Source organism: Diceros bicornis, chromosome X (assembly GCF_020826845.1).
Source record: "Diceros bicornis minor isolate mBicDic1 chromosome X, mDicBic1.mat.cur, whole genome shotgun sequence".
Taxonomy (NCBI): Eukaryota; Metazoa; Chordata; class Mammalia; order Perissodactyla; family Rhinocerotidae; genus Diceros; species Diceros bicornis.
Genome location: NC_080781.1, coordinates 97235400 through 97307488, shown reverse-complemented (window position 1 = coordinate 97307488; position 72089 = coordinate 97235400). Strand labels below are relative to the sequence as shown.

The 72089-nt window shown below is 42.0% G+C and overlaps 2 long non-coding RNA genes across 2 annotated transcripts; both read left to right on the top strand.

The window, feature by feature from the left end:
• The first annotated feature begins 29025 nt into the window (after positions 1-29025).
• On the top strand, positions 29026-33779 carry LOC131401289 (uncharacterized). The gene is made up of 3 exons (XR_009217630.1): positions 29026-29084; positions 30165-30210; positions 33278-33779. It is a non-coding gene; the product is annotated as an uncharacterized LOC131401289 (long non-coding RNA).
• Positions 33780-43084: 9305 nt separating this feature from the next.
• On the top strand, positions 43085-58990 carry LOC131401290 (uncharacterized). The gene is made up of 3 exons (XR_009217631.1): positions 43085-43346; positions 53083-53137; positions 58823-58990. It is a non-coding gene; the product is annotated as an uncharacterized LOC131401290 (long non-coding RNA).
• Positions 58991-72089: the final 13099 nt, after the last annotated feature.

Below are 72089 nucleotides of genomic sequence, written 5' to 3'. Positions count from 1 at the left end.
TGTATGACCTTGAGAAGTTAGTTCACATCTCTAAGCCTCAGACACCTCAGCTGTAAAATGGAAGCAATAACAGTGCTTTCCTCAGAAGGTTGTTAGGAGGAGCAAAAGAGATAATGAGGGGTTGACCCCCGTGGAGTAGTGGTTGAGTTAGGGGTGCTCCGCTTCAGCAGCCTGGGTTCACGGGTTTGGATCCCGGGAGTCGACCTGCACCACTCGTCAACCATGCTGTGGACACGACCCACATATAAAAAATAGAGGAAGATTGGCACAGATGTTAGCTCAGGGCCAATCCCCCTCAAGCAAAAAAAGAGGAAGATTGGCAATGGATGTTAGCTCAGGGAGAATCTTCCTCGGCAAAAAAAAAAAAAAAGAGAGAGAGAGATAATGAACAGAAAGCTGTTAGCACAGTGTCCAGCCCCACGTCCAAGAAATGAGAGTTATACTTAGTATTGTTTGAACGTATGGAAGCCCAATCAATAGAAAGAAGTTTTAAGTTGTGAAGGCAAGAGTTAAGGTGTAAAATCATGAGGATTTTTTTTCCAACAAAAAGATAGTTAGAATAGCATGTGCACAGAAAGAGATTTGCACAGCCACAGGCCTAGTTCCAGGAAAGGAGCAAAGAGCTCCGAGGGTGAAGAGGAAAAGGTACGAAGGAAGAAGAGCCAAAAATAGATTCAGGAACCCGTTGCTTGGCCTGGAAACCTGAAAACTCCGAAGTCGGCTCCTCTGAATATTACTTCCCGATTCAAAAATGTGAGCTCAATTACATTAGGATCAAAAAACTTTGGCATGAGCTGCAAACAGCTGGGCTCTTGCTATAAATTCCCTGCTGTGACCGAAGCATAATGAAGTTAGGGCTTTTTCACGTGCGTTTTTTTTTTTTAACCCGTGAGAGAAAAATATAGCTCTAGAAAGTAGAGAAATGCAACTGCCCCTGTTAGACTCTACTTAAATCTATTTAAATCCAGAAATGGCAAGCCCTTGCCAGTCAAAGCTAAATGACTTCTCAAGCATCCCAGGCGTCCCAAAAGGGGGCATACAGGCTGAGCAAAACGATCATAGCTGTGAGAGGCCGGAAATGCCCACGTCTCTCCTCCAAACCATGGACTTGGGCCACTTCCTGCCAGCTTTCTGCAGCTCTCTGAAGAGGCCCTCAAATAGCCCACCAGGTGGCAGCCAGGCTTGGCAATCAAAGAAAGGCACCAAAGTAAACGCATCTTCCCCCTAGCTCAGTGGCAGCTCTTAGTGGTTGCCAAGATAAAGCTGTTGAGGACTTGCTTCCTTTAACCTGGTATCTTTCTGGATCACAAAGGACCTTTCAAGAAACCACGAAGTGCTGAGGCATGTCTTGGCCCCAGGAGGAGAGGGAAGGGTGAGAAACACAATCTGAAATAGCAGTGACACAGACTGCCTCAGGCTTGAGGAAGGGCTCAAGCATAGGGGCCATTTAACCCACCGCCTGAAGTCAAGGGCTGCTTCCTCAACTCAAAATATTTTACCCAACAAGATACTGGTCATATTTTTCCATCATCTCAGTGATTTCTGAAAATTAGGGGCTGTCTCCTCCCAAACAAACAGTTTATGGTGACAATTAAAACAGTTTTCTCAATCCAATATTACTGATTAGCTGGACCACAGATAAATGACCCTGTACTGGTACCTATCTATTCATGTATCGTACTTCACCTCTTCAATTATGCTGTAATCTTGCAGAAGTCTGAGGTTGTGTCTTGTGCTTTCTATAGAAGCCCCCAGAATCTGAATGGCTGTGGTTCATTGGAAACACTCCTTGCGAGAGCTGAATTCAAATCTTGGCTCTGCACATAGTAGGCCTATGACATTGCCTCAGTTTCAGGACATCTCTGGGCTCCAGGTGGCTCATCTGTGTAAGAGAGATGCTTTCATAAGGGCAGGAAAGTGCTTCTAGAACCAGAGGAAGTGAACTTGGGATGCAAGAAGCCACAAGATGCATATGGATTCCCCTGGAGCATTATTTTACTCAAAGAGGGAGGAGGGTGGGGAAAAATTACTTGTGTATCAAAACAAACCCAGAAATGTTACAGGGTAAAATGCAAAATTCTCATGATTTTCTTAAAGATCAAGCATGAGACTTCAAAGTAAATTTGTGCTGATTTAAGGTAACACATTGGGAAAGCACCTGGTTCTTACTAGGCGCACAATAAATATTCATTAAACTGCACTATGGATTCTCACATATCTTTAGTTCAAATAAAAACAGAAAAGAGTATTGTTAATCAAGATCAGTCTTAATCTTACAATGCAAAACTTCCCAGGAGACAAATTTCAGATAAAACTGCCAGAAGGCGGGTACCACATCTGCCTAACTTTGCATATGACTTTTACACTTTTCTTTCTTTTGCTGAGGAAGATTGGCCCTGAGCTAACATCTGTGCCCATCTTCCTCTATTTTGTATGTGGGTCGTTGCCACAGCATGGCCACCAACGAGTGGTGTGGTTCTGCCCCTGGGAACCGAACACGGGCCGCTGAAGTGGAGTGCACCAAACCTAACCACTAGGCCATGGGGCCAGCTCCACGACCTATACACTTTTGATAAGAAGGGTGAACCTATTTTACAAGTGCCTACATGATCTGGCCCCTGCCTGCCTCTCCAACCTCGTTTCTGCCACTTCCCATTCTTCAAACTCTAAGCCCTGGTAATCAGGAACTTTTGTACATCCCTTAACAAGCTGAATTTCCTCACAACTCCGGGTAAGAAATGCTCTTTCTGGCCTCTTTTCTATTAGGTTTTGAGATCATGTGCTGAGAATGATGGGAGAGGTCATGGGGTTTCCTTAAGGAAACCGCCACAGTTGTGAAACAGCCTCTGTGGGGAAATGACAAAGAAGCCAAGTAAGACTAACACCTTCAGAGGCCAGCAAAAGAAAACTTTCTCAGCTTCCAGCTCCAACAGGTAAAGTCTGCTAAGGAGCCACAGAAAAGGTGAGGATCCATGTGGAAAACGATGTGCCCAGTGAAGGTCACTCCTGTGTGTGACCAGGGCAGAGACCTTGGATTCACCTAGTCTGGAAGACTTCAAAGAGACCCCTCAACATGGCTTCCAAGGCTCTTCAGGTTCTGGTTGTCCCACACGCCCTTCCCCAGGAAATCTTATGTTCCAGTCATGCTCTCTATCACCAATTAGCCTTTGCCCATTCAGCCTAGAAATACGCCACCCCTTCCCCCATCCTTCTTTGTGTGACCAACACCATTCGCCTTTTAGATCTCAATTTTTTCATTCCTTCCCTCATTCATTCATTGGATTTTATTCTAAATGTGATGGAAATTTTGAAACCATCCTATCAAATGGAGAACAAAACCCAAATTCTTTACTATGGCCTATCAACCCTACATGATCTTACTCCTCATTAACTTCTCTTCTTCCTCTCTCTCTATGTCCAGCCATACTGGCCTTATTTCTCTTCCTGGAACATGTCAAGCTTGTCCCTGCCTCAAGACCTTTGCACTTGTTTTCCTCTGCCCAGAGTGCACAAATATTTACTGAAAGTCTGCATGTGCTGCGCACTGAAGATATAACAGTGAACAAGACAAATGAGGTACCTGCCTTCATAGAGATTATAGTCTAGGGGAGAAAGACAATAAATAAGAAAAATGAATAAAGAAGATACCTTTAGATAATGAATCAAGAAGAGTGATGTGCTAGGAAGTGACTAGATAGTGACTTAAATTGAAAGGAGAGTACAGTGGATAGAATAGTGGCCCCCAAAAAGATATGTCCACCCAGAACCTCAGAATGTGACCTTATTTGGGATTAAGAGTCTTTGCAGATGTAATTTACTTAAAGATCTCAATCCAATCCTGGATTAAGGTGGGCTCTAAATCCAATGACAAGATTCCTCATAAGAGACAGAAAAGGAGAAGACACAGACACAGAGGAAGGCCATCTGAAGACCCATGTGAAGACGAAGGCAGAAATTGGAGTAATGATGCTGTAAGCCAAGGAACACCTGGAGCCACCAGAAACTGGAAGAGGAAAAGAAAGATTCTCCCCTAGAGCCTTCAGAGGGAGCACAGTCCCGCCAACACCTAGATTTTGGAATTTGAGCCTCCAGAACTATGGGAATAATTTTCTGTTGTTTTAAATCAATTGCGGTAATTTGTTATGGCAGCCCAAGGAAACTAATATAGCCAGGGAAGCTCTCCCTGAGGAAATTATTTTTAAGCTGAACCTTAAATGATAAGAAGGAGTCAGCCACAGGAAGATCTGGGGAAAGTGCACTCCGAGCAGAAAAAAGCGAGTGCAAAGGTCCTGAGGCAGGGACAAGCTTGACATGTCCCAGGAACAGAAATAAGACCAGTATGGCTGGACATAGAGAGAGAGGAAAAAGAGAAGTTAATGAGGAGTAAGATCATGCAGGGTTGATGGGTCATAGTAAAGAATTTGGGTTTTTTTCTACATTTGATAGGATGGTTTCAAGATTTCCATTGCATGTACAATAAAATCCAAATTCTTTACTATAAACTAAAAGACCCTCCAAGATCTGGCCTATACCTACCACCATCCTTCTTGCTTATTTTGTTCCATTCTCACTTGCTATTTTCAATAAGCAAAGCTATTCTTTCCTTCAGAGTCTTTGCATTTTCTGTTTCCTCTGTCCTGAAATGCTCTTCCCCCAGATCTTTGCTTGTCTAGTTCCTTCAAACCATTTCAATGTCAGTTCACATGTCACCTCTTCAGAGAAATCTGCTCTACTGCACAGCCAATTATTCTTTTGATTAACCCTATTTTATTTTTTCATGTCACTCATCACTTTTGAAATTATTAGTTGTTTGATGTCTATCTTCCTCACATGACTGTAAGCTCCATGAAGGCAAGAGTATTTGAACTGTGCTCTTAGGATTTAAAGGAGTTTGCCTAATGGATACATGAGAAAGAGGAATGTGCCAAGAACTGAAAAACTAACTACTTTAGACCTGCTGGAGTATATGGAAAGAGGCTAAGGTGAGGGAGATGGGGAGTGGTGGGAGACGAAACAATTGCATTTTTAAAAATATCACTTTGGCTGACAAATTGTAGTGGGCCACCAGTGTAAGAGAGAGACCATTTATTCATTCAAGTATACGTATTGGGCCGGCCCCGTGGCTTAGCGGTTAAGTGTGTGCGCTCCTCTGCCGGCGGCCACGGTTCGGATCCCGGGCCCGCACAGACACACCGCTTCTCCGGCCATGCTGAGGCCGAGTCCCACATACAGCAACTAGAAGGATGTGCAGCTATGACATACAACTATCTACTGGGGCTTTGGGGGAGAAAAAATAAATAAATAAAATTATATATAAAAAAAAAGAATACGTATTGACCACCCACTACGTGGCAGGTACCATGTGGGATCTCTCCACAAACAAAACAAACATCTTTGTCCTCTTGGAGCTGCAGTTTAGTGGGGACCAGTGATGTAGCTATCACAGAGATGACTATGACTTCCACTAGGGGTGAGACAGTGCAGATGCAGAGAAGTGGTTGCATTTGGGACGTGTTTTGGAGGGAAGGTGGAGTAGATAGAACTTGATGATGGACAGGATAGATTGGCCGTCACTTCCTCCACAGAGTTTCCCTGCACCCCCCCAATATTAGATTAGTCATCCAGCACCCTGTGTTTACCCTATTGCTACACATCCTGTATTATAAATAGTGGGTCACTTGTCTGTCCTTATTTGTATCTTATCACATTATATATCAGAACCCACGGCACAATTCTTGGCACAAAACAGGTAGTGAATAAATTTATTAAATAGCTTATTTAATATTAATAGTTCTTATTATGATTAAATAAATTTACTAAATATATAAACCAAGTCCTTTAAAAGGGTAGTATTCATTGCCCATTCAGCAGTATTCTCTTTTAATCTGCTGTAGTTTTATTCTGGCCTTTGATTGATGCAAAAAGTTCCTTCCAAGATTGATATGATAAGAGCCTCTATTTAAACTGATAACATTTGTGCAAAGGCTGGAAAATTACATTGCCTCATTATGACAGTCGCACCTGATTAAACATTGCATAACATCAGAAAATTAAAAGTTCAAGATTATAAATGTAGTGCCAGAGAGCACCTTTATAAGAAATCAAATAGTCAATCAGGCTGTTAGGACATTTAAAAGGTCAGTGGCCGGAAGCACTCCATATCTTTAGGTAATGGTCAACGCAGCTCTGTAGCACCAGTCACAGCTCAGAAAATACTTCAGAAATAAATGTTAATGGAGTTCAAACTTACAGGATCCCAAACAGCTAACAAAATTCAACAAGGAAGAAAGGAAAAAAAAGTCACATGCAGTTAAACACCAATGCCTAGAAAGTAATGACTGTTGCTGTTACTTTAAAAACCATCTCTCTATCACCTCACGCCTGTCAGAATGGCTATAATTAACAAGACAGGAAATAACAAGTGTTGGAGAGGATGTGGAGAGAAGGGAACTCTCATACACTGCTGGTGGGAGTGCAAACTGGTGCAGCCACTATGGAAAACAGCATGGAGATTCCTCAAACAATTAAGGATAGAGCTACCATATGATCCAGCTATTCCACTGCTGAGTATTTATCCAAAGAACTTGAAAACACCAATGCGTAAAGATACACACACCCCTGTGTTCATTGCAGTGATATTCACAATAGCCAAGACTTGGAAGCAACCTAAGTGCCCATCAAGGGACGAATGGATAAAGAAGCTGTGGTATATATACACAATGGAATACTACTCAGCCATAAGAAACGATGAAATCCAGCCATCTGTGACAACATGGATGGACATTGAGGGTATTATGCAAAGTGAAATAAGTCAGAGGGAGAAGGTCAAATACCATATGAGCTCACTCATTAAGTAGTAGATAATAACAACAACAAACAAACACATAGAAACAGAGATTGGATTGGTGGTTACCGGAGGGGATGGGGGGAGGGAGGAGGGCGAAAGGGATAATTCGGCACAAGTGTGTGGTGATGGGTTGTAATTAGTATTTGGGTGGTGAACATGATGTAATCTATGCAGAAATAGAAGTATAATGATGTACACCTGAGATTTATACAATGTTATAAACCAATGTTACTGCAATGAACATAAAATTTAAAAAGTAAATGTGATTTGCAAATATTTTCTCACTGTCTGGCTTTGTCTTGTAAATTTCTTAATGGTGACTTTTGAAACAAAAGTTTTCAATAAAATTGAATTTATCAAAAAAAATAAATAAAATCAAATAAAATAAAAATAAAAACCATCTCTCCACGTTTCTAACTATAAAAATCTAGTACTATAGAACTTCTCTAGTTTCTCAGTGGAAGACTAAAGCTCAGTTAGCAGTGGCTAATACTTGGTGATTGGTTTCAAATCTACATTTCCATTATAAACGACTATGTATAAATGGCTTTGTGCTCTCCAGTACTTGTGAGTCCCCCGCCCAAAGTCAAGAACTATATGGAAACTTGTTAAGTCCAATTGCAGTAGCCAAAAAGATCCTGGAGAAAGAAGGTGCCACGTGACTCTGGCTCATGAACTCATGTCCTCCACTCCTTTCTCTAGCCAAAGCTTTCAAAGCACTCTCCTCCCATGTGAGTGACCGTCATTTCACAGGTTAGGCAACCAAGAAAGGGATCATCTGATTGTTCCCTAGCGTCACACAGCTGAGACTAAACTACAGCTGAGACTAAAACCCAGTAGCCCTGGCTTCTGATTCTCAAGAGAGGATTAGGGGAAAAAAAAAAAAACCTGGGTACTTGATAATCCAAGATTCTCACATAGCAAAATATTCCCCTGAAAAATGCCAGCTTGTCTCAGCCGGAAGTTCCTGAGATCCCACAACCTCCATAAGGCATTCACCGATTGATCAGAGGAAAGGGGATGGCTTCTCCAGGTTCCTTGATTTTGTCTCACCATACAAATGAAATTCCCAAGAGCCTATAGGAAACCCGACCTTATTTGCATGTGTGATTTCCAACATCAATTATTTTGACATCTGTGTGTCAAAACCTGTGGTCAAAACAAAGGGACATCATGTGCATTGAGAAGGACACAACATCGCTTCTGTGATATTCCCACCCCAAATGCATAACCCGAGCCTCATCATGAAGAAACATCAGACAAATCCAGATTCAGCGACACTTTATAAAATAATTGGCCTGTACTCTTTAAAATGTCAAGGTCATGAAAGACAAAGACAAACTGAGAAACTATTTCAGATTAAAGAAGACAAAAGAGATGCAATAACTAAATGCAATGCAATGAGTGATACTGGATTGGATCCCCTATCTATATTTTCTATAAAGGACGTTAGTGGGCCAATTTGCAAATTTGAATGAAGTCTGAAGATCAGAAAACGGCACTGTATCGATGTTAATTTTCTGGTTTTGATCATTGTATTGTGGTTATATAAGCGAATGTCCTTGTTTTGAGAAAATACACACTGAGGTATATAAGGATAAAGGAGCATCGTCTGTAACTTATCCTCAAACAGATCAGAAAAAATACATATTTATAATTAGAGTATGACAAAGCGAATGTGGTAAAAAGCTAACTTGGGGAGAATCTGGGTGAAGAGCATATGGAAATTATTTGTTCTATCTTTGCAATTTTTCTGTAAATCTGAGATTATTCCAAAATAAAAAATTTTAAAATATCCGTGGCCATCCATCCTTGGCGCTCTAGTCTGTTTCAGATGGAAAATCCATACACAAATCATCCTCTCTTCCTGTAAAGGTAGCTACAGTTAATTTAAGGAGTATATAATAGTATTGAAATCTAAGAAACAGTTTAAGTTCGCTTTAATTTCAAAATGAGACCTATGCCATGCAGCCCTGTGAGGAGGCGATGCAGGGAGTCCAAAATAAACCTGGCAAGATTATTCCGGGGCTGCTACGCCAATCAGCTTGAGAATTGGCACCCTAAGGGGAAGAGTGCCATCTCCGCACAAGTTGCCCTGCCGGGTGCCTACCAACATGCCAAGCACCAGTGCCTATTCCGAGAGGTTTGTCCACAGCGCCAACTTCCATCAAAAGCCATTGCCGCAGTATTCCGTTTGGCCACCTGAGGGCGTGCTAAAATTACTTTTTTTGACTTTGGGATTTGCAGGCATTGAAGAGGGAGGTGTGTGGGAGGTGTGAGTCCCAGGTGTCTTCCGGTCCCTTTGCAGACTCCTGATGGGACAGAAAAGAGAAGTGTAGTTCCGACCTTAGCAAAACTGCGTTATCTTCAGAGTTCAGCTTCAGTGTTTTCGGCCTGCATCGCAGGCCCCCTTTTGCCTTATTGTCAGAATGCTTTCTGCACCCCTATACCCCTTTCTCTTCTCCAGACATCTGGGGCCCTCTTGGTCTCTTTCACTTCCTTCCAACAGCACTCATTCCCACTCAGGTATAAGGCTGATAATGATGATAATCACCGTAGCAGAATGTCACAGCATAAGAAACTGATATTGATGACAATCATGATAGCAGAATGTGGCCCCTCTCAAGAGAGATTTGAATGTTGACAGAAATCCGTACCTTAAACTATAGGATTAGACTCAGATTAGAACTTCAGGCCTCAGAGCTGGTGGAAGAGAATGTGGGGGCCCATAAGTGCCTTTATTACTCTCCTGAAATCATACCTTGAGTACCTAAAGGGGCCTGGTTAGCATCCAGCTAGGCAAGGAAACAGGGTGCCTGGGATTTGTTGGGGATGGAGAGGGGAATGTTTGAATTTTAGAGCTGAAAACTGGACTCTAGAAGGGCACTGGCTGGAAGGTAGAAAGGCAGACGGAGTGAAGGAAAGCATGACCCCTAAGGAACCTGTCAAATCCCCAGTTACCACAACCTACAAAAAGGTTAAGCAATACAACTGTAAAGCAAAGATTGCTGACCCTTGTGTAGTTGTCCTTCTTCTACCCACTAAAAGCAGGAATTCCCTTTATTTAAAAGCAGAGAGGAAAGCTGGGCATGATAGAGCAGTCCCCCAGAAAGACTTCTGGGGGAATTGATGGTGTCATGAGATTAAAGTCTGTCAAAGGGAACGCTCATTTCCTAGAACAATGTGTTCTAACAATGTGGAAAACATTCAGTGTCGGGGAGGCAGAGTGGCATAGTGGTTAAGTTTTCGCACTCCACTTCCGCAGCCTAGGATTCGCAGGTTCGGATCCCAGGCCCAGACCCAGCAGCACTCATCAAGCCATGCTGTGGCAGGCGTCCCGTATACAAAATAGAGGAAGATGGGCACGGATGCTAGCTCAGGGCTAATCTTCCACAGCAAAAAGAGGAAGATCGGCAACAGATGTTAACTTAGGGCCAATCTTCCTCACCAAAAAAAAAAAATCTAGTGTCCATCATCTATTTTGAGAAATTGATTATCAACACAGATCTGAAATCATCAGTTTAAAAACTTGTAGACTTATCCATTTATTCATTCAATAATTATAGGCTTGGGGGCCCAGTCCAGTGGCATAGCAGTTAAGTTTGGATGCTCCGCTTCCGTGGCCCAGGGTTGGTGGGTTCGCATCCCGGGCGCGGACTGATGCGCCGCTTGTCAAGCCATGCTGTGGTGGCATCCCATATAAAGTAGAGGAAGATGGGCACAGATGTTAGCCCAGGGCCAATCTTCCTCAGCAAAAAGAGGAGGATTGGCATCGGATGTTAGCTCAGGGCTAATCTTCCTCACACACACACAAAAAGAATACTTATGGGCTTGGATTTTAGATGCCTTTTAAGAAGTTTGATTTAAGCCAGTCCATTTTACCCCAATTGTCTCTGTGAATGAACTTCTGGAATTGTCCATTCAAATTCTGAGCCCCAGGCTGGTCTGCCACTGCCCCAGCCCCCACTCCCCCACTCTGCCTCAGCCCAGATTGAGTTACCACCCAATCTGTTGGGATTGCCCTCCAGTGAGACAAACCAATGTCTTCGTTCACCCAAAATGGTGAAGTTATGTGGTGCAATGTTCTAGACTATCAACTCCTGGAATGCAGGAGGCATGCCTCTTCCATTAAGTAGCGTGTACCTTGTTGTCATTGGGTCCCTTGTGCTTCACACAGCTCTGGCACTGTGTATTTTGAATAAGTAAATGAGTAAATACATTTTTGTAACTTTGTATTGTTTTATACAGGATTTATGAAGTAATACACCACCCAAAGCTGGCAAATGCCTGTCACACACTCAACTCTGTAACATCAAATTATTCTTTAAGTCCCAGTTAAAATCACCTTTTTAAAAATACAGGAAAGCAAATAGTTAAAATATTGCCAAGGTCAACGTTTGGGAATGTACTTGCTTCTGTCCTAAAATTTTCAGTATTATACACCAAATACTTTCTAATTAATTTACAATTAACTTGAAACAACAAGTACGCCCTTAAGATTCACAGCGTGAATATTCTTTTTTTTTTTTTTTTTTGGTGAGGAAGATTAGCCCTGAGCTAACATCCGTTGCCAATCCTCCTCTTTTTGCTGGGGAAGACTGGCCCTGGGCTAACATCCATGCCCATCTTCCTCCACTTTATATGGGACGCCGCCACAGCATGGCTTGATGAGCAGTGCATAGGTCCGCCCCGGGGATCCGAACCTGTGAACTCCGGGTCACCGAACTGGAGCATGCAAACTTAACCACTATGCCACCGGGCCAGCCCCACAGGGTGAATATTCTTTTATGCCTAAAAGCAGTGTGATGTTAATAAACAAAAACACCCGCAATTTGCCTCAGGGTCACTGCACTCTGTGAAGCCTTACAGACCTTCCCCCACTGCTGCCAGTAGATTTGTCCAGTACTTCCCTCTGCCCATCCCCCTCTGTGCCACATATGCACAGAGATTCAGGTAAGGCCCTAGGACCCCCATCACTTGTCTGCTCCCGCATCTGTCTCCTTTGCCAAAGATCAGGCCATATTTGTCTTTGTAGCTCCTCTTCCTAGCTCAACATCTGGTATCCCATAAACACTCAGTACGTGTCCATATATTTGTATGTTTTCATAATTATGCATTGTATTTTCCCACTTGTCTGCTCCGTTCATTCTAGCCTTGTAATTGAGTCTACGGTTGGAGCTAAAGCACGAGATGCTTGATTGTCCAGCAGAGGGAGCCCCAGAGCCCTGATCAGTGCTGGCGTGACCTGCAGATTACCTCTACAAACTGCAGCCGGAGTCACCTTTCCCAACGCCCTCTTCCGCCTGCTCAGGAAAACCTGTCTATTGTCAAGCCCAGTGCAGTTCGGCGTCTGGACATAGACGGAAGCTGGAAGTACAGAGCTGGCGACAGAGTTCCTTCCAAAAAGAGATGTGTTCAGCTTGTAATCTAAGAAGCTGAAACTGCGGGTGGATAGCAGCATCAGCAATGAGCGCTAAATGGGTATCAAAATCCTAAGAAGAATAAAAATTTTTGTTGTTCTTGTTGTTATAAATAACATGATGTGAGCACTGACTGTGTGCCAGGCAGTATGCTAAGTGCTTTGCCTATGATTTAATCGTCAAAACAACCCCATGAGGAGCCAGCCCTGATGGCCTAGCGATTCAAGTTCGTCGCGCACTGCTTCTGCAGCCCCGGGTTCGCTTCCCGCTTGCGGAACCATACCACCACCTGTCAGTTGCCATGCTGCGGTGGCAGCTCACATAGAAGAAGTAGAAGGACTTACAACTAGGATATACAGCTATGTACCGGGGCTTTGGGGAGGGAAAAAAAAAATGAAAGAGGAAGATTGGCAACAGATGTTAGCTCAGGGCAAATCTTTCCCTGCAAGGAAAAAAAAAAAGTCCTCACTTTAAAAAACAAAACCAAAAACAACCCTGTGAGGTAGAGGCCATTATCATCGCCACTTCACAGATCAGGAACCTGAGTCTCAAAGAGGTTAATGGAACTTGCCTGTTCATCTCGATAGTAGGTGATGGAGCCAGGATTCAAAATCAAGTTTAATACAGAGCCGCCACACATACCTAGTGTGCTATACTGCCTCCTACAGGGAGATACCAAAAGCCATAATTCAGGGAAGAAATTGAGACCAGGAAATGTGGTCAAATAGGAAACAAGAACATGGGTTGGTCACTGGACTGTTGATTTTTTAGGAAGTTATTCAATGCATCATCCAAAATTTCTTTCATACCACTATTTATAAAACGGAGTTTTTTGTTTTTCATTTTTTGTTTTTAAAAAAGCATTGTCTCCAGAAGGCCCCTGGTTCGATTGCAAATATGTAAATTTAGCACCCTTAACTATGATAGTGCTGAGTATTTATTGGACTAATGGACTTTCATGAATGGAGCTTTGAGAGTACCAGACACAGGGCAGGTGTCAAAGACCGAGGGGAGCCTTTAAGAGACCACGGGGCGGGGCGCGGGCGGGGTGGGGTCGGGGAAGCGCCCTGAGTGAACTGGAAAGATTTGTAACAAAATTACTGTGCTGCTCAGAGGTCAAATCCAGGTTCCCATCTCCTGATATCTGATTCTGCTCAGAGGTCCTGAAGCTCAGCTGACCCAGGGGGAAAGGTGTTGGGGGAAAAAGTTTCACACTTGCAACTGACGGAGTGTAATCACCAGGGCTTGACTGCTGGTATTTCACTATTGCTCTATGGTACTGGTCATTGGTTGGTCTCTAAGGGTAGCCACATTGCTGTCTGTCTCATCCCAAGGAAGTCTGATTGCCATTCATAATCAACTCCTTATGGAGGGAAAAGCCAACGAGGAGGACCCCATATGTGCCTAAGCAGAGCCCCCATGGAGCTAACTTTCGAGCTTTGCACACCCACTTCAGCAGACATGTGGCAACCCAGCAGAGTGGAAAATTGCCAGTCGAAACATTTGCCAACCCAGCTGGGGTCACAAAGGTTTATGGGGACGGTATAAACTTCTGTCGCAGAGTGACTGGAGATGTGTCACAGCGGCACAAATTCCTGCCAAATGCCCTCTTCCTGAGTGGAGCATGAGATAAAGCCTCCACAGCAAACCTTGCCTAGGAATGCATATTCCAGGGGCCCCTAGTGCCTGTCACTGTTTGTGAAAAAGGGGGGAGCTTGACCTTTGGACCCTCAGGCCAAGCCCACTGCTGCTGCTTGGAAGGCCAGCTTGGAAGGCAAAAGAGTACAACTAGCACATCCAACCTGTGATCCCATGGATATTATGGGTTAGGACAAGGCTGCAGTTAAAAGGTGATTCCCTTTGAAATCAATTTAAAATAAAACATTTAGGGGGCCAGCTCGGTGGCATAGTGGTTAAATTTGTGAGCTCTGCTTCTGCGGCCCTGGGTTTGCAGGTTCGGATCCCGAGCATGCACCGACACACTGCTTGTCAAGCCATGCTGTGGCGGCATCCCATATAAAGTGGAGGAAGATGGGCACGGATGTTAGCCCAGGGCCAGTCTTCCTCAGCAAAAAGAGGAGGATTGGCATCAGATGTTAGCTCAGGACTAGTCTTCCTCACAAAAAAATAAAATAAAATAAAATAAAACATTTAGTAAATAATGGTATTGATGGTATTTGAAATGACAAAAGTCCGTGAAGGAGGCCCTCATGTGACCCATATTTGGGGACCCCCACTCCCAGAGGAGTACTGCAACAATGGAAATCCCGGCCACTGAGGCAGGCCTGAGGGGGGGCTCTCTCTGGGGGCAGACCACTGTTCCAGCACTCTTGACTTCCTAGGAGGCGGCCTAGCCTGCCTACAGTGAAGGACAACAGTGCCCACATACTCCGAAGCCAGGAAGAGGGAAAGGGGGCACACACTTACTGGGGGACCAGGGCCAAATGCTCCCTGCCCTGTAGAAACCTGAGCGAGGCTTCAGAGCTGGGTCTCCCATCAGCCCAGAGACAGTGTGATGGGTTTCACTAAAGCAATGAAGCAAATCTTTATTTTTTTTTTCTTTTCAATTTTCCCCCATTTTATCCACCCTATAAAAATCTCCAACCTTGTTAAGCTAACCAGATAATTTATTTGGATTAGCACTACAGGATTCCTGGATCACAGAGCACAAATGCTTAAAATAAATTAACTGCCTAGTTAGCTTAGGAAACATTTTCTTTAAGGGGATGTGTAAAACACTGGTGAATGGGAAGAGAAGAAGCTTCTTGCTAACCTGCCAATAAGACTGCCATATTAACAGACGTGGAGTGGTAAAAGGAGACAGTAATAAGAGAAATTACAGCCCCAACATGGAGGCTAACCCCTCCCATTGGCGCTGACAGGTATGAAGAATGTGCTCCAGGGAACACTGCCAGAACACATAAAGCTTTCATCTTCTCCCAGTATGCCCAACAGGCCCCCTCTCACCACTAGAGAAGTCCCCCAGACTTGGCCACATTCTAAAATGCTTCCAGCTGAACAAATGTGCACTCAGAACATACCAGAGAACATATTTTAAAAGTCCAGGGGCCGGCCCAGTGGCGTAGTTGTTAAGTTTGGCACACTCCACTTTGGCGGCTCAGGTTTGCAGGTTCAGACCCGAACCTTTGCAGGCCCAGGCACGGACCTACACCACTCATCAGCCATGCTGTGCTGGTGACCCACATACAAAATAGAGGAAGATTGGTACAGATGTTAGCTCAGGGCTAATCTTCCTGAAGCAAAAAAAGAGGAAGATTGGCAACAGATGTTAGCTCAGGGCAAAACTTCTTCAGCAAAAAAAAAAAAAAAAAGTCCCATCCATAGATTTCAACTCATGGCTCTGGCTCCTCCTTAGCAGGACACTGTACCCAACTCATTGGAATAAGAGCATAATTCCTAATCTTTCCTTTTTGGGTAAAGAAGAACACAGCTAAAATGAGTTACAGTTTTCATTTCCACCCTGCCTCCCCCAAAACACCCCCATCACCAAAAGTATAAATAGAAATCTGGGTCAGGCATTTCTAATTGTTCTGGCAAGAAATAAAAACTAGTTCAATCTCTCCATCAAGCACATACAATGTAAATACTTCAGCAATAGATTTTAAAAGGGTGCACATGAATTTTGAGTTCATCGTCTATATGCCTTCTTCATGTTCATTTGCATCAGCAATCATAATTACCGCCCAGTCCTCGAGAAACCAGCTTACAAATGCCTTTCCCCTTACACCCCCACCTCTGAGCTAAGTGACAGGGCTATCACCCTTTGCAAATTATTGGGGCCCTAGAAGTTAAGTTCCCACCCTTGAGTGCCAAGGTTATCCAGTTTTAATTGAAATAATAAAAAGGGCAAATTTGAGTACAGATACCAATATATAGAGCACTAATTTTCCCCTTAGCTTCTGACTTTATATTCAACTGCCTGTTAGATATAATAGACATCTGGAAGGCCCACTGACACCCCAAACTCACAACATCCACAAGCAAATTCATTCTCTTTCCCCAAAACTTGGTCCTTCCCGTATTCCTCTCAGTAAGCGGTGTCATCTTCTGGCTCAAGCCAGAAACTCAGGAATCATCCTTGACACTTGCCTCTTAATCTCTATATTCAGTCCATCAGTAAATTCCATTACTTCCACCTCAAAAATAAACCTCAATAAGTCAGAGAAACACAAATACCGTATGATTTCACTCATATGTGGAAGATAAACAAACACATAGATACGGAGAACAGATTAGTGGTTACCAGAGGGGAAGGGGGTAGTGGGGAGGGCAAAAGGGGTAAGGGGCACATATGTACAGTGACAGATAAAAACTAGACTATTGGGGGCCTGGTCTCGCGGCAGAGTGGTTCAAGTTCCCCGCCTTCCACTTCAGTGGCCCAGGTTCTTGGGTTCGGATCCTGGGGGTGGACCTATTCTACTCACCAGCCATGCTGTGGCAGTGTCCCACATACAAAGTAGAGGAAGACTGGCATGGATGTTAGCTCAGGGCTAATATTCCTCAAGCAAAAAAAAAAAGAGGAGGATTGGCACCGGATGTTAGCTCAAGGTGAATCTTCCTCAGCAAAAAAAAAAAAAAAAACCTAGACTATTGATGGTGAACATGATGCAGTCTATACAGAAACATCTATATAATGATGTACATCTATATAATGATATACACCTGAAATTTACACAATATTATAAGACAATATGACCTCAATAAAAATTAAAATACATATATAATCATGTAATATTCAATTTTGCATTAATTAGAATGTACTTTTAATAAATTTTGTGAAAAGCAATTAACTTTTAAAAATAAATAAATAAACCTCAAAGCTAGTTTCTGCTCTCCAGTTCCGCCACCTGGTCTGAGCCATCAGTATCTCGCACCTAACTGACTGCAATAGCCTCTTAATTGATCTCCCTGCCTCTACAGGTTCCACCTTCAAGAATTCTTTTTCCATACATCAGCCAGTGTGATTTTTCAGGAAACACATATCGAGTCATGTTACTACCCTACTTCAAGCCCTCCAGTGGGAGACAGATAGTGTTCATGAATTGGAAGCTTCAACATAGTAAAGAGGCCAATTCTCCGCAAATTGATATAGAGGTTTAATACAATTCCTATCAAGATTCCCACAAGATTTTTTGTAAATATAGACAAGATTTTTCTAAAATTTATATAGAAAGGCAAAGGAACTAAAATAGGTCAAACAATTTTTCAGAAGAAGAATAAAGTGGGAGGAATCAATCCACTTGATTTCAAGACAGAGCTATAGTAATCAAGACTGTGTGGCATTAGCAGAGGAACAAACATAAATAAGAGGAACAGACTAGAGAATCCAGAAGTATACCCACAGAAATATGTCTGAAGATTTTTGACAAAGGTGCAAAAGAATTCAAACAGTGCTGGAGTAATTGGGCATTCATAGGCAAAATGATGAACTTTGACTTAAACCTCACACCTTATATAAAAATTAACTCAAAATGGATCACAGACTTAAGTGTATATTACAAAGCTATAAAACTTTTAGGAAAAAAAACAGGAGAAAGTCTTCAGGATCTGACGCTAGGCAAAGAGTTCTCAGACACGACATGATCCATAAAGGGAAAAATTGACGAATTGACTCTCGTCAAAATTAAAAACTTTTAATAAGATGCAGGTGGTCAAAAGGTACAAACTTCAGTATAAATAAGTACTGGGGATAAAATTTACAACACGATGACTGTTTAACACTGCTGTGTGGTATATTTGAAAGTTGCTAAGAGAGTACATCCTAAAAGTTCTTATCACAAGGAAAAAAAACTTTTGTAACCATATGAGGAGATGCATGTTAACTAAACATATTGTGGTAATCATTTCACAATTATATGTACAAGTCATTATGCAGTACACCTTAAATTTATACAGGGCTGTATACCAATTATATCTCAATAAATTGGAAAAAAATAAAATAAAATAAATTTTTAAAAAACTTTTGCTCTTCCAAAAACCCTGCTAAGAGGATGAAAAGGCGAGCTAAAGACTAGGAGAAAATATTTGCAAACCACATAACTGACAAAGAATCTAGAACATATATAAAGAACTCTCAAAACTCAACAATAACAACAAACAATCCATTTATAATGTGGGCAAAAGACATGCATAGACATGCACCAAAGAGGATATACAGATGGAAAATAAGCACATGAAAAGATGTTCAACACCACCAGCCATTAGAAAAAGGCAAATTTTCTTAATGAGATATCCACAATGAGATATCACTGCACACTTATCAGAATGGCTAAAAAAAGTGACAACGTCAAATGTTGGTGAGGATGCAAAGAAATTCTATTAATGATATAGGTAGGGATGTAAAACTGTACAGCCACCCCAGATAATTGTTTGGCAATTTATTTTAAAACTAAACATATAACTACCATAAGACCCAGAAATCGCATACTTGGGGATTTATAGCAAAGAAATGAAACTGATGTTCACATGAAAACCTGTACATGAATGCTCACAGCAGCTTTACTCATGATAACCAAAAACTAAAAACAGCCCAAATGTCCATAACAGGTGAATGTTTAAGCAACACAACTAAGAAATAAAAAGGAACAAATTATTGATTGATACAAGCAACAACCTGAAATACATCTTAAAGGAATTATGCCGTTACATACTTATGATTCCATTCACATAACATTCTCAAAGTGACAAAATTATAGAGATGGATAACAGATCAGTGGGTGCCAGGAGTTAAGAGCACTATGAAGGGGTAATACCAGCGACTTTCTTTGGGGTGATGGAACAGTGCTGTATCCTGATTGTCACGATGGTTACACAAATCTATCCAAGTGATAAAATGTCATAGAACTACACACACACACACTCACATACACTGAATCCGATTAAGTTCTGTACTTCAGTTAATGCAGTGTTTCTCAACCACAGGCAATGTTGCTCTCCCCCCCCCACAGGGGACATTTGCCAATGTCTGGAGATATTTTTGGTTGTAAAAACTGAGGGGGTTTGCTACTGGCATCTAGTGGGTAGGGGTCTGGGATACTGCTAAACATCCTACAGCCCCCCACAACAAAAAATTATTCAGTTCCAAATGACAATAGTTTCAAGATTGAGAAACCCTGAGTTAATAGTATTGTACCAATATCAATTTTCTGGTTTGGACAAAGTACTATGGTTATATGAGTTATCATTGGGAAAAGCTGAATGAAAGGTACATAGGAACTCGCTGTACTACTGTTTTTGCAGCTTCTTGTGAGTCCAACTATTTCAGAATTAGAAGTTATACTAATTAATGCTACTACTATAACTACAACTAATAATAATAATAATAATAATTATGATAAAACACTCCAGCGACTCCCCATTGCTCTCAAGATAAAACCCAAACTCCTAAACATATATTTCAAAACCCAATTCTACCTCCACTTACTAGCTTGCGTGCAAACCTGGGCAACGCAAGATCTCTAATTCTCACTTTTCTCATTCATAAAGTGGAAATAATAATGTTGTAAGGATTATGTAAATTAGTGCTCATAAAAGAACCCTTTAAATTAGGAACTGCTATACAAATATGAAGAACTATTATTACTTTTCAGCCCTGACTTCCCTGTCTCCCCCAGCTCATCTCCAGCCAAACTGAACAATTTGCTGGCCCATAAATGTGCTCTTCCTGTGTCATCTTCATTTTGAGCTATCTGCCTAGACTCTCTACCCTTTCTCTGAACTCTACCCATTGAAATTCTTCCCACAGATAATTCATGCACAAAAATGCACTGGTCATAAAATAGGGGGGAAAAGGAAAATGTTAAATATTTAACATTGGAGAAAGTGGTTTAAAAAAAATGTTACAGATCTAGCATAGTGCCTGAAACCTATTCATTCATTCATTAATTCAACAAATATTTATTGAGCATCCAATAAGTGTCAGGCATTTTGCTTGACCCTGAAATACAATAGTGTGTACGGTTGGCAATAAATATTGAAGGAATGATTGAATAAGAGAATGGATGAATGAAAGACTATTATGCAACCATTTATTCAAAGCTTTAAAAACTATAAAGTGTAGAAAATACTTGTGCTATAATGTTAGACAACTAAGATAGACTGTCAGATGGTTAAATGGGATATAGTACTTGTAAAAAGTATAGAAAAAATGAAAGTTGTCGTTATCACCTCTGGATGATATGGGTGAGCTTATTTTATTTTATATTATTTTTGCCTTCTTTATTCTTTCCAAATTCACCACAGCAAGCACTCATTACTTTTGTAATTAGAAAGAAAATGGTATTTACTTGTAAAAGTAAAAAAGAACTCCCAGCCATGCTTCAAGATTCATCTTAAATTTCACCTCTTCCATATGTTTCCAGATTTGTACTGAATGTGACTCTCCTTCCTTTGAACTTCCATGAGACTGCTTTGCTCTTCTCTTGTGGCATTTGCCTTATTCCACTTTATATTAAAATCTCTTATATATTTTCTTTCTCTCCATATCTTGCTCACCTCTATGGCCCTTGTACACAGTACTTCACACTGAGTTGGAATACACACACACACGCACAGTAGAGAGGAAAAGGAGGATAACGGTGAAGAAGGATAAGGGGACAGGACAGAAGAGCCTTTACAAAGCTGACAGCTGAGAGTACTGCGGGCTGGGTGGGATGGGAAGACTTCTTGTAAGAGGTGAGAGCTGAGCTAGAACTTGAAATAGCTGAAAGCCAATGGTAGTTAGTGCATTGGATTTTTCTTTCACCATAAGGCAGACGGAAAGCAAATTACTTTCCCAGATCACAGCAAGGATCAAGAAGATCGTGAAAGGCTTCCCTATGAAGGATCCCTGCAGGGAGCAGGCCTTTTAAGGCTTGAGTCCAGGATGCCCTTAGGTGAAGTAAAGAAATCCTTAGGGGTGGTGTCCAATTGATTCATGCATCAACACATTAACAGCGGTCATTCTACAAGCTTTCTGGTCACAATGACCAAAGAAATTACGCAGAATTCAAAGAAAAATCATGGAATTTTATCCTTGACTCCTGGATATAGAAAAGTGGCCCAGCCTCTGGACCGGGATTTCATGTGCAAGTGATTCAGTTTCACGGAACAAACTTGAAGGGTCCGTTTTGTTCCAAGATAGGAAAGGAAATGCAAAAATCAATCACTTGTATTGCCACATAAAATCACCAACAGGAGCCGGCCCTATGGCCTGGTGGTTAAGTTCAGCACGCTCCGCTTTGGCGCCAGGTTGGCGCTTTCGGATCCCAGGCACGGAACCACATCACTCATCAGTCATGCTGTGGCAGCAAGCCACATACAAAATAGAGGAGGACTGGCAACAGATGTTAACAAAGAGCGAATCTTCCTCAGCAAAAAAAAAAAAAAAAAAAAATCACCAGCAGTAACAGATATCCCCAGGCTGTCTTTCCTTCCCTCCGTCCTCCTCAAGGCTAAGACTAGATATGCAAATAGCCTCAGTGAGTTTTCTGCTCACTTCGTCAGTGTAGACACAGTCTCAAGAGTCTGAAGGAATTACAGAGAATTGTGGTTCTCCCAAAGGTAGATATGAGAAGCCTCCATATGCCCCTTACATCTCTAAGAAGTAATGCTTATTTTTTTAAAAAGCCAAAGTTTTGGCTTCTGACATGAATGAATAATTTATTTACGATATTTAAAAAAAAACAGACATCACCTCACTGGCATTTCATCAAAAGCCACCCTCCTCTTCCTATCAGTCTTTCTGTGGTGGATTATCAGGGGTGGTCTGTAGGGCCTTTTGGTGAAGGACTGAAAAAGTTTTAAATCGCAAGCTACAGAGTCCCCTTGTAGGGAGAAGTAAGAATTAGGAAACACACAGTGCTATGAATGAGCTCCTGCAGGCCTCAGTGAGCAGAAAGCCCCTCCACCCCACCCTCATTGCTGGCCACATCTAGGAAAGGTGACACTCACTTGCAGCAGAAATATAATCTATGAGCATGAAAGTCCCATAATATTACAATTCTCTCGACTGCAAAGGTGCTTAAAAACTGTCTAGGGATTGCCTCAGTTTACAGACCAGAATAAAGGCCCAACAGGGATCATTGCCTGGCAGAAGGACTCCTCGTGGGAATCTAAGCCTGCATCAGCCAGCCGGCCTTCAGCAAGGGGAGAGCAGGTAAGTGTACCATCTTGGTGTGGTAGTGCCAAAGCCACAAGTAGGGCACCTCGAGCCTCTGTATGAGACATCAGCTCCAGATTATCCAGGCACTTAGCTCCTGGAGCTAATATCTAATGCCTCCAAGTCAGAGGAATGAAGTACTGATTCATGCTACAACGTGGATGAATTTAGACAACATTAAGCTAAATGAAAGAAGCCAGACACAAAAGGCCACATATTGTATGATTCCATTTATATGACATGCCCAGAATAGGCAAACCTATAGGGACAGAAAGTAGATTCATGGTTGTCAAGGGCTGGAGAAGGTGGGAATGGGAAGGGAGTACTTAATAGGTACAAGTTACCTTTTGGAGTGGTGACAATGTTCTGGAACTAGGTAGTGGTTATGATTGCACAGCACTGTGAATGTACTAAATGCCACAAAATTGTACATTTCAAAATGGTTAGGATGGTAAACTTTACATTATGTATATTTTACCACAATAAAAAAAGAAAAAACTACATTAATCTTTTAGTTCCATTTCTGGAAATTCTATCTGCTTTTTTTGATATTTAGTTATTTCTTCCTTGTGTTTTTTTATATTCTCTCATTTATTTAAACATGTTAAACACATATTTAAATAGTAGTTTGCATCTGATAATAAGTCTTGGGAGATCTACATCTCTGGTTTATTATTTGTGCTGATGGAGCTTTTTAGAAAAATATGTGCATGTTTGGGCTTTATCTGGGAGAATCTTGTTAAAGCCTCAGCTAGGGGTAGACTCCTCCAGAAAGGATTAGGTTTGCTTTCGCCACATATCTGGATTTGCTACCAGGAATAAATTAGACTGCACTGATAGTGTTCATTTGAACCCCAAAGCCACATGAGGGCAGGTTTGTGATTGCAAACATCAAGGGACACTAACAAGAAAGTGAAAAGAAAACTTACAGAATGGAAGAAAACATTTGCAAATCATAAAGAGTCTAGTGTCCAGAATACATAAAGAACTCTTACAACTCCACAACAAAAAGACAAATATTCAATTAATAAATAGGCAAAAGATTTGAATAGACGTTTCTCCAAGAAAGATATACAAATGGCCACAAGCAAATTAAAAGATGCTCAACATCATTAGTCATTAGAAAAATGCAATTCAAAACAACAATGATACCACTTTACACCTATTAGGATGGCTATAATAAAAAAAAACACAGAAAATAACAAGTGTTGGCAAGGATGTGGATAAATGGAAACCCTCGTACATTGCTGATGGGAATGGAAAATGGTGCAGCGACTGCGGAAAACAGTTTGGCAGTTCCTCAAAAAGTTAAGCACAGAATTATCATATGATCCAGTAACTCCACTCCTAAGTATATACCCCAAAGAATTGAAAACAGACCTACAAACAAAACTTGTACCTGAATGTTCATAGCAATCAAAGCAGTGCTATTCACAATCACCAAAAGGTAGAAACAACTTAAATGCCCATCAACCGATGAATGGATAAACAAAATGTGGTCCATCTGTACAACGGACTATTATTCAGCCATAAAAAGGAATGAGATACTGATACATGCTACATGGATGAACCTCAAAAACACGATGCTAAGTGTCAGGGAAATGCAAATCAAAACAACACTAAGACACCACCTCACGCCTGTTAGAATGGCTATAATCACCAAGACAAAAAACAACAAATGTTGGAGAGGATGTGGAGAAACAGGAACCCTCATACACAGCTGGTGGGAATGCAAATTGGTGCAGCCTCTATGGAAAACGGTATGGAGATTCCTCAAAGAATTAAAAATAGAGATGCCCTATGATCCAGCCATCCCACTACTGGGAATCTATCCAACGCACCTGAAATCAACAATCCCAAGAGGCTTATGCACCCCTATGTTCATTGCAGCATTATTCACCATAGCCAAGAAGTGGAAGCAACCTAAGTGTCCCTCGACTGACGATTGGATTAAGAAAATGTGGTATATATATACAATGGAATACTACTCAGCCATAAAAAAAGACAAAATCGTCCCATTTGCAACAACATGGATGGGCCTGGAGCGTATTATGTTAAGTGAAATAAGCCGGAAAGAGAAAGACAAACACTGTATGATCTCACTCATATGTGGAATATAAACCAACACATGGACAGAGAAAACTGGACTGTGGTTACCAGGGCAGTGGGGGTGGGGGGTGGGCACAAGGGGTGAAGGGAGTCATATATGTGGTGATGGACAAACAAAAATGTACAACCCAAAATTTCACAATGTTAGAAACCATTAAAACATCAATAAAAAACAAACAAAAAAAAAAACACGATGCTAAGTGAAAGAAGTCAGACACAAATGGTCACATATTGTATGATTCCATTCGTATGAAATATCCAGAACAGGAAAATCCATAGAGATAGAAAGTACATTAGTGTTTACCGGGAGTGGGGACTGGGAAGTGACTGCTAATGGGTACAGACTTTCTTTATTGATGAAAAGTGTTCTGGAATTAGATAATGGTGATGGTTTCACAACATTGTAAATATGCTAGAAATGAGTAGTATATTTAATTTTTTAAAAAAAATCATAATAGCTACCATTATTGAGCATGTTCTTTCTACAAAGCATCATTCTAAGAAGGTTCAAATCCAAGGTTCAACACTTCCCAGCTGGGGGTGCCTTTAGGCAAGTTACTTAACCTTTCTATGACTCTATAACATCATCTGTAAAATGAGGGTAATAGCAGTAGCTACCTCCATAGGGTTGCTATGGGGATTAAATGTATTAACATATAGAAAGCACTTTGAACAGTGCTTGGCACATAGTAAGAATTAGCTAAGTGTTAGCTATTGTGATCATTTCAATTAACCCTCACAACAACCTCATGACATAGGTACTATTAGTTATTCCCATTTTACAGATGAGAAAACTAAGGCACAAAGAGACTAAGCAACTCACCAGGTTAGCCAGCTAGCAAGTGGCAAGCAAAACTAGAATTCAGACACTAGCAGTCTGGCTTCAGGGTCCCTGCTCTCAACTATTGCCACGCTCTGCCTCACATAAAACCGGTGTCTCAAATCCTTGAATTCATAGCTATTTTTGCATAGGATGAGGTTCAATTAGTATTTAAGGTTTTCAAAAAGCAAATCAATTTAAGTAAATGTATTAAGTAAGTACTACCATGGCAGGTACCCAGGTATGGCAAAACTTGCAGGGGGCACACAAATGACTGAGGTTTAGAAAACATTGGAGTAAACAGTGGAAACCTAAAATGTGACAGAACACACCGAAGCTGTTACCAATGTACTAAGTAGGCTAATGCACACCAAGGTTAAAACCAATATAGATCTCTTGTGTAGTAATTCATGGCAGGCCAAAATTGTTCACCAGGAATCTAGACAAAAGAGAGGGAGGCCTGCAGAACTCAGCAAGAGCCAGCCTGAGGAGGAAATATCTTGATTAAAGTCAGAGAGAGGCTGTGTAATCGCCATCCCTTGACACTTTTTTTTTTTTTGCTAAGGAAGATTAGCCCTGAGCTAACATCTCTTGCCAATCTTCCTCCCTTTTTCGCTTGAGGAAAATTGTCACTGAGCTAACATCTGTGCCAGTCTTCCTCTATTTTATATGTGGGACGCTACCACAGCATGGCTGAGGAGTGGTGTAGGGAGAGCGCCAAACTTAACCACTAGACCACAGGGCCAGGCCCCCTTGACACCTTTTTGAAAGTGAATCTATTAGCTGCTTTCCTATCCTCTTTGAAGGTGAAGCAGGGGGACTTCTCTATTAGGCACAGTAGTCACAGTGTCCACAGCCCACCATACTTTTAGGAGCCCATGAAAATGTCTTAATTTATTTTGAAATCAAAAGAAAAAAATTAATATAATCCAGCCCCAATTATATTCATGTTTATACCAACGCAGTTGTAAAATATATTTTTAAAAAAAAAATTTATGGAGGAAGGGGCCCAAGAAGGCAAAAATGCCTACAGCTCACAAAAGTCCTATTGTGGCCCTGACATGAGGGCGGGTCTCACGATCTCTCCTGACTGTGACTTCAAGTAACCAGCTCAGCAGCCAGTGCATATAGCACCCTGCTCCTGTTAGTGTCCCCTCAGTGTTGAGCAAAGGTGAAGAGACCGGCTGGGAAACCCAGCACTCCTGGATCCCAAAGCTCTGGCTTACAGAGACTCAGCTGAGGTCCTGGTGCAAGGGGGAAGACGCCTGGGCCAGAGGAGGAGGAGGCCCCTGGCACTCAGGATTTTTAAAGACTCTGCCCAATGGCCTTCTTCCCAAAAATACCTTCCCCCTCCTCCACTCCTGCCTAGAATCTCACCGTTATTTACTCCTTTGAAATAAGACAGCAGTAATATGGTGAAAAGTTCACAGACTTTGCTGTAAAACTTGCTTGTATGACTGTGGGCAAGTTGCCTGGCTTCCCTGGAGCTCAGTTTTCTGTGTAAAAAATGGGGATGATAGGGCCGGCCCAGTGGCATAGTGCTTAACTTCCCCTGCTCTGCTTCAGTGGCCTGGGGTTCACAAGGCCTGGATCCCAGGTGTAGACCTACACATCGCTCATCAAGCCATACTGTGGTGGTGTCCCATATACAAAATAGAGGAAGATTGGCACAGATGTTAGCTCAGCGACAATCTTCCTCACCAAAAAATAAAAAAGGAGATGATAATAATGGTAGTGGTAAAGGTAAAAGTAGGATAAATTATGTGCAGTGCCAAGCAGAGGGCCCATTATTAGAAGTTATTCTTATAATATGAAGGACATTAACGCATCCTGGAGCACCTCCAAACACTTCTTGGACAAAGAACCATAGAGCCTTCAATCGCTGACTGTTGCTTTTTTATTTGACACATTAGTGGGGAAAAAACAGCTCAGGAGGATAATTCTAGAAAAAGAGAGGGGGAAGAGAGGAAGTGGCAGAGCGGAAGGCGGGAACTCTTCCCAGGTCTACAGTACCGGCCCGGGGAATAAGGCGCACTTCAGGCGCCTGCAGAGTGGGGTGCAGTAAGAAGCGCAGCAACCCAGCACAGCAAATGTTGCATGCACTGGGAACCAAAGGAAGGGCCACCTGCAGCGGCGGGAACCAAAGGAAGGGCCCCTTGCAGCATAGGCATTCTTGGATGCACTAAGCACTTGGCAAGTCTCTACACTTGCAATCTGACGTGGGCTCATTACTAAAAAATCTGAAGTCCTTGGAGCTTTCTCAAAAGGCACGTGGGTTTCTTGCAGCATGCATCTGAGCACCCGGACTGCTCTGCAAACCCAACCACAAACTCCCGCTCCCAGAATGCACGGTGGGATCTGATTTCAAAAACCCAGTGCAAGCAGCCTCCAAGCTAATCATTTCGTCTTAATCACTAGCCCGACACGCGGACTTTGGGCGCGAATGAAACAGAGCCAGACAGTCCTATCTATTAGTCACCAACTTCTAGGAGGGGAGAGTCGTGCTCAGAGCCCAATGCAGGATACGCTAATAACTTCGCTTTAGCGTGCTCGGGCTGCTGAGGGCTCCGCGCTTTCCCCAGCCCTATCTCTCCGTCTTTTGCTCCGGGGAAGCAAGGGACACCACGACATTCGCGGGCTGCGGAACATCGAGCGTTGGGCGGAGGAACACTCTCCACACACTTCTCCACGAGCTCCAGGAGCTAGTGTGAAGTTTTGCCCCCCGCCCCCAAAGTGGCTTTCACAATCCAGCGCAGCCCCTTCCTCCGATCAGACACTTCGTCCGAGTTGGAAATAGTTAAGCTGCAAGTTGGAGTCACTGTTCCGCACACGAGCATGTCCACTACTAGCACTACTCTCGCACACACTCGCCCTATTTTACTTATGCGCCCTGGCCGCAAAAGCGCCCGCATCAGGGCGCACCGACTAGAGGCAAGGTGAACGCTAATAGAGGGCGTCGATCCGACGTGAGCGGGTACACTTTGAACCTGTGGGGGGCAACGTACCCCCTATATAAGGCGCGCGCGCCCGAGACTCGGCGCCAGAAGAGCACCCCATCGGGCCGCTGGTCCCAGCTGCATCCCCGACCCGCAGCGCAGTGTGTGAGAAGCGCGAGGCCTCGTCGACAGCACTCGGGGCATGGAGCCTCATCCCGGGGGCAGCCACTATGACGCCGGCTACCGCAGCCTGGGAGTCGCTGAGGACGAGGAAGAACTGCGTGGTCAGTGCCTAGACGGGGACAGGTGCTTCGGCAAACCCAGGAGAGGACGTTTCCCTGGGAGGGGCGGGTGGACGGGACGCCACGCGGTCGCCGCCGGTACCCTTCTAGGGCAGCCCCTCGCTCCCCCCAGCAGGCACCGTGGGCTCCAACGCCCCGGTCTCTCTCTTTGGCTTTCCTCCTTTCCCAGATGCGAAGCCTACCGTGACCTCGGTGGTTGTAACGCGGCGAAACGAGGCGGAAACGCTGTCCGAGCCTGAGCACGGAGCAGCAGCAGCAGACAACCTTGGCGCGAGAGGGCCAAGACCCTTGGACGACGAAAACCGTGAGGGCGGCCGCGGCGGCGGCCTCGAGCCCCCGCAGCAGCAGGAGGAGCCGGCCCGCCCGGCCGCGGAGGGGCTGCAGATCGCCGAGAGGAAGCAGCGCCGCTGCCGCACCGCCTTCACCCAGTTGCAGCTGCAGGAGCTGGAGGACATTTTCCGTCGCACTCCGTACCCCGACGTGCTCACTCGGTAAGCCGCTTGCTCTGGAGGCGCCCAGTTCTCCATGCGGCTCGGGCTCATCCCGGGGCGCCTTAGGCCCTTTCTCAGGACCCTTTCTCTCCTCTCCTGAGCCAAACGCCACTTAGGGGGCTCAAGCGCGCCAGGGTCCGCCCTTGCTCTCTGGGGTTGGGGCAAAGCCGCGAGCTTGCGGAGCTGTGAGACAGGAGTGGGACTAGGGTGAGCGAGGAAGGCAGGGTCGGATTGATCCCACAATTAACTGAAATTAATTAAAGTTAATTAATTTAAAATTTTGGTAATTTGTTCATCATGGGTTTTTGGCATTAATTTTTATATTTTGAATACTGCATTAAAATATTTATCGTGATTACGCAGCTTTGTCGCGCCCTTTAAATTTTGCGCACGAGGTGAGCGCCTCACTTGCCTCCCCCTAGTCTCGGCCCTGCAACGTGCAGCACGGTTTTCAGGTGGCCGAGTTTTGAGCGTTTAAAAGCCAGCAACCGCTTCCCTTCCCTTGCCTTACCTGGAGCCCTTGTGGTCCAGATCCCCGTAGCATAGGAGCAGGCCTACTATTCTGGGCCGGAAGGAACGGGTGACCAAAATAAGTCGGTTGGGGGCGCCCTTTCTGGTCCCGCTGTATACAGCCTGCGCCCGCCAAAAAGCAAAAAAGAATTTCCCTTGAGCGCTTGGCCGGCGTGGTTTGGATTTTCTCCTTAAGAGTTCACCTCTCCCTTTTACAATAAACAGACATACTCTGGTTGGAAACACCGCTTTAAAGGTGTTTTGGCGTTTTATTTACTTTCACGGAGGCACCTCCCAAGAAAAGATTTTCCAGGATTGTTCTCTGCTGTTCCACAAACAGAAAAATTGATTGAGTCATATTCAACTGACAGACACGCTACCAGGAACTTTCACTTATATTCCTTTTTTCTATCTTATTTAACAGATAAATTGTCGTTGGGAAAACTCTTCCTAAAGCAAGCCTCACAAAAAAAAAACTGCACTGGGAGGGAGGATAGAAATAATGTACATAATATGTTTCATTTTATGCACAACTTCAAATACTGAACAACTGCAATTTTCTCCCCTCAGAGAGGAGATTGCAGGACGGCTGAATTTGACTGAGGGCAGAGTGCAGGTCGGTAAATTTTAAAAGAGCAATTGGCAGGGCAGCCATTCTACAACACGCTTTAGGTTTGGTCCTGGACATTCTCAAGTTGGTGTGTTTTGTTGTCTTTTCCATGTTTAGCAAATAAGTTTTGAGCAATGGGCGCTTTGTGGATGGAAAATGGAATAAGTAAGCTCGAGCTTATGGAAATTGCTCATTACCAGAGGAAATGTGATTTCCTAAAGGGAGAAAAAATAGAACACACACCTCTTCCCCCTCCATACACAAACACACACACACACAAACACATATTTTCTTTCCAACAAATAAAATTCACCTCCTTCTAACGCTGGTATCCTTTAGGAAGGATGTTAGGCTCCTCCCTAAAGGAATACTTCTATGTGGAAACATGTTGGAGTTCAGTCTCACCTGGGAAGTATAAATTAATTCACTGAAGAGCTAGGTTATAAGAAGGTTCAACTGTACTAAATTATTTGAAATATTTAAAACCAGGCTCTTGCCTAAATGAATAAATTCATAAATATTTAGGCGTTGCGGTGAGGAAGTAATTCACACACAGAAACAGTACATGAGTAACTAACGTATGATGTATGTTTAGTTACACTGAGACTGACGGGGGTAGCTTAAAAGTCCAAGTGAAGGGTCCTCCTCTTGTAGTTAAGTGTTTTGTAAAGCAGTGTAGAGAGTGGCAACCTTAAATTTTAATTTTTTGGAAGACTTTGGTGTCAGCCTGAGAATATTGCCGTTATGGTGGTAATGGGGAAAAGTTTGCAAGCTTTGGAAAATTGTCTTAAAAAATGAAACCAAAAAAGAGAAAGAACAATTTTTAATAAAGTTCCACTGACCTAAGAAGGAGTGAAAGGTTAGAGAAGAATTGCATACAGTCAAATATATGCATTGCAGATGCCACACAAAGTCAACTTTATGAAACTACCAAATGCATCAGTGAATATTCCCTTGAGGAGTTTTTAACATCTAATAATTCTTTTTTCCTTTTTGGTAGTATTATTTTGAAAAGGTGGGTTTTCTGGAATTTGATTGGTTGTGAGGGTGCGCTCACTTCAGGCCAAGTTCTTACCTGTGTTAATTTATAATACTTTTCCATTTACTCACGTGTTGATTACTAGTTTGTAGGTCATGGAATCAAAAAGTGACTGTTTGAGGTCATAGAAAACCACAGTTAGATCAAAGAAGTATTTACCCCCCCCTCAAAAAATACATATGTATATATCTCACATGGCTTAGTAGTTTTGCCCCAGAGTGCATGCATGAGCGCAGTGATGGAAACGTGCTGCACATCTGTGGGTGGTGTGCAGAAAAGCAGCCCGACAAAGCAGACAACCAAATGCTGGCATCTTAATGCTCAGGCCTGGTCTCAGGTAGAGAGGACGGACGGGTCCTCCACTTTCTCAAGCAGGAAGGTAAACTCAGAGGAGAAGAAAAACAAGGTTTGCTGAGTTGCTTTTCCTCCTACCTGGGTTTACATAGTCCTCTCAATGGATTTCTGAAGGGAAAATGAGCCAGAAAACACAAATAGGGGAAAAAGCAATGTTCTCATATATTTCCAAACTCTACAGCATGAATTTCCCCAAGAAACTTAATAGACAGACGCTCCCCCCGCCTCCATTTTGCAAATATCATAGACCTGTTTTATGAAACCAATACGTACTGGGAATATGGACCTATTATAATCAGCCCATAGCAAAATTTGCCAGATGTGGACTTTGGTTATGTTTAGGGGGATTTGACCACAGGTCCATTTGAATCCCTCCAAACTGAGCTCTCTTACACTGGCCGTCTTCAGACTATATATTCACACAGTAGAAGGACCCCAAGTCCTAAGACGAGAGAAAGAAAAGGCCCTTTGTCACACTTAAACTTTGTAGTTTGGGAACTTCCAAAAGGATTAAATACAATGTAAACTCCATCAGCTAGTACACTAAGAGGACAATAAAGTCTGACAGCTTGTTTGTTTGTTAACAGTTGGCAAGCACTTAGGGAGGAGCCTCTTTTGTGCCCCCTTACCCCACATTGTTGTTGAACATCTTCCGAAAATGTGATTGGACCTTCTTGCCTTAGGAATGAGTGATGGGATTGGGGTCTCCTGGTTAAGGAGTGGAGCTGCAGACCTAGGGCACCCCACACTCTGGGTAACAGCGGCTCCTGTCCAGGATCCTGACACTGTAGCTAGAACCAAATGAGCTGACCTTGTCCCGAGCCCAGGAAGTTTTGGAGGGTAGGGCAGATTGGGGCATGCAAAATTGATGGTGGTGACAATGGGGTGCCCAATCTCTTATCTGGAGAAAGGATTTCAAGTTTAGTGAATTTGGATTCAGTTAGGCTAAACTTTTCTTAATACTAAAGACTAAAATATCAAGGCAGTGTCCAGGACTTCAGCAACTCTCATGTCCCAGCAAGACAAGCTTGGGACCTGGGACCCCATGATTAGGCCTGCCTTGACATAACACCTGTTTAATTCTTATGAGGTTTCAGAGAAAGAATGATCCCTTAAGCATCATTGAAGGAAATCTGTCTAAAAGTGCAACATGCTCCTATGGATTAGTTATTTCAGACTGAAGATGGGCTTTTCAAATAGAGGGTGGTTTCCTTCAGTATGACTTTAATTGGGCCTGGCTTTATACATACTCAGCTCCCTCACAACCAGGGTGACAGTATTCCTGATAAGAAGGGGATGGAGGCAGCTGGACAGCTGATTTAAACGTTTTCTAATGTTTTTTTTTACCGTTACCAGGCATGAGCATTAACAGCAGGGACATGGTACAATTCATCAGTTAGACCTGCATCCAAGACCTGGAAAAAAACATTAAGGAATACTAAAAAATGGGGAGGACAGAGACAAAGGAATGTGCCAAGGTCTGGACTAGGCTTGGCTTACTAAGAGTTCGCTGAGGGAGGAGGTGGCTGTTTACTTTCCTAAGATATTTTAGCAATAAGAAAATAGCTTCTCCCGCTACAGTTTAAAATCTCAATGGCAGAGTTGCATGTTACACGTTTTCTATTATGACATTAACTGTTCAATATACTAAACCAATTCCTTTTTTCCCTCTGATTGAAGGTTTGGTTTCAGAACAGAAGGGCCAAGTGGAGAAGAGACCAGAGGGCACTGATGTTAAGAAATCTGGCCCCCGTCGCCATGGGTCCCCCTGTGGGGGTAGTCCTTGATGGGCTCTATCCTGCAGTCCCTGTTCTAGAGCCTGCATGGAGATGGGTTCCTCTAGTGCAACTAGTGCCACCTGGGCCAGTCCCACTACCTATGGTACCCGAGCCGCCTCTGCCACCCGGGCCACCCGCGATGCCTGTGCCACTCCCACCAGCTGCACCTCCCTTTGCTCTGGCCCCTGTAGGTGTGGTATGGGCCCCTGTTGTCAACGGTCCTTACGCAGGCCCCATTTTCTGAAGTATGGTCTTCATGACAATTTTTCCAAAGTATTTTTCTGCCAGATATGAATTGTGCACGGCACATCAAGAGTTATTCATCAAATACCTGTTAAATGAATTGAATAAATGAACAAAATCAGTGCCTATTGTTTTTGTAGGGCACATTGTATTTTCAATAAAGATGCAAATTAGAAATGTATTGGTTTTGGGTGCCAAATGGGATAAGTAGAGTATGGATGGGAATTGCTAAGGGAATGCCATTCAAACGGAATGTCGAAGGGGCCTCCTTTCATAAGGTAAGAGCCTTGAGTCACCATCAATAGTCCATGCACATCACAGAGTTCTCCAGGAGCCCATAGAGGTTTACACTGACCACACGTTCTCCTTCCACACCTCCTTGCCCCCATCCTCATCCCCACCTTGCCCCGTTGTGCAAGATAGGAAGGGGTGAGTCTCCAGCGAGAGAATAGTGTGTTTCCAAGCAGGGCCATGTCCCATTCAGGCCAAGGAGCTCGAAAGCCATGGACTGTAAGAGAAGCTTCCTAAGAGGGTACTCACAGGGCTGTAAGAGAAGGGCAGCCAAACATCCATCAGTACTCTCCAAATTCTGTTCACTGCCTTCCATTTTGTGGAGGTGATAGGGAATAGGGACCATTCTGGTTCAAAGGAGACACAAGAGGGGGCTCCATTAAGATCAGAAAGGGGCTCGTCTCCATTTTCTCACCCCCAGCCCAAGAGAGCCTATTATTGCAGCTTCCCCAGCTCAGAGGCAGATAATCACATCTTCTAGTGTATTTTGTCACCCGCAACATCCAAGAGACGGTGATGGCCCACTATTTTTAAAACATAACTTTCTTTTCAGTAGAACCTTTACTTTTGACCAATCTCTAGCGATGTACAGTAATTTCATGAGTGCAGTTGTGCTATGAAATAACTGCAAGGACTTCAGATAAAGGTGTCATAGTGACACCGGAATTTCCTCTCACAGGAGCTGGGTTGAGGCTGGGAGGTATTAAAGACAAGTTTCTCAGCAGCTATATGTTCCTAGTTTGAAGGGAGGCTCTATTTTCCTGGGAAAGCATACGATTTCTGCAGTGTTGTCTGATACTTTTCATTCCTTTCTTCCCTCCCTTCACACTTATAGATGCCAAACACCAGCAAAGCGGTCATATCTAATGTGGACTTCTGCAGTGAGGAGGTTATTGCTACCCCAGAGGCCCCGGTCCCTGATGGGAGTGAGGAACAGCCAGGAATGCACCTGTGCATGCCCATTGCCATCATCAGCGGGTGACTTTGAAACCCAGCTATTCTTATTTCCCATTGTTGACTCCTTTCCTTAGCGTTAAACAGGTTCCTCAGTGCTCTAAGTGCTCTTAGAGATACAGGGTCTGTACAAATAAATAAAAGCTCCAGGACCCCACCTAGTCTTGCCACCCTAAGACCCAAAGTCAAAGAGTACCCAGTGCACAAATCCCACAGTTAACTCTCATATCCGTCTGACACACACAAATATAGAACGTTTTTTTCACCTCAGGCTGCCTGGAAGAAGCAAAACAGTGAACACCCTTTCCCATAAGTGGATGGAGTCGTCAAGAGACATACATACTATTTTAAAAGTCATATCTACTGCTTCCAGGTGCCAGATGATTTAAGGAAGGGTGGTGGGATGAAGGCAGAGGAAATAACACAAAACATTTCTGCAGATAATAGGTTCCCCTCAGTCTACGTTTTAAAAGAGAGAGGTCTTTTAACATAATCCCACAAAGAGCATTCATCTTAAAGTGCATTTCAAACCTCTCTAAGGCACAGATCAAAAATTAATTATTCTAATTATAAGGAAATTATTTTGATTTACAAAAAATTGTTAGAAACTGCCCATCAGCAAATGAGATAGATGGTCTTTAATTTAATTTTATTTTTTTCCCCCAAAGCCCCAGTAGATAGTCGTATGTCATAGCTGCACATCCTTCTAGTTGCTGTATGTGGGACGTGGCCTCAGCATGGCCGGACAAGCGGTGTGCTGGTGCGCGCCAGGGATCCGAACCCGGGCTGCCAGGAGCGGAGCGTGCACACTTAACCGCTAAGCCACGGGGCCGGCCCTAGATGGTCTTTATAGATGGTGATTTTCACTGAAAAGTTAAAAACAATCTCAGGAGGAGTGCAGGAGCTTCAGCATTTTACAGTAATAATTCTAGATGTGCTCTTTCTCCCTAAAGTTGTTTCACATTGAAGAACATACGACAGGGAGCTTTCAGAATAGTAACTTTCATGGTTAAATTAAGCAGAGAAGATATGAAGTTATTTTAGGGCAAATAAAGCTTTTTTGCTTAAAACTAGATTTATGTAACCTGGATCTTGTTTCAAACAAATCTAGTCAGAACCTTGGAGATCTAACTTGGAAATGCCTGAGAATGAAAATCTCAGCCATCACTTGGACCACAAGTACTTAGAAAAAAAAGGCAAGGAAGGAAGGGACTAGAAATAATTCTTTAGCTGAGAATACAAGAGTCTCCCTTGAAATAGGTGTGAAAAGTGACTTTTTAAACAAAGAGAAGAGTTACTGTAAATGTATTAAAAATAGAGGAATGGGGGGCCAGCCTCAGTGGCCTAGTGGTTAAGTTTGGCACACTCTGCTTCCTGGGCGCGGACCTACACTGCTCTGTTAGCAGCCATGCTGTGTTGGCAGCCCCCATACTAAAAAATAGAGGAAGATTGACAAGGATGTTAGCTCAGGGCGAATCTTCCTCAGCAAAAAAAAAGGGGGGGGGATGGAGTTTGATCTGAGTTGTTTTCACAAGAACAATTGGACTTTTGCCTGAATTCTGATCATGGGGTGTTCTACCTAAAATTGGGCAGGCTCTGAGCACATATGGATATACTGTTTTCCCACCCAGTCATTTGGTGCTGGTGTGACTCTAGGAATTGATGAATACGTGAAAGTAAAATAATGATGTAAAATAACAGAGTCCTTCCCTGAATTTCCTGATTCGTAAATCCAACTTTGTCTAATTTGAATCCCGTAGCCAAGAGACACTTGCTGGAGGCGAATCATATCATAACATAACCCTCATCAAATCCCCTTCTCCCTAAGAATGCTGCATGAAATTATTTTTTTCTGAGGATTCACTGGAGGCTTTCCTAATGCTCCCTCCCAATTAGTCAAGGTAATAGGCTGTCCCGAAAAGAATGAACCCTTGCCTCAGATAGCTCCTCTTCTTAGCAGGCACTTTTTCATTTTTCTTCGAGGTATTTTCACACAAAATCATGTTAATTTGGCAATTGAGACAAACGTTCCTAAGTCCTGCAGTAAAAGGATAGCGACAATAGGGAACGAGTCCCATCATTTCACGCCACTTTTCCAAGCAAAGTGCCTTTCTTTTTCTGGAGGACACTCAGCTTAGAGGAAGAGAGCCTGGTATTGTCTAAACTGGAAGGGGCTTTCACGGTCATCCTGTCCATCCTGGAGAAGGCCAGCCTCTGTGTATCCATGCCCTCCCCTGGGCCCAAGATTTCCCAGATATGGGCAGTGCACACCAGCCCAGGTTCAGCTCCTCAGTGCTTATCACCTCCATCTGCCCAGAACTCTTTCCCTCAAGGTGCTACACACTCAAGGCTCCTCCCCAAGCCCCGGCACTGGGCCATTTTACCTCTAGGAAAAGTAAGCAACTTCCCCTGAAGGCACGCAGTATCCTGGTGTCCACTCTTGAACGCTGAACAGCAGGGGCTTGAGAGAGTGATGCAGTTTGTACCCTCCTCACAAAAGGCCAAGTGTGCTTCCACTACAATAACCCTCATTTCCCCCAATCCCCTTGCAAAGCTATGCCTGCCAACTGGCAGCACAACACATAAGTAACAGCCAGCTCTGGGCTTGTGTTGAATTAACTTTTTTTGTAAAGTAGGCTAATAGTTTGGAAACTGTCGTTATGCAATTAGTATTCATTTTGAAATGTGGTTATTTATGCTTTGCCTTGATCAATGTCACTCTCCCCTTCTCAGATGGCACTGCAACGCAATGGGGCAGGGCCCCAAGGTGCAATGGTGAAAATTTAACTTTCAAATGCACCCCAATGGTCTGTATGCCTCCCCATGCAAAGTGTAGATCTTAAGGAGACTGGATTCCCAACATTTACATGCAAATATTTTTAGACTCTAGGAATACAAAAGACTCCTTCTGAAAGCACACTCTGTTGTGCTTCACGAACAAGAGGACACAAGTGATTGAAGAGGCAGCATAGGCATGGGCAGCATAATTGATACACCTGGAGCTTTCTGAAGTACAGCCCCCAGACAAAACCAGGGCCTCTATGAGAACTACAGAATTGGAACACGATTTTCTATTCTTGGCCCAACAATCTTGATTTAGGGAAAACACAAGAGGCAGGGTAGAGACCAAGGAATAGTCTCTGACCAGTTCGCCTTGAACGAGGGAGACAAAGAGATGAAGCAAGAGATGTTTTGAAGTCGGGTAGAAAAGGAGGCTGTGGCCACCCAGAGGAGAAAGAAATCCATGTCCATGGCTGGGCCCCAAGCTGTTGCTGGGGTAGGGAGCTGGATAGTGAATGGGTACTGGCAACTGGGTAGTGTCTATGGGAGGTAGCCAGTGGGGCACAAGGTGGCGGTCCTGGCCAGCTGGGCGTTACAAAAGAAAAGAAAGGAAAAACAGAACTCAGGTTAATATACAAATCAGCCCCTAATATCTTCTTCCATAGTCCCCATCACAAGGAAAAGCAATGGGGCTGCTCTTTCTCTTTTCCTCTCATCTCTACTTTCTTTTAACACAACTAATCACCTTAAGGGGTCTCACCAGGATTGAAATCTTCATGAAGAAAGAGGGAAAGTCAGCATAGAGAGGAAGTCCTACTATGTGATTGCCCCTGGCCCAGGTCCCCAGCCCCAGCACCTCAAAAAACACTCAGGATGGTTCTATTTCTTTATTTTAACTGGAAGGAATTTCCAAGGATGTCTGATGAATTCCATGGGCCCATCTACCATGTCAAAACCTCAGCTCCAACAGGGAGTCAGGCAGAAATATTGCAGGGTGCTAAATTGGTTCTTCTGCTGTTTATTTGATATAGAGACTTAGGCTTCAGGCATCCTCATGGCCAAATCTGTTCTTCCATTAGGTGAACATATTCTATAGTCTCATATCTCTGCTTAATATTCCATTTAAGAGAGTATTCAATCCATTCATTCCATACAAAAAGTAAGGAGGTTGGTTACCAGCCGTGATCTTAGTAAACGTGGGACATGAAGAGATGAGGAAGTCATCTTCACAAGTCATGAGGTTGCTGTCCAAGACGAACAAGCAAAGCCAAGGCCAGAAATCAAGATCTGTTCACCTCACCTGACTCCTCCTTATCATTTCCTGCCCTGGGAACCATGAGAAAGCCTCAATCCACAGGCAAAATACAAATAGAATTTATTTTTATTTATTTATTTTTTTTTTGTGAAGGAAGATTCGCCCTGAGCTAACATCTGTTGCTAGTCTTCCTCTATTGTGTATGTGGGTCACCGCCACAACGTGGCCACTGACAAGTGGTACGGGTCCGCACCCGGGAGCTGAACCCACGCTGCTGAAGTGGAGCGTGACAAAGTTAACCAGTAGGCCATGGGGCCAGCCCCTTAAATAGTATTTTTAATAACTCTATTAATAGCTCGCCCACCACATTTCAGGAACCTCTGCATAAGTGTAACTGGTTCTTTCATATAACTGATAAGCCTGATAATATTATACACCAATATCTCAATTAAATAAAATCACATTTGCAGGGAACTTTGGTTTATCAGGATTCTATATTTATTGCAGGAAAAAGCAAATTGCCAGGAAAGTCTTTTTTTTAATTTTAATTTTTTTCCTGTTATCATTGTGTTGTGCTTTGTATAACCATTTAGAGAAAGTCTCAGGGGTCAGCACGCATTCAGTCTAATTGCCTACATTTTCTCCAGCTACTGCCTTAGCAAGGAAATTTGATCTCCAGAATGGTGACTCGGAGACACTACCTCACAGAGGATCCCCAGAACATGCCATGCCCATATCTGACCCTACACCTTTGCTTGTGTTGTTTCTGTGCCCCTTCCTCATCTAGCTGAATCATTCAGGGCTTGCCTGCTTCTCTCTCGCCTTTTCCTCCTCCTTTCACTGCTCCTCCCTTTCTCAATCCTGCCTACCGCTGTTGCCTCCCTTCCTTAAATCCCTAGAGGCCTGAGGTATGGACCACAAATTTGACAAGAACCTTCATATTTATGGCATCCCACTGAAATATAACCATTTCGTAGATGCAATTGTTTTTTGTTTTTTGTTTTTTTGCTGAGGAAGATTAGCCCTGAGCTAACATCTGTGCCAATCTTCCTCTACTTTATATGTGGGTCGCTGCCACAGCATGGCTGATGAGTGGTGTAGGTCCACACTGGGGATCGGAACCCAGGAACCCAGGCCGCTGAAGCGGAACATGCCGAACTTAACCACTACGCCAAGGGGCCAGTCCCCAGTTGTATCCTTTACCTGCACAGTAAGCACCTGAAGTTTTCAACTGGGTCTCCTATTTTCTTGATCTCCCACTGCACCTCAGATAGTGCATTTAACAACAATAAACAGTGCTAATGGTAACAGCTAAAATTTTCTGAGGGTTTAGGATATGCCAAATACTGTGCTGAGCAATATGTGTGGATTATGATTATTGCTATTTTGCAGATGAGGAAACTAAGACACAAAGAGGTTAAATAACCTGCCCAAAATGACACAGCTGATAAATGGCTATGATATCACTTTGATGTATACATAATTATTTAATCAAACATTGAATTCAGTTTGCTGAACTCGTTAAGTTGGAGAGGAAAATGGACTAATGAACGTTTTCACAAAATTTTCACCAGACAAGATGGAAATACACAAAAACATGGGTTTCTTGTTAAACTTCAATTCATCAGAAAGTTCAATTAAGAAAAATAACCCCATCTCTTGGGCACTCTGATGTATTAAGGATTTACTTTAATATATCACCATGCAATATTTCTGAATAAAAATTAAGCAGATAAGGGACCATCCCAGTGGCCAAGTGGTTAAAATTCCATGGGCTCCGCTTCAGTGGCCCAGGTTCGCAGGTTCAGATCCTGGGCGCAGACCTACATCCCTCACCAGCTATGCTGTGGTGGGGTCCCACATACGAAAAATAGAGGAAGATTGGCACAGATGTTAGCTCAGGGCTAATCTTCCTCAAGCAAAAAAAAGAGGAGGATTGGCAACAGATGTTAGCACAGGGCAAATCTTCCTCAGGAAAAAAAAAATAAGATAAAATCATTAGGCATCAACCTGGGATTTTTTTTTCACTTGTTCTTTTACCTGACCATTTAAATTGATTCTCCTCTCTCTGTTTTAAGCTGTCCTTTTTAAAAGAGAAAATAATCTCCCTTTCTCTGGGTGGATGGTAAGCAGTTTATGAACACACAATATCAGTGGAACCCGGAAGTGTCATACTTTAAAAAGCAAGGCAAGATTAGAGCATGAATATGGCCAACTCTCTCCTCCTTTGAATCCGGTGTTTTCAAAGTGTGACCTATTTTAGTTTTGGTTTTTTTTTTTTTTTTTTTTTTTAGTTTATTGGTGTAGTTTATCTGACAACTGCATATTGTAGTCAAATGACTTTCAACAAGGGTGCCAAGACCGTTCAATAAGGAAAGGACAGTCTCTTCAACAAATGGTGCTGGGAAAACTGGATATCCATGTGCAAAAGAATGAAGGTGGGCCCTTACCTTACACCATAGACAAAAATAACCTCAAAATGGGCCAAAAACCTAAATAACCTCTTCCTCTAGGGGCCTGGTATGCAGCAGAGCACTCAGATGCTCCATCGAAAACATGCACTGGGCTCTGCATTATTGGCTCTTCTCTCTCTCTTTTGCACACATGTGCACATATGCAGGCACACACATACACATGAGATATTTAGCTTAAAATATCCTGGAATGGTCACATCAATCCATTTCATTCTGTGCTTCATTTGGACATTAGAATGTCCCCACCGGTTGTCAAGTTGCTCCCAGTGAGGTCAAATGAGAAACAATTGTCCACTTATAGCAGAGTTTTCCAATGAGAAATTCCAATTGGTTAACCCAGGAGTTTGGGAAATATTTCATAAATCTAGTGGCCTAAGATCATCAAACTCCTTCCTATAAGAAACAAGAACAATTCATATCACAGAAGAAAACCTGGTGAGCTACGTGTTAGGGAGACTGACAAAGCCAATGCCCCAGGAGCATGTCAGGGCTCACAAGTCTGTATTGACTAAGAAGTACTCAAGAAGAACATTAATTTTTAAAAGTCCAAGACAGAAAATAACAAATGTTGGAGAGGATGTGGAGAAAAGGGAACCCTCATACACTGCTGGCAGGAATGCAAACTGGTGCAGCCACTATGGAAAACAGTATGGAGATTTCTCAAAAAATTAAAAATAGAAATACCATATGACCTAGCTATCCCATTACTGGGTATTTATGAAAAGAACTTGAAATCAACAAATCAAAGAGACTTATGCACCCCTGTGTTCATTGCAGCACTATTAGCAATAGCCAAGACATGGAAGCAACCCAAGTGCCCATAAGCTGATGAATGGATAAAGAAGATGTGGTGTACATATACAATGGAATACTACTTAGCCACAAAAAAGACAAAATCGTCCCATTTGCAACAACATGGATGGACCTTGAGGGTATGATGTTAAGTGAAATAAATAAGCGAAATAAGCGAAATAAGCCAGACAGAGAAAGACAAACACCATGTTATTTCACTCATATGTGGAAGATAAACACATGGACAAAGAGAACAGATTAGTGGTTACCAGAGGGGAAGGGGGTTGGGGGTGTGCAAAAGGGGTAAAGGGGTGCATATACAAGGCGTCTGATAAAAATTAGACTACCAGTGGGGAGCACGATGCAGTCTATAGAGAAACTGATAAATAATAATGTACACCAGAAATTTCACAATGTTATAAACCATTATGACCTCAATAAAATAAAAAATATATATTTTAAAAAAGTGATGAATGTGATATGGTTAGCAGTATGCTGTATTAATTTAAGGAAGCTGGTCCTGTGGTTTTTTCGTTGGGGCAGGGGAAGCACAAGAAATACCTGTTTCATGTACTCTACTTTTGAACAATATTATTCACCAAATCTCAAGAGGTAAATAAAGAATGAAAAACACACACTTCTCAGATTAGGAAGCAGCCTGTAAGCAAAAAAAAAAAAAAAAAGTCCCTTCAAAAGCAGGTTAGTGATTAAAAACTTTTTTAGTCTTGCAACCTCTTAAACAATTAGTGGCATAATTGGAAAGGGCCTAAAAATTCAAATGGACACAGACTATAAAAGGTCCCCATCCCCCACCCCTGGACCCTCCCACCCCCACCCCACGCCTACCCCACTCCCGCAGTCCCGCCCCCGGAACCTAGCGTCGGTGCTCTGGGTGGCAGCCATGGCCGCTAGAGGGGTCTGACTCTGAAAAAGTGTAGTGAATCGAAGCCGAAAGCCCCCATAGCCCATGACACACAGCGATTTCACTCCAGCGAAAAAGGGATCAGTGTACTGACTGTGTAAATGAAAATGGTTACTTTGCTGTGGGCTGAGCCGAGCTTCCACAGTAGCCGCACTCGGCAAGCGCGCGACTACGCTGGTCGCCGGCGCCTGCCTGCCTGTGCGTTCTGCCCTCGCCTCACTTCCCATTCAAGAAACACTGGCGGCTCCCAGGAAACCCGGTAAGAAGAGCCTCAAGCCACTGGAGGGCGGGCGGGGCAGGGGGACGGAGGTGTTCTCTCAGCGACAAAAGCTCTTACCCACCGACCTTGGCTCCTAGACCACTTTTGCAAAGTTGGCTTTTATAGGCAATCAATACGAAAACGTACAGCCTGGTTTCACGCAAGTCAAGCGGTAGGGTTCCCCACTGAAAACGTTCTTATTAGAAGTTTCCCCCAGGGCCGACCCGTGGCTTAGCGGCTGGGCCAGCGCGCTCCGCTGCTGGCGGCCCGAGTTCGGAGACCCGGCACGCAGCAGTGCGCCGCTTCTCTGGCCATGCTGGGGCCGTGTTCCACGTGCAGCAACTGGAAGGATGTGCAGCTATGACATGCAACTATCTGCTGGGGCTTTGGGGGGAGAAAAATAAATAAATAAAATCTTAAAAAAAAAAAAAAAAAGAAATTTCCCTCAACCCCGGTGCCGAATCACATAACCTTTCTGACTAAATTTAGCTCTTGAATCTCACCCGGTGACCAATTGTTTCTATACAGAGGATATCCAATACTGTGGTCAATTTTTTGTTCATTTAAGATTATTTCATAAATATTTTTCCGCATTTGATTATATTCTTCACATCGATCGTTTTAATGTTTGCATTCGTGTATTGTAATTTGCTTATAGCTTTTTCCTGGTAGATAATGAGCAATCAATAGCTATTTGTTGAATTAATAAACATCTTTGTGCACATAGATAGGTATAGATATATAGAGTTTTTTCTTTGAAGTTATTTTCTCAGGCTAAATTTCTGGGCCTGGAATACATTAGTCAGAGGGTAAGAATTTTTTCATTGCTCTGGTTTCATATTTCTGTGGAAGGCAGTGTAGAGTTTTGGTTAAGAACAAAGGGTTTGGAATTCAACAAAGCTTTATTAGGCTGGTTCTGCTTATACTAGCTATGTGAGTGTGGACGAGTTACCCTACCTCTCTGAGTCACAGTTGCCTCAATTATGAAGTGGGAGAAACAATAGTCCCCCTCCGCAGAAGTGTTGTGAGGAAGGTGGGCACAGTAAATGTCGGCTACTGTTGTTATCAGGATCACCACTTCCAACATAGGTATTTTCCCACAGCCTCACGAATATTGGGTTTTAGCTTTAAAAACAATTTTTTTTGTTGATTAAATGGATATAAAATGGTACTTTGTTGTATTTGTACTTTCTTGTCTCATAATGAAGTTTACTTATTTTTCAAGTATTGATTTATTCTATGTGCTTTTGTTCTACAAATCGTCTGTCCTCTTCCCCACAGTTGGGATTATGCTTTATCAAATAATTGTGCTTATAAAGAGTTGCCTGTTCTATTCTTTAGATTTGATTGTATCTTTTTTTAACTCAGTTAAAATCCCAGCTGAGATCACTTGTGCCCTATAGTAGGAGATGTGTAGTTCCAAGTTAATTTTTCTATATTGCTATCCAGTTGTTCCAAAGTGCTTATTTAATATAAAATAATTTTCTCATTGTTTTATGGTGCATATTTGACATCTGTTAGTGTTATATATGCTAAAAGCTATTTCCAACCTCTCCTCTCTGTTCCATTGATAAATCTCTCTCTCCTTTTTTTTTTTTTTTTTTTTTGCTGAGGAAGATTCGCCTTGAGCTAACATCCGTTGCCAATCCTCCTCTTTTTTTGCTTGAGGAAGATTGTCCCTGAGCTAACATCTGTGCCAATCTTCCTCCATTTTGTATGTGGGTCGCCACCACAGCGTGGCTTGATGAGTGGTGTAGGTCTGCGCCCGGGATCTGGGCCCGCCAACCTGGGCCCCCGAAGCAGAGTGCACAGAACTTTAACCACTCAGCCACAGAGTGGGCCCAAATATCTGAAATTTGAGCCAGCATCACAGTCTTAAAGATTACTACTTTGTAGCTTGTTCTAGTGTGTGGTGAGACAAATCTTTACTTATTTTTCTTTAGACTATTCTTTTTTTTGTGTGTGTGAGGAAGATTAGCCCTGAGCTAACATCCATTGCCAATCCTCTTTTTGCTGAGGAAGATTGGCCCTGGGCTAACATCTGTGCCCACCTTCCTCTACTTTATATGGGACGCTGCCACAGCATGGCTTGACAAGTGGTGCGTCAGTCCGTGCCTGGGATCCAAACCTGCGAACCCCGGGCCGCCACAGTGGAGCGTGAACTCAACCACTACACCACCGGGCCAGCACCTCCTTAGACTGTTGTTTTGTTTTCTTGCTTATTTTTCCCTTTTAATCGAAATTGCGTTAAAAGTAGAAAATCAAGTTGAAGAGCAAATTTTCATATTTACAAATATGCTATCTTCCCATTCAAGAGCAGGTCTATAGCAAGCCATTTTACAAATAACACCTGAATCTTAAATATTCTGTCAGTATTGCTGAAATCCCACAACTCTTCCTAATCTAGTCTCTCTTTGGTAACAGGGGCCAATTCTCTTTGTAACATTCAATAGCTGAGGTAAGCAGAATAATAACTCCTCCTAAGGATATCCCTGTCCTATTCCCCAGAACTGGTGAATATGCTATGTTATATGGCAAAGGAGAATTAAGGTAGAAGATAGAATTGAGGTTGTTAATCAGCTGACTTTAATATAGGGAGATTATCTGGATTATCTGAGTGGGCCCAGTGTAAGCACCAAGGTCCTTAAAAGTAAAAGAGGGAGGCAGAAGAATAGGTCAGAGTGATGAGATGTGAAAAGGACTCGAATGGCCATTGCTGGATTTGAAGATGGAGGAAGGGAACCATGAGTCAAAGAATGTAGGCTGGAAAGGACAAGGAAACATGTTAGTCCCTAGAGCCTCCAGAAGGGAATGCAGCAGTGCTGACACCTGGCTTTTAGCCTAGTGAGATTTTAGTGATTTTAGTTAGACCCATGTTGGACTTCTAACCTACAGAGCTGCAAGATAATAAATATGTGTTCTAAGCCACCAAGTTTGTGAGAACATGTTATAGCAGCTATAGGAAACTAATAATACATTAGCTCAGTGGAAGCTATGCAAGGATTCTCCTTACACTGACCCTTGTGCTCCCTATCCTTAACCTTCTTTCCCTGAGGCCAGTAAAAGTTAGCAGGCCTGGGGGCTGGCCTGGTGGCTTAGTGGTTAAATTCGCGCAATCTGCTTCGACGATCTGGGGTTCACAGGTTTGGATCCTAGGCATGGACCTACGCACTGCTCATCAAGCCATGCTGTGGCAGGCATCCCACATATAAAGTAGAGGAAGATGGGCAAGGATGTTAGCCCAGGGCCAATCTTCCTCAGCAAAAAGAGGAGGGTTGGCAACAGATGTTAGCTCAGGGCTAATCTTCCTCATCAAAAAAAAAAAAAGTTAGTAGGCCTGGTCTTTGCCCCTGCCTTTTCTGGCTCCCAGAATGTAGGAGATGCTCTAGAAATTAGTTGCTTCTGCTTGGTACATTCTGTACCACTTTGTTTAGTCCTGCCTGCCCACTTTTGTACTTCTACCTACATCCTTAAAACACTTGGGAATTTGTAGGTGCTCAGAAATGGGGGAAAGGGAGCAGGGGAGCTTGAAATCACACTCGCATTTTATACACCCCCCACCCCGGGTTGATCAGATTTGTAAAATTTTCACACCATCTCAAGACTTTCTCAAACATCCATTTTTCCTTGAAAAGAAAAGACTTCCTGGAATCACTTGGCACTAGTTTTCAAGATTCTAGTAAGTTGGCTCTTAGGATGAAAAGCCAAGAAGCCATCCAGCTTCTGGCAAACTGGATTTGGAATTTCCACGTCAAACCTATTGTGCCTTTGGCAGTTAAAATCTTTAGAATTAGAACTAGAGTGCTCTTTCATTTCTAAGTATAAAGTATACTTTCATTTTATTTCATTTATAAAAATGTATGGAAACACCAATCATGAACCACATATTACTAGGATAACATAAGATGGTCCTAATCTCAGGGGATGGTCAGAGAGGGAATAAGATTTCCTTTTGCTGGGGCACATTGGTGGAGATAGTACTGTTGTAAACCATCCCCCTTTTGGTAGCTTTCATTTATTGAGCCTTTACTCTGTACCAAGTCATATGCTAAACAATTTAAATGGATGATCTTATTTGATCCTCACATTAGCCCTAAGACTTAGGTACTGTTACCCCCATTTAAAGATGAGGAAGTTGTTGCCCACAGTCACAAAGTGAGTAAAAGCTAGGCTTTGAAGTCGAGTCTGTCTGACTCCAAAGCCCTTGCTCTGCCAAGTTTAATACGGTGGGAAAGCACTGGGATACTAGTGTTGCAGTGCTCTGGCTTTCAGTCCTAGCTCTGCCAGTTGTTTGTTCCAGATGTTTGTTCCTGGGAAAGTTATCTAACCTCCATGTCTTCTGCATCCTTCTCTCTAGGATTGGAATAACAGAGAACTGATGAGAGGAATAAATAATATAATGTAACTTATGTACCTAGTACAACCCCTAGCCACAGAGTAAGCACTCAGGAAACGTTCACTACTGCACACAATGTCTCCTGTCATCACATTATAACCTGCCAGGCCACCTTTTATGTGTGGCACAACAGAAAAAGGCCTCACTAGGAGTCAGGCAGTCTGGGTTTTTGTCGCAGCTCTTTTACCATCTCTGTAATTTGAATAAGCCACTTAACCCACTGTTATCTATATTGTTTCATATAAAATTGTTAAAGCAAAAACCTGCTACATGCGTACAAAGTTGTTCTAGGGACCAAGTAAAATCAGACATATTTCCAAAAAAATCAGAAAAGTATAAAGAGATAAAGGTGTTATACAGACATAAGGAATCATTCCATCTATTACTTTCTAGAGATGGGAATAGCCTATTCATACTTCTACTCCCATTCTGCTTTCCCAGACCAACTCTTCCCATTCTTGTTTCTCCACAAAGAAAGAGAAAGGAAATCAGATGAGGCGAATAATGTGGAGAAGAATTAAAAAGTTAGCAGACTGCATATTTTATGACAATAAAGAATTGGTCATGTTTTGGCTGTGATAAAGACTATGGTTCTGTTTATAAAAAGGGTCTATCTTTGAACCAGCCCTGATGGCCTAGTGGTTAAAGTTCAGTGCTGTCACTGCTTTGGTGGCCCAGGTTTGTTTCCCGGTCATGGAACCACACCACCTGTCTGTCAGTTGCCATGCTGTGGCAGTGGTTCACATAGAAGAACTAGAAGGACTTAGAAGTAGGATATACAACCATGCACTGGGGCTTTGGGGAGTAAAAAAAAAAAAGAGGAAGATTGGCAACAGATGTTAGCTCAGGGTGAATGTTTCCCTGCAAAAAAAAAAAACAAAAAAAGGGTCTATGTTTTAGAGATACACATTGAAATATTTACTGATAAAATGATATAATGTCATGGGCCAGCCCCAGTGGCCTAGTGGTTAAGTTCAGTGCACTTCACTTTGCCGGCCTGGGTTCAGTTCCCGGGTGTGGACCTACACCACTCGTCAGTGGTCATGCTGTGGTAGCAGCTCACATACAAAATATAGAGGAAGCTTGGCCACGGATACTAGCTCAGGGCAAATCTTCCTCAGCAAAAAAAAAAAAAAGAAGAAGATATGATGTCTGGATTTGCATCAAAAGAATCCAGAGGGGTGGTGGGGTAGGGGTGTCGCAGAATCGGTGAGGGCATTGATGTAATAAGATTGGTGATGAATGACAATTGTTGAAACTGGGTGATGCATGCATGGGGATTCATCTTATGATTTTCTCTACCTTTGTATATGTTTGAGATTTTCCATAATTAAACTTAAAAAAAATATCAAGAGTTGCAAACTCAAATGCCTACCGAGCCAGGCAGGTAACATAAATGAGAGAAGCAAACTGGATGGGGACTGTGGAAAACCGAGAAAGAATATGCCTCATCCAAAGGGGATGGCCGTACTCAGCTCCAGCTGACTTGCTGGATGGGAATGTGGGGCTGGGCTGCCAGATTTTCCAGTTTTTCAAGAGAAGCCAAAAATAAAATAATTTATATGAAATCTTCCAATCCTTAAGTGCTGGCAACTAATTCAAATATATTTTTATCAACATTGTGCTGGCCAACTAAAACAAGTCCGAGGAGCAGATTCAACCTGCAACTGCCAGTTTATAACCTCTGCCTAAAAGGCTAATTTTCAGCAATTTTCACAACTGAGAAGCAGTAGAAAGTACTGGAAAGCCCTTCCCAAATCGACAAAATTAGAATGCCATCATTCTGCCTTGATCTTCCTCATTACAAGTCCTGTTCCTATATATGCTTTGTTCTCCACCCTCTGTTCCTACCCATGAGTTTCTCTAACTTTATCCTTTACTCTTATTACCTAGTTCTGATCTCAGATCCGTGACCACTGAGGACTAAGACACTGTGAGGTTCCAAGAGAGGGGCCTCACAATAACAAACCAAACTTTAGGCCCCACCTGACCTGACGCTTCTTTCTGGCACATTTTTTTGCTCTTCTTAATGATAAGCAGGTAACTTGGGAGAGTCTTGGAAACATTATGCCCCAAGGGGCAAGGGAATAGGCTGGGAAGGGTAGGGCATCCTAGGGAAGGAGCAGGTCTTGTGATATCCTTAAACCCAAAGTAGTCACTCTTGACCGACAGCCCACAGGGCGGGCAATTAGTGTGCATTTCCTAGTCATGGCGGTGGAGGGAGAGGGTGGGTCTGTTCTGAGACCTCCACTCTCCCTCATTCACTCCTCCTCCCATGACTAGAAACTCATGAGATGTCTGGTGGGGTGATAAATGTATAGTTTTTCTGAAAGGGCAGGGCAGGCTTCCTTGAGAAGTGGTGTTTTTGAGAGGAGAAGGTTGATTAGGATTTAACTACATGAGTAGATGGAGAATGGATGGAAAAGCATTTCAAGCAGAGAGGACAGTGTGGGCAAAAGCCTCAAGGTAAGAAATCACTAGGCACTTTTGAAGAATTGATAGAAAGCCAGTGTAGCTGCAGAAAGGAGGAGAGTGGCTAGAGATATGGCTAAGGTAGCACGCAAGAGCCGGATCATGCAGAGCCTTGTCAGGCCCGAAACAGAGAGCCCAGTAAGTCCATGACACCGTACTGGACACTATGGAGGCTACAGACAAAAGGCAGACCTAATCCTTGCCCTCCAGTAGCAGACAGTAGCCAGCAGGATATTAGGCAAGTGTCACCAGGGTTGCTAAAGAATGTTATTGGAAGGGGGCCGGCCCATGGCTTAGTGGTTAAGTTCGGTTTGCTCTGCTTTAGCAGCCTGGGTTCGTGAGTTCAGATCCCAGGCACAGACCTACACCACTCGTCAGCCATGCTGTGGCAGCAACCCACATATAAAGTGGAGGAACACTTGCAGAGATGTTAGCTCAGGGCTAATCTTCCTCAAGCAAAAAAAGAGGAAGATTGGTAGCAGATGTTAGCTCAGGGAAAATCTTCCTCAGCAAAAGAAAAAAAAAAGAATGTTATTGGAAGTTACTGAGGAGGAGGCAGTTACTTTTGAATGGAGGGATTGGGGGAAGCTTCAGAAAAGAGGTGACAGTTACTTGAACCTTGAAGGATAGATGGGATTTCAACTGACAGAGAAGGTGGGCAGAGAATTACTGGCAGCAGGAGCAGTCTGAGCAAAGGAACAGAGGCAAGGCAGTTCACAACATGTTTGGGAGGAAAGAAAAGCAAAGTTGGGGGTGGGAACAGTATTTGAGAAATGACACTATCATACAGTACGACTCTGGGGAGGCTTTGAATACCTAGCTAAGAAGTTTTGTCTTCATTCTGTTGGTAATGGAGAGTTACTGAAGGCTTTTGAGTAGAGGAGGCCTATGTTTCAGGAAACTCTCACTGGCAGCAGTATGGACAGGGAGGGAGACCATAGCATCATGGCTTTTCTAGCAATGTAACAATGCCTAGACTTGACTGGCAATAGGGAATAAGAACTGCCAAAAAGAGGTCTAGATCTAATGACACCTTGGGGGAAAAGGATACTTTTTGTCCAGTTTGGGAAAGTGGGGGGGGGTAGTTTCCAAGTAATGAAATGTAGTGACAGAAACGCAGTCTATTCTGTATAAATTACAGTATTTTTTGGTGGGGACGGGGGAGACTGGAGAGACAGTGAGAGTCTTATTTTACCCCAGTCACAAAAAAGAGTAATTTGCCTGACTTTTCACAGGAACATCTGCCCCGGCTGGGAGATGGGGTTAGATGACCTCAGAGGGGCTTCTCCCAACTCCAGGATTCTTTGAATGTGAAATGGGCAGCGAGACTAGTGATATTAGCGTAGAGCAAATGCTAAAAAAAATACAGGGGAACTGAAGCCAGGCTCTTCCAACAATTGAGCTGAGCCATCATCCTTCTGGAGGAGGGAGGAGAGTTGATAGTGAGGAAACCAAATCCCAAAGGTACCAAAGATAGGAGCATCCTACCCAGCATACCTGAGAGGAACCCACAGGCTCCTTTGTGGCCAGCATACCTGATCAGGGGAGGCCTAGAGGGCTCCTCCCACCAGAGACACTCTCTGTCCTCCCAGCTCTCCAGACCAGTCAAGCACTAGAGTACCACTGGCTCTCCTTGCTTTCAAAGATGGCACCCTGTAGTACAGAAGTTGACTGTCTCCAAGAGTTGGCCTAACCATATTAAGCTCACCTAAGGGTTAGGGGTTAGATTTGAAACTTCCCTTCACTCTTCTAGTTTCTTTAGAGACAGTAACAGTTCCTCCAATGGAGCAATTATTGACTCCTGTAGTAAGTCAATGTGTAGGATAAAAGGATGGGCATTCCTCCAGGGCCCTGCCCAGCTAGCCACCTTCAATGTAAGAAGCTGGCAGAGGAAATTAACCTGGAGGGTATTATAGTCTCACCTGGAGCCCCATAAACATGCAGTATGACATCTCCAGATTCCTGTTAGCCCCAGGCTTCTGGAAAGTCAGTTGTGGCCTTCCTTTTTGGCAGTTTCTTGTTGGTACTGGCAGATACCCAGCCAACACATACCTACTTAGTGTCAGATTATTATTTTCATTCATGTTTATGTTGCAGCCTTAATACATGAAATCCACCTGTTCATTTGTAAAGGACAAGTTCCTCTGCAAATGGCTGGGTTGGTTCTGCCCAAAGGAAGATGGAAAACACTTAGAGCCCCTAAATCTATTAGAGCTAGTGGTTCTAATGCGAGATGTGAAAAATAAACACACTTCAACCCAAACAGGAGCTAATTCTTCCTTTCTCTGTTTAGCAAGGTGATCAAAGCAAGTTTATAAAGCTTAAATGCCTCATGAGTACACTGTAACTATAATGGGCTCGTTATTTCGCTTATTCTGCTCAGCAAAAATCAGAAGTAACTTTATGTTTGCATTACTAATAGGACTCTTTCCAAGTATATTGACATTTCAATTGGTTTTGAATGGCCCTAAAGTATCCTCCCCCTTAGACTGATATGCATACGTATACAATACATAAACATAAACATAACATACTCATATATGTATATGAATACACATGCATGAACACACATCTACATGCAATCATATACATATATACACATGCACACACACTATACAAACATACAGGCAGATAGATCTAAATGTAGCTATATACACACATATAAACATATAGATGCATATACACACATATACTCAAAGGCATATGCACCTACAACCAATACTGTGAAGAATGCTAATTGTATAGGAAGGAGGAATTAGCAAATTCATTTATTTTCTTGTTTGTGTTGACAAATAAACCTTTTCTCTATGATTAAAAATTTGTTACATGTCATTAGTGATAATAATGAATCCATTTTGGATTTTTCAGGTCTTGAATTTCACAAGTCAAATTGAGGTCAAAATGTATTAAGATCAATGTTCAAGTAAGTTAATAAATATTTCTCTTTTGGAATTTAAGTATAAGGCAGAGGTTAATTAATACATTTTAAAATGCTTTTTCTATTGTGAGATTATCCAACATAATATTAAGTCCAGTTTTTTAAAAAAAAAGCCTTGCCCAGGGCCGGCACCGTGGCTTAGCAGTTAAGTGCATGCGCTCCGCTACTGGCGGCCTGGGTTCAGATCCCGGGCGCGCACTGACGCACAGCTTCTCCGGCCATGCTGAGGCCGCGTCCCACATACAGCAACTAGAAGGATGTGCAACTATGACGTACAACTATCCACTGGGGCTTTGGGGAAAAAAAAAAAAAAAGGAGGCGTATTGGCAATAGATGTTAGCTCAGAGCCAGTCTTCCTCAGCAAAAAGAGGAGGATTAGCATGGATGTTAGCTCAGGGCTGATCTTCCTCACACACACACAAAAAAAGCCTTGCCCATTCAATCCCAAATGTATGAACTAATTTAAATATAAAAATATAATAGTCCCTGATAAGAAAGTTGGTTGCTCTCTGTAAATACAAGGGGAAAAATTGTGAGTGAATATTTGGGTAGTAAGTGAGGGGCTGTGTTCAGAAGGTGTTAGGTTATTTATCAGATCAATTATCTATTTCCCCTAAAATGGAATACACCGTGAATGAATTGCTTTCTAATCTTTATGCTATAATGCAAAAGTAGTAAAAATAATGGCAAATATATCTTCACCTGCTCAAAGTAGCCCAGGAATACCTCATAAAGTCTATATGCATGCCATCTAACTTATGTTAAGTACTCCAAGGAAACAGCTGGAACAGGGTTTCCTGAAGGCAAGTTTTTTAATTGTGCGTGATGCTTTAAAATAATGCTGAGTTCAACCAAATAGATTCCAAAATTGTTTGTGTCTTTTCCTACCACAGATGATCATGACTTATTATTTTCTTACAGAATTGATTTTTACATAACTTAAAATTATACTCTATTGTCAAAAGTTAGAAAATACAGGTAACCCAAATGTAGACTGTAAAAATTACATACAATTCTACAACCAAAAGATAATGACTATGAACATTTTCTTGTATATTATTCCAGTCTTTTAAATCTAAATATATATATGTATATATATATAATTTTAAATAAAAATTAGATCATATTATAAGTTCTGTTTTGTAATATCATTTCCCCTTAATAATATATCATGAACATACTCATTTGGTGACAATAAAAATACATTTAAATCATTATAAACCAATGTTACTGCAATAAACAAAAAATTAAAAAAAAAAACAAAAAAAAATCATTATAATTTTAGTGGCTTCGTAGAATTCTAGTATACGAGTTACCATAATTTATTTAACCAATATCCTATTGTTGGACATTTCAGTTATCCCCAGTTATCTTCATCATATTTAACACTGTGATGAACATCTTTATATTACATTGAACCATCTATAATTGCCATTGTTGTAGGTCAAAAATGGTTAAATACTGGCAATTTCATATTATTCAACTTAATACATATGTATCTATGCCAAACTCTGATTATTTCATTAGGATAAATCTCTAGAAGTAGAATTACTGGATCGGAAGATATGCACATTTCAAAAGCTTGAAACATATTACCAGATTCAAAATTGATCTTTATTACCTTTTATTTCTGAAGCATCTCTTCCTTGTTACTGGGGTTCCTCATGAGATTGTAGAGAGAAATATACAGATTAACTAGTGTAAGATGTATTCATCTAATGTTTGGTCAATAGCTTACTATGACAAAAACAAAGTGTATATGTTTTATAAAGTAAAAATAAACTTACGAAAAGATTTTGTCTCATACACTTATTTCCAAAAAAATACCATTTTCACAAAAATCTCACTGCAGCCAAAGAGTGTGAGTTGCCTTAGAATCTACTCTTACTGTCTAGTAAGGGTATTTACATTCTTTATTTGAAGTATCAGGTGAACGTCCCAGTTGAACTATTACAGTGAGAAATACTGAAGTCAGCCAAGTTGTCCTAAATATTGTGTATCAGGTAACTTTCACCTGTTTTCATTTCTTGAAAACTGGTATTGTACTGGAGGAGGCATCTTGAGAACCTGACTCTTTTTAAAAATGAAAATTTTAGCTCATTTTAACCAGATGTTGCAGAGAAAATCCAAGTATGGGAAAATAACATCCAAATAAAAATTTTAAAAGAGAATAGATCTTTATGCAATCTTTAAAAGGAAAGGAAAAGGATGTAAAGTTATCTAAGTGTTGTTTTCAGGTATCTGTACTGAATATCACTATACAATTAACAGTAATGGCCAGTTGTTCTAAGATCTTTGAATTAGCCCTAGAATATGAATAAATGTGAGTAAGAAGAAAAGGAGGAAAGGTTAGGGAGTGTCGTAGATTAAATTATTGACACAAATTCTTTACTCCACCTTGCATCCACGTTCTTTGCCATGTGATTTTGCAGTTCCTCCTAGTAAAAAGCAAGTGTACTCCCCGACTCCTTGACTTTGGGCTCAGCCATATGACTTGCTTTGGCCAATGGTATACAGACAGAAGTGACAGTGTGCCAGTTCTGAGCCTAGACTTTAAAAAGAAGTGCATGTTTCTGTATCTGTGCATGTACTTTTTTTATTGAGATATAATTCACATAACATACAATTCACCCATGTAAAGTATACAATTCAATTAATTCAATGGTGTTTAGTAAAACGCAGTTGTGCAACAATGACCATAATTAATTTTGGAATATTTTCAACACCTAGAAAAGAAACCCCATATCCATTAGCAGTCACTCCACATTCTCACCATCCTCCTTCCCCAGACCCTGGCCACCATTAGTCTACTTTCTGTCTATATGGGTTTCCCTATCTGGACATTTCACATAAATGGAATCATGCAATATGTGGTTCTTTGTAACAGGCTTCTCACACTTAGCATAAGTTCATCAATGTTGTAGTGTGAATTAATATGTCATTCCTTTTCATGACTAAATAATATTCCATTATAGGGATATACCACAATTTATTTATCCATTCATCAGTAGATGGACATTTGGGTTGTTTCTATATTTCCATGGCTATAATGAACAATGCTGCTATGAACATTTGTATACAAGACTTTGTGTGGATGTATGCTTTCAAGTCTCTTGGGTATATATCTAGGAGTGGAATTGCTGGGTCATATGGTAACTCTCTGTTTAACCATTTGAGGAACTGCCCAACTGTTTTCTAAAGTGGCCACACCATTTTACATTCCAACCAGCAGTGTACCATTTTTTCACATCCTCATCAACACTTGTTATTATCTAACTTTTTGATTATAGCAATCCTAGTGTGTGTGAGGAGGTATCTCACTGTAGTTTGGATTTGCATTTCCCTAATGACTAATGATGTTGAGCAACTTTTCATGTCCTTATTGACAATTTGTATATCGTCTTTGGAGAAATGTCTATGGAGATCCTTTGTCCACTTACTTCTTGTGCCTCTGCCATGGCCAGAACAGCTTGCCCTGGGTAGCCGGTGCACTTTCATTCTGAGCCCCAGAATGGACTCACCTGGAGCAGATCACAACCAACCAGCGGCACTGAGCCAATCCCAGTCAGACCTATAGCTTGAAGCATAGCCTCCCAACTCAGCTGCCTAGATCGGACAACCCCTAATTGACATATAAGAAATAAATACTTATTATTGTGTCCTACTGAGATTTTGTGCTTGGTTGTTACTCAACACTACTTGACTGATACTGGGGGGAAAGAAAATAGTTGACATTGCTAATTACGGATGGTAACATCTGTATAGAACTGCTGATAGCAGTTCTTTGCCTCCTACTTCCCCTCTGCATCCCAAAATAAAACAGGGACACACCCTCCACCTTAGGGACACCTCTAACAGTTCCCTGGGTACCTTTTCAATCATCTCATCCCACACTTATTACTACATTGCTAGCATTTCCTTTTAAGAAGTTCCTGAAGAATGAAATTAATTCTATAATAGAGAATTTTAAGTCATCTGAATATACAATAGTAATCAATCTACTTTTTTATAATCCTATCACCATTAGTACTTAGTTATGTCTTCCTTCTGCCCATCAGCTCTTACAACTTACCACTCCTACCCCACCAAAAAGAAAAAAAATATCCTGGATGAGAAAAAAGTAACTTTTTCTCCTTTGCTCTTTACTATTAAGTGTTCTGGGATGTTTCTACCAATCAAGAAAAATACAAACAATTAAAGAATTTGAAAGTGATTTTCATACTCAGATAATGCTGAGTATTATAGCAAGTCATTGCCAAATGTCCTCCCCTTGGCACAGGCATTGAGTAAACAGGAGATCTGAGGAGAGGGATGGAAAATAATAAGACAAGCAAGCCAAGTAATTTAAAAAATAAATTCACCAATGGAGTCTTTTTCAGTGGGAGGAGCTACTCTAAAATGCTCTCCACTGGTAGCTTTACTTATTAACCTAAAATTAAGGCCCAATCAACCATGAAAAAGAAGAGCCATTAAATAGAGTGAGCAAACTCACATCAGCTACTGTACAGCAGGACCCTTATTACATAACTGAAGTAAACTTTCCAAGAGCAACCGACCTGGTATGTCTAACACTTTATCACCTCTTTGACTAAGAAAAGCTGGATTCCACCTACAAGCACAGCATAAAGCAAATAAATAGGGGCTGGCCTGGTGGCATAGTGGTTAAGTATGCATGCTCCAGTTCGGTGGCCTGGGGTTCACAGGTTTGAATCCCGGGTGTGGACTGACACACCACTCATCAAGCCATGCTGTGGCAATGTCCCACATACAAAATAGAGGAAGATGGGCACAGATGTTAGCTCAGAGCCAATCTTCCTCAGCAAAAAGAAGAAGACTGGCAACAGATGTTAGCTCAGGGCCAATTTTCCTCACTGAAAAAAAAAAAAGCAAATAAATAAATTGCAGTGTTGTCTCCCTAGATACTCAGATGGTAAATGGGGATAGTACTTAGAATTCAGTAATGGAGTTAAGAGTAATTTAATTATCTTTTATAATTAATAATAATAATAAAATAATATAATTTATAAATTATCATTTCTTTTGGTCCCAAGATTTGTGCTTCCTGTAGCACAGACAAATAAAACTGGGTTTTATAGAAAATGGGCATGATAATATCACTCTATAAGTAGAGTTAACAAAATGGAAATACAATCAACACATATTACAAGATATAGAGCAAACAATTTCCCAAAGCATTTATGTTTTTATACTGTCCCAAATCATATTAGCTTTTCAGTTTCTATTATTACAAGGAACGTCACTCTTTAAAAAAATCAGCAACAACAATAAAACAAACAAAATAATCTTTACCTTGTGAGATATCTCAGCAAATAATTTAGGGCCAAAGCTAAGCCATTATCTCTGGTTGAGAATATTTAGAGCGAACTTTTGGAATCTTCCATGAGTTGCTGAAACACAAAGTTTAAGCATTCAAAAATCAGTGTAATTACCATATTAACAGACTAAAAAAAGAAAAACCATTTGATCATTTCAATAGATGCAGAAAAAGCATTTGACACAATCCAACCTCCATTCCTGATTAAAAAAAAAAAACAATTTAGCAATCTAGGAATAGCTGGAAATTTCCTTAATCTGTTAAAGGACAACTATGAAAAATCTGCACTTAATATCATAATGGTAATAAACTGAATGTCTTCTGCTTAATAACAGGAATAAGGCAAGGAGGAAGTTGAGGGAGCTGAAGCTATCATCTCTAATTTTCTCTGTGAATGAGGTAATGTTCTCTGCCTATGCCCAGTTTTCTCAGTCTAGCACTCTGATATTGTTCACGGATATTGAAGAACTAACAAAGAAGGAAAAGAAAACTAGAAACTTGACTTTGGGTGAGTACTGTAAAAGCCAATCATTTATTAGAAGTGCTTGCTCTGCAGTAATTCACTCAGCATCACTGTGCCAAGCACTACACATGCCATGATACGCACCTCAAGGATTTCTGCTCTAGTGAGGCAGTAGTGCTCAAACTTCGGCATGCATCATATCACCTGGGAGCTTATTAAAGTGCATATTCCTAAGCCCCACCTCCACAAATCCTAATTCAGTAGGTTTGAGGTGGAGCCTGTGAGTCAGGGAATCCATGTTTTAAAAAAGCTTCACCCAACCCCTGATACTGATGCAGGTGGTTCCTAGACTCCATTCAGAGAAATACTGTAGTAAGGGTTATAAGACGTCACGAATATGGCAACCTGATTTTGCTGTAAGTGCATGGGATGACAACGCTAACTATCTCCTAGTGCTGTAGCTGCAGGGGCATCTGTTTATAGCATCCTAAGCCACAAAGACACACTCTTCTTCAAACTCTCTCTGCCCCTGCCTCCCATGACACCACTCAATTCTAGGCTTCCTCCCTTTTCCCTGGCTGACCACTTGACAGTTTTGATAAGGACTGGCTCTGTATTGAGCTATGTGAAATTCCCAGCGGAAGAGGCATTTTGTGGACTACTTCCTGCTCAAATCATATTTACTTCTGCTTCTCCACCTTCTTGGCCTGTGCCTTCTCTCCTCAGCCTATGAAGAAGTCTGACAGAGCAGCGCGTGCTGTTGGGATCATCTCTCCTTGTCTGCAGGACTCTCTATGAACAAACCATGGATTACATATATATGTAATTAAGACCATTTAAGTCAAAAGCAATGGTATGCGATGAAATAGTACACTGGTAAACTGGCCTAAATTACAGTGGTTTCTATCCACGTTAATTTGCTTTGTACATGCGAAGTGCAGTTGAAAGAGCAGCGTGGTGTCTGACAGGCCCTGAAAGGCAGCATTTGCTGTAAGTCATTTCAATTGAGCACTGTTATCATTTACAGATTTATTAGGTTTGGAATCAATAAGAAGGAAAGGCTTGAAAGGTTGCAAAGGTTTTCCTTTGAATCTTAGTCATTGTACCTTCTTGGGCAGCAACATATTTAAATGATCTTCACATATTTCACAAGTTCTCCTTTCTTGCCCCTCCCCTTCATCAAATTTAGCATGTATAAATTTGTTACGATAGAAACCTTTCTTTGGAGAGAGTTGATCGCAAGCTCGAGGGGAAAAAAAGCAGCAAATAGAAACAGATCTTGAGAACAAAATGAGGCTGGTAAAAGGCAACTTTCTTATGCCCTGTTGGCATCCTCTCCTGTCAACACAGGTCTTAGAATGAAGATTGGCCCTGAGAGTACACTTAAGGACTCTCTGGTTCAATCTACCCTTTTCAGATAGGAATATTGAGGCTGGAGAGGGAAGTGGCTTCCCCAGGTCCCAGAGATTCAAGCCTTACCTTTCTTCTTCCCTCTCTCCCTCCCTTCCTCTCTCCCACTAGCCTTCACTTACCTCTGAGCTAGCCTAGACTCTAAGGTTAGCCATCTAAGTCATGTTATGTCTAGAACCCGGGAACCCCTGACCTCTTTGACCTGCCTTGTCAGTCCCAAAAATGCGGAACCCCACTGTTTTTATTTACTGAATCTTACTTGCCTCCTTCTCTGGGCCTTGCACCAACCTACTGCCAAATCTAGTGATTCTACTTTCAGCAGTATTTTCCAAATCAACCCATGCCTTCCTAATTCCTACTGCCAAGAATCAAGTTCGGGTACTCATTGCCTTTCCCCTGAATTATTGGTACAGCCTCCTATCTCTTCCCTACCACAAGTTTCTCTGTCTCCAACCTCATCTCCAACCTCATTTACTGCCACCCTCCATACAGCTGGAAGGCTAACATTGCTAAAACCAAGTCATCTTATGATACCTTTGCTTGAAACCCTTCAGTGGCTCCCCAGAATGGACAACATAAAGTCCCAACTCCTTGGCCTGGCATTCAGAGCCTGCTAGGAGTTGGTCCTCACTTATTTATCCAGCCTCTTCTACTCTCTTTGCTGTATCATATTCCCCAAACTAGATTACTAACCTTTTTCCAAATGTACCTGTTTTCCCTTATCCTCACCTTCACTATTAATCTTTCTAAGACTAACTTAAATGCTCCCACTGCCACATACACTAGAAAGTCTCTCTTCTTTCTCTTTCATAGCACTTAATTATAATGCAATTTTAGAAACAAATATTTGATTCTTATATCCTTCTTACTCAAACTGTAAGCTTCTTCACAGTGTGAACCATCTGCTTAATCTCTGATGCTAGCAGAAGTCATGGTTTAGCATGCAGCCACTGGAGCAGATGTGTCCAATGAAAATATAATGTGATCCACATATGTGATTTTAAATTCTCTAGTAGCCACATTAAAAAAGTAAAAAGACACACGTAAAATCAATTGTAATCATATATTGTAACTCATATCAAAATATTAGCATTTCAACAGGTAGTAATATAAAAATATCATTGAGCGGCTGGGCCGGTGGCACAAGCGGTTAAGTGCGCATGCTCCACTGCGGCGGCCCGGGGTTCACCGGTTCGGATCCCGGGCACGCACTGACGCACCACTTGTCAGGCCATGCTGTGGCGGCATCCCATATAAAGTGGAGGAAGATGGACACAGATGTTAGCCCAGGGCCAGTCTTCCTCAGCAAAAAAGAGGAGGATTGGCAGATGTTAGCTCAGGGCCAATCTTCTCACAAAAATAAATAAATATATCATTGAGATATTTTATATTCTTCTTTCATACTAAGTCTTTGAAACCAGATGTGTATTCTAGACTTACAGCACATCTCAATTTGGACTAGCTGGATTTCAAGTGCTCGGTAACCCCATATGGCTAGCAGCTACCACATTTGGACAGTGAAGTTCAGAAGTCTTGCGGTCAGGGTTCAGATCATAGCTCTAGCTTATAGCTGTGTGATCTGGACCACGTAATTGCTTAACCCCTCTGTCCCTCAATGTAAGTATCTGTAAAATGGAAACAATAATAGTACCTACCTCATAGGGTTGCAGTGAAGATAAATGAGAAAATGTGAGTAGAGAGCTTTTCATGTAGTTTAGCGCACAAGAAACAGTGTCATTATTACTATCATCGTCTTTGTAGTCACTGCAGGGTCCAGAGGGCATCTATGGTTGCCAATTAATGCATGTTTATTGAATTGAACTGAATTCTGCTCAGAGTTCCTCAAGTAGTGGAGGGATTAAAAAGTAATGCTTAAGAAAAATTAGCCTGATAGTATGAGGTGTCAAAGTACAAAATCACAATGAAATATGCTTGTCTTTTTAATGTATTGACTTTTCAGCTTCTCCGTTTCTCTGTGCTTCTCCCTGGCCCCCGGGGAAAGGGCCTACTATTGCTCCGATCACTGGTTCTCAACCTTGGCTGCATACTGGAATCACCTGGAGAGTTTTAAAATCTGCTGCCTGGGTCCACTCCCCAGTGATTCTGATATCGTTGGACTTGGGTGAGGCTTGGCCACTGATAGTTTTAAAACTCCCCAGGTGACATGCAGCCAAGGTGACCCAGGTCACCTTACTTTGAGCTATGTTTCTCAGAGTGCTTCATAGGCCACCCAAATCAGGAATGTCTGAGACACTTGTTTAAAAGGCAAATTCCTGGGCTCTATTGCAAGCGTCAGTCAAAAATATCTGGGAATGTGAACCACCAGTCTACCTTTATAACAAGTTTCTCAGATGATTTTGCCTTTCTGGCATTCTTGCCACCCCTCCTTCTATACACAGCTCCCTAGCTACTGTGTCATGTAATGCTATTCTAGCTGCACATGCTCAGTTAGAGGGTGGCCTACTGTCCTTGGTCTCTGGACAGAAAAGGCCACTTTCCTATTCAGTGGGATACTCCCACCTCCACTCACCACCTTCCTCAACGTGGTTGCTATGTGGTTGAAATTCTAATTCACTGCTCTGACCCATCAGGGTCCCATATCCTCCATCTCATAGCAACAGGAGGGCTGACATATATTAGAGATGGGGAGCATGAAATCAGAGAAGCCTTCACAGAGGAAGCTGCATTTGAAATGGACAGGATTTCTTCAGACAGAGATGACAGAGTCAACAGTTTGAGCAAAGACATAACTTAATGTTAGAGATTCAAAGCACGTGCTTTGGAGTGAGAGAGTCATGGTTTCGAACTCTAGTCCTGCCCCTTTTTAGCTCCATCTATGACCCCACTCCTCTCACCAGAGCATCCATCTAATCTTTTCTGTTTTATAACACCACTTTTTTTCTAAAGGTTTTTATTTGCTAAATCTTTACTACATTTTTTTTTTGTTTGTTTGCTGAGGACTATTAGCCCTGAGCTAACATCTGTACCAGTCTTCCTCTACTTTTTATGTGGGTCACCACCACAGCGTGGCTAACAAGTGGTGTAGGTCCGCACACGAAATCCAAACCCACTAACCGGGCCACTGAAGCAGGACATGCCAAACTCAACCACTATGCCACGGGGATGGCCCCTTTACTACTTTTTAAAAATTATTTTATTGAGGTCATATTGGCTTATTACATTGTGTAAATTTCAGGTGTACATTATTATATTTCAGTTCCCATGTGGATTGCAACGTGTTCACCACCAATAGTCTAGCTTTTATCCCTTACCATATGTATGTGCTCCTTTATCCCTTTTGCCCTCCCCCACCCCCTTCCCCTCTGGTAACCACCAATCTGTTCTCCTTATCTATGTGTTTGTTTGTTTATCTTCCACACTATGAGTGAAATCATAAGGTATTTTAATAGTTCCACCTGCTCGGTTAGATGCCTATGCTCCTTTATCTCTGGGCAGGAAATGCCCTTCTGGGATTGGTAACCATCCCTGCTCTCCACATCTCCCCCTTCTATATATGTGCAGTTGTCTAGTCGCAGCCGTTTTGTCTCACTTTCCTCCAAGTCCCCGGCCCTGACATGACTTCCAGTGCTCTTCCTCAAACATGATTGCTAAATTGTTAGAAATCTTTGCTCTGACCAATGTGTGCCCAGTTTGGCGTATTTTGTTGTAGATGATTTATCCAGATTCCAGGCCTTGTAGCTACTTCAACCCAAATGCACAGACTCAGCTGCAAACCTCAGTCCAAGTTGCCCCCAAGTCACCTGTATGACCTTAAATCAGTGTTTCTCAGTGTGGTCTGAGGAAGAGAAGAATCAGAGTCACTTGGAGGAAAATGTTAAAACATAGATTCCTAGGTCCCACCTGGGAACCGGATCTCCTGGATTAGAATCCCTAGGCATGGAGCCTGGGGATCTGATTTTCTCTTTTTTTACTTTTTTTTTTGCTTTTTCTAAGCAACTCTCAATTGCAAGTTTTCTTGGGGATGGAAGAAAGGGTAATGAGAACGTGGAGGAGTCTATAGAAAAAGTAGGTGGTAGTGGCAAAGAAAAAATTTGCTCATCTCACATTTCTTTTCGCTTATTACTCTTCTGCTCCCCCTCAACCACGAAGGGCAGAGCTTAAGCAGTGGAAGAAGTGTTGCTGGTTGTTCTGACTCTGCACTCCAAAGCTGACTGGGAAGCCTGGTCCCATGTCCAGATTGTATACTCTTAGGACAATTTGACTAATCAGGTTATAGTAATATGTTAAAAGGAAGTAGTGGAATGACATGTTCCCCTTCCTAGGGCTATAAGCTTTTTAACAGGGATTCTAGGAAATAAATCTTAAATGCAGGAATGACCTATGATAGAATTTCAATCCTGCCGTAGACTGGTGGAAAGGAGAGGGACCTCCTGAGAGGTGGAGACGTAGAGAGAGGAGATAAAGGAGAATTGTAGCAATTCTGCTGATATATCATGTTGCCAACTAACCCATAAAGGGCCTCATTTTTGATGTTGCTCCCTGAAAACAACCTTCTTAGGGAATCTCTGGGTGCTGCTTGGTAGCATTCTTATTTAGCCTGAAAGTGGGTCTTGTCTGTCTCTCTCATTTTGATATCCCCAGTGAGTAGCCACTCAAAAAATATTTGTTGAATAAATGAGTGAGACACTTGGAAGGTAGGGATCTTCAGCCAGGTCTTAAAGGATATGGCCATGGATCAGAAGGGGAACCAGCTTTCCAGGTAAGGAGACTAGTAGAAGGATCAATGACCTGAGTTTTCTTGGGGCCAGAGGGGAGCAGCCAGCTCATAGCCCAGTGGCCTGGTTAGGCAGCGATGAGTGTTGTCATTGGAGGAATGGGAAGGTATGGAGGGAACAGGAAAGAGCAGGTAGGATGCAAAGCCACAGATGCTGGCATGAGGATGTACATGATTCAAAAAGCAGTGAGTACTACTCAGCCATAAGAAACGATGAAATCCAGCCATTTGTGACAATATGGATGGACATTGAGGGTATAATGCAAAGTGAAATAAGTCAGAGGGAGAAGGTCAAATACCATATGATTTCCTTCATTAAGTAGTAGATAATAACAACAATAAACAAACACATAGGGACAGAGATTGGATTGGTGGTTACCAGGGGGGAAGGGGGGAGGGAGGAGGGTGAAAGGGATAATTCGGTACATGTGTGTGCCGATGGGTTGTAATTAGTATTTTGGTGGTGAACATGATGTAATCTATGCAGAAATAGAAGTACGATGATGTACACCTGAAATTTTTACAATGTTATAAACCAATGTTACTGCAATAAACAAAAAATTTAAAAAAAAAAAGAAAAGCAGTGAGAAAAAATCATTTCGTTACTGAGGAGGAAGTAATGATGAAAACAGTGTTTAACAGAGTTTATCCTAAAAGAACAAACTGGAGCAAAATCCAGTCATGTTCCATGAGTGCACTTGTTCCTCAAGGAAAACCTTGTTGGAGAACATGACCTAGAACAGATAAATGCCTTACCCCTCTCATGCTTCTCTTTTCCTTTCTATAAAACAGGAGCTTAAGCAACATCATCAACAATAATAATACAATAACGATTCTATTGTCAGGCACATAATAACCTTATGAGGTAAGTACCATGATTAGACCCATTTTAGAGATCAAGAAATAGAAGTTTGGAGAGGAGATTACATAATAAGCCCAAATTCAAACCCAGATCTGGTCCAGAGTTCTGTTAACCACCATCTAAAACATGGAGGTTTCAAAGATAAAAATCCCATTTGTAAACTTATTGGGAAAGATACCACCTTAAAAGAGGCAAAATAATGTTAGAATAGGAGCTTTCTGGACACCAAAGTCTCAAATGAAAATGCTGTATTTGTACTCTGCTCTGACAGGAGGCAATCTAAATGTATTATGAAGCACATGTATTATGTAGCTATGTACCCTAAATGTATTATGAGGTACGTCATAAATGTATTATGATGTAGTGTTAAGAGCAAGGGCTTTAAGACTAGGGAAAGCTGAATTTAAATCACAGCTCAACACTTCCTGGGTATGAGCCTCTCTGAGCCTCAGCTGCCTCATCTATAAAATGGGGTGATTCTAGTACTGAGGTCATGAAGATGTAGTAAAGATTAAGTAAGCTAATGCAGGTAACATGCCACTGTAGAGGCCAGAAGGACCAGCTTTAGAATCATATGGATCTGGGTCCAAACCTAGCCCAACAAAAGGGCTAGGTTTGTACTAGATACAAGTCTAGTAGCTGTGTGACCTTGGGCAAGATGCTTTACCTTTCTGAGTACTGGTTTCCATATGTGTAAAATGGGAAAGATAATATTTACAACTCATTCTTCCAACAATTATGTATTAAATGCCTGTGGTACTAGGCACTCCACACAGTTTGGGGATAAAAAGATGAATAATCTTTACCCTTAAGGGATTTACAATTTTGTTGTAGGAGACAACAAACACATAAGAATAATACATTATTACAAGTATTATGATGCAGTAAGGGCCCAAAGAAAGGAGTCTACAATTGTATGTGGATGAGTTAGAAAAGGCTTCATAGAGGAGGTGAGGAAGTTGTGGAGAGCCAAATTGGACATATTCTAAAGTGTGAAATGAACAGTAAGTGAAAGTTGGTTGGAAATAGAAAATGATGTATAGAGATTTAATTTTTTATTATAAAGTATAACACATACAGAAAACTGCACAGGAAGTAAATGTACAGCTCAATGTATTGTCACAAAGTCACTACAAATGCTTACAAATAGCACCAGGTCAAGAAATAGCACCTCACCAGCACCCAGATGCTCCCCCATGCCCTCTCCCTATTACTACTTCTTTCTTCTCTCCAAAGGCTACCATCACCCTCAATTTTAACAGCAAAGATTAGTTTTACCTGTTTCTGAACTTCACATAAATGGAACCATACAATAGGTGCTCTTTTTATGTCTGGATTCTTTTGTTCCATGTTGTAACTGTGAGATTCATCCATGTAGTTATGTGCGTACTACATGATATAGTATGCTACTGCCTGAAGAGAGCACATTTTTTTATTTTTCCATTCTGCTGTTAATGGAGATTTAGACTGCTTTCTTTTTTTTGTGTGTGTGAGGGAGATCAGCCCTGAGCTAACATCCGTGCTAATCCTCCTCTTTTTGCTGAGGAAGACTGGCTCTGAGCTAACATCTATTGCCAATACGCCTCCTTTTTTTCCCCAAAGCCCTAGTAGATAGTTGTATGTCATAGTTGCACATCCTTCTAGTTGCTGTATGTGGGACATGGCCTCAGCATGGCCGGAGAAGCGGTGCATCGGTGTGTACCCGGGATCCGAACCCGGGCCGCCAGTAGCGGAGCGCATGCACTTAACTGCTAAGCCACGGGGCTGGCCCTAAACTGCTTTCAATTGGGGATGTTGCAAATAACGTGGCTCTGAATATTCTTGGTGCACATATCCATGCATATCTGTTGGGTATATGCCTGGGGGTAAAGTTGCTGTGTCACAGGGTAGTATATGTTTAACCTTAGTAGAAAACACCAAGCTCTTTTCTAAAGTGGTTGTACCAAGATACACTTGCACAAGCAGTGTTTGGGAGTCCCTATTGTTCCACATCCTTCACCAACACTTGGTATTGTCAGTCTTTTTAACTTTAGTTATTTGGAGGAGCATGTAGTGGTATCTCATTGTTTTAATGTGCATTTTCCTAATTACAAATGAGGTTGAGCACCTTCTCATATGCTTATTGGCCATTTGCAAATCTTTTGTGAAGCACCTGTTCAAGTGCCTTGCCCAATTTCTAGTCTTTTTCCTAAATTATCCATCTTGCCTTTTATCTCCTTTAACATATCAGGGATAGTTGTTTTAAAGTCTGTGTCTGATAACTCCATTATATAAATGAGTACTTGTGAGCCTGTTTCTATCATCTGTTGCTTTTCTTGGTTTTTGTTCACAATATTTTGTTTTCTCTTATACGTGGTTATTTTTGAATGAGTGATGAATACTGCATATAAACAATTGAAAAAGATAATTTGAGGCCTAGAATGAAGTTATCTTACCCAGAGAGCCTTCTTTCAAGTGGCTAGAGTGCCTAGAAATCTGGTATTATCTTAATCTATTTTCAAGTACTGGGATTATTGGAAGCTGGGCTTCAATTCCTGCAAGGGTTGGCCTATTTCTAGTTTCCCATTATTCCTAGAATGTAGCCTTTTGAAGTCCCAACTAAGAGTTTTGGGCAGAGTTGCCAGGCCCTTGGTGAGCCCTAGACTGCAGTTTTTTTACCCCCTTGCCCCTTGAAGCTATCAAAGCATTGCTTGGCTTTTCAGTCATTCAGCAGTGTCTTCTGGAATCAACAGGGGCCTTATAGGAAAAGTTGCCCCAAATGCCAGACTCATCTCTCTGAGTTTCTGCCTGTTCTTGGTCCTCTGGATCTTGGCCTCCAAAATTCTCCATTGCTTTGAAGCAGTGTGTGTGTGTGTGTGTGTGTGTGTGTACACACACACATACACTTTTCATGAGTTCCCTTCATGAGAGGCTTGTCCAAATTCCTAGTCCACTATTACCAGAATGGAAATACTGCTTAAAACATTTTTTTAAAAAATATTACCTCATGTAATCTTCACAATAATCCAGATGATTTTCTCAGCATCACACAGCTATAAAGTGGGAGAGACAGCAGTGGTAGCCCAGGCTCTCTGATTCCAAAGGATAAGTAATAAAACAAAGGGCAATGTAGCAGCCTGCATGGTGCATGATTAGAGCTGGCTAACTAGTCTTGTTAGTTTCATTCCATCTCTAACTTTTAATGCTAATTCAAGTATTAAATTATACTTGTATTATAGGAAAAGAAAAAATTCTCTTCAAGTGAGTTATATATTTGAGAAAGAAATACATCAAGATAAGGATGGCTAACATATATAAATCTCAGAAAAAATAAGTTGACGTAACTGGCTTCTACACAGTGAAGAATGCGTTTGTCCCCCCTTTCCATCCTCATTACCGTTGCCTTACTTGATACTCTAATCATCTCTCATCTGGATCTCTCCCTGTAAGTTCTACTGCAGAAGAAGATAAGGAAGATCAGTCTTCCTAAAGCACTAATGGGGTCACCACCCTGCTTAAAAGCCTTCAAACAGGCTCTAGTATTTCCCTTGACTCCACATTCCCCTCCAACTACCCCTTCACTTCTCTGCTCCCTTTCACAGTAAAGTGCCTCAAAACAGTCGCCTCTACACTGGCTATGTTCATTTCCTTACCTCCCATTCTCTCCTTTACCCATTTCATTCCAGCTTCTGCTCCTGAACATTTAAAAAAAAAACTTCTTATTTTTTAGGTCACCAATGATCTCCATGTTGCCAAATGCAATGGACCATTTTCCTACCTCATCTTAGTCTCAGCAGCATTCCACACAGTTGTCCACTGCTTGTTTCTAGAAACACTAGACTAGGCTCCTCTTCTGATTTCTCTTCCTCTCCCCAACATCTAAATGTTGGTGTCTCAAGTGTTGGTCATAAGAAACGCCTCCCTATCTATATTCTCTCCTTATATGATTCCATCTAGTCCTAGCTTGAAATATTACCTGTATGCTATCCTCCCAAATTTACATCATCAACCAGACCATTTCTGAACTTTAGTCTCATTTACCTAACATTTGATTTGATATTTCCACTTGGATACCTCAAATTCAACATGTCAAAAACAAAACTTTGATTCTCACACTACTCAATCCCTTTCCTCATCTCAGAAAATGTCATCTTTCCCTTTCTGCCACTATCATCCTAGTCCAAACTACCATCATTTCTTGCCTAGACTATACCAATTGCTTCCTAACAGGTCTCCCTGCTTTTACCCTTGCCCTTCCATAATACAGTCTCCACAGAGCAGCCACAATAAACCTTTAAAAGCCTAAATCAGAACATAGAACTGCCCTTCTTAAATCCCTCCTTCTTCTACACACCCGAAGTGCTTACATGTAGTATGAGGAAGAGAAAGTGTAAGACAGTCCTAGCATCATAAGTATTTGTGCATATATCTCACTCTTCCTAAAAGATGGCTAACATATAACTTCATAGACTCCATAGTGCCTTGCATATTACTAAATATATACTAAGTCAGGGGTCTGCAAACTTTTCTTGTAAAGGGCGATTTTTTAGGCTTTGTAGGCAATATAGTCTCTATCATAACTACTTATCTCTGCCATTGTAGCCTGAAGGCAGCCATGGACAAGAAATAAATGAATGGATGTAGCTGTGGATGTAGTTTGTAAACTTTATTTACAAAAACAGGTGGCAGGCTGGATTTGGCCTATGGGCTGTAGTTTGCTGAGCCCTGTACTGTGTCCTGAGTCTCACCTTGACAATATCAAAGAAAAATGGATACTGTGGTACACATGAAGGTGCACCACTCAGATCTCGCTTCAAGAATCTGCCTCAAGGAGTGCAATTATCTGACAGCTTCCAGCTGCAGGTTCCTTTAGGGACTGCTGGTTTTGAGCTGAGGCCATGTGGTTCCTAGGCAGCTCTCAGCCTATGACTGAGCATGATGTTGGGAGAAAGTCTCACCACTTCTGGCCAGCACGGGACACTCTTTGCACATGAGTGATCTTTGCAGAGCTCATTCAGCTGGTCAAGATTTTTTCAGAGCTACACCGTAATCTGAGGCCCTTCCTCCCTGATCCTCCTTCCTTCCCTCTCTGCTTTCACAGGTGTCAGACCTGCATCACAGTCTAAAACAAGTAATATGGTGGCAGCTTGGACCTCAGTGGTAGCAATGGTGGTGGTAAGAAGTGGTCAGATTCTGAGCAAATTTTGCAGGTAGAGCCAACAGTGTTTGCTGATAGACTGGGTGTAGGTTGTGAGCTAAAGAAAGGAGTCAGGGATGAGATCAAAGATGATTCTATCTAGTGTATCTTTGTTTTCTAGTTCATTCATTTCTGCTATTTTTATTATTACTTGCCTTCTCTTTAGTTTTATTCTGTTGTTCTGTCTGTGAATTCTTAACTTGTACACTTAATGAATTAATTTTTAAGCCTTTCTACTTTTTTAATATAAGCATTTAAGGCTATAAATTTCCCATGAGTAATATCTAGCTGCATACCATGAGTTTTGATGCATAGTATTTTCATTATCATCCAGTTTGTTAGTATTTTTTTAATTTCAGTATTTCTTCATTGACTCATGAGTTGCTTAGAAGTGCATTTTCAAACTTCCAAAGATATTTTTTTCTAATTATCATTTTTTATTGATTTTTAATTTATCTGCATTGTGGTCAGAGAAAGTGGTCTGAAGAAGATTTTTTTTATTCATGCGAATTTAATCATAATAAAAACATGCCAGATAAAGCAGTGTTGTGCATATTTTTTTACAAGAAATTTTTTTTTATTGTGGTAACATTGATTTATAACACTATATAAATTTTGGGGTGTACATCATTACATTTCAATTTCTGTGTAGATTACATCATGTTCACCACCCAAAGACTAATTACAATCCATCACCATATACATGTGCCTAATCACCCCTTTCACCCTCCTCCCCTTCCCCTCTGGTAACCACCAATCCAATCTCCATCTCTATGTGTTTGTTTCTTGTTGTTTTTATCTTCTGAGTGAGATCATATGGTATTTGACTTTCTCCCTCTGACATTTCTCTTAGCATAATACCCTCAAGGTCCATCCATGTTGTCACAAATGGCCAGATTTCATCCTTTTTTATGGCTGGGTAGTATTCCATTGTGTATATATACCACATCTTTGAA